We start from the raw sequence: 71,416 nt of genomic DNA on the forward strand, positions 1-71,416 counted from the left end.
GCTGCGCTGCCCACCAGACTTTTAGTGGCCTATTAAAATCTCCCAGATGGCTTTCAATAGCTGCCAGGAGATTGAGGCCAATTCTGGGAGACAACCCTATTTACAAAGCTGTGGTAATCCTAACGGTCCTCTACAGCTGCAAGTCTTGGGTGAGCAACAGAAAATTCCTGACAAACCTGGAACACCAGCACTTTCTCCAGAAGATCCTCAACATAAAGTAGGAGGATCACCGTACTGTTGTCAGAGGCCAACACCTTCACTGGTGAGGCCCTGATTATCCTGCACCAGCTGAGGTGGAGCAGGCACTGTGTACGCATGCCTGATGCATGCCTACCACAACACTCAAGTAGAAAGGAAATAGGAAGGCCTAAAAAAATGCTTCAAAGACACCCTCAAGACATATATCAAGAGAGGTGGCATCGATACCATGCACTGGGAGATAATAGCCCAGGACAGGGCTAATTGGCGAAGACTTGTCAGAGAAGGAACGATCACTTGTAAGGAAAATCGCCTTGCCCTGGTCACAGAAAAATGCCAGAAAAGAAAGAAAAAGGACAGATGACTGTCATGCAGCAATCGTGGCATAACCCTGCCTTCTAACATCACCTGCAACATCTGGCACCGAGTTTCCAGCTCAACAAGATTGGACTCCTCTGTAACCAAAGGACCCATAAAAAATAAAACTTGTGGAAGAGATCGTTCTCGACCCAGAGGTACTGCCACCATCACTGACGCTGACAAGATAAAAATGTAGGTTTGGAGAAGGTAATTTCAGATGGTGTAAGGTTTCTGTTTTTAAGGGAGGGGGAGGGAGAGAATATATAACTCCTACAAGTGAGCAGGACATCACATGCTACTTCTGAACTACACACTTGAGGTCAACACCATTTTGCTGCAGGCCTACTACTTGGTTTGGAGGGAGAGCCCCTGACATTTGGGGTTTTAAAGTCTCCCCTGTTGAGATGTGCTATTAACATTGGTTTAAAATGATCTATTTGAACTCATTCTTTAGAGTAATAGACTCCAAGCTGAGAACCTCAAAAATTCAAGCCAAAGGCACCGTCTCCTCGAAACATTAAGCTGCTAAACAAATGTGATGGGGGTGTTCAGCCCACACTAGCCTAGAAGGTGTTAATGAGGCTGAATTGGGGGCAGTTAATCAGGTAGACCACTTAATTCCCCTCAGCTGTGGCCTAAATAACCCCTGACTAATGATGGAGCCCACCTGAGAAGGCCAAGGGACATACTGGCCGCCTTTCCAGCAGCCCCCATTGGCCTGGAGCAGCGAACAGTGGCTAATGCTAATGGTCAGAAGAGGCACCCTGTTACAGACAGAAAAAGGCTTTTTGTGGTGGTTGCTAGAGATTAAGTGGCATAAAAGTGAATATCCTCCCAGTCTAAAAGGCCTTTCTCAAGACACAGGTGGAATATTTTTGTTTAAGACAGATGAGGAAAAATACAATACTGCTATTGACATTGGCTGTATCATGGTCCTGGAAACCAAGAAGCTTTTCTTACAATAACCTTACCAAATAGCTCTAAGGCAATATTTTTTTAGCTTTTACTCTAAAGGCAAAGTAATCAAAGGCTGCAAAAGCTTATGTAAGAGAAGCAAGTTAGCTGTACTAGCCCCTCAGATAGTAACTTCATAAAAGGATTATGCAACTTTAATACAAAATTACTTTTTTATGGAGTTGCCAGGAAGGGTGTAGGTGGATGATATTCCTTCAGGGAAAAGAGGATCCCTCATCTTTGCCTTTGCATGATAAATGGATTGGTGGTTGTCTCTACAAGACACGTAACAATTTGCATCTGCACACTAGCGAACATGAAGCAGCTGATTCCACTTTATCTATAGATACACCTGAAAAACTTTTGTCCCAATCCTGCAGTGAGATTTGCTCAAGTAAACCTACAGAGCTCCATAGCTTTAATGAAGGCTCTGAGGGCAAAGGAGTCTGCCCACACAGCTCTCAGGTAGGATTGAAATCAGACTTTCTGAAAAATATTTAAATGTGAAACATGCTGGTTAGTGCTTGGACATATTTCAGTTTAGTCAGTGACTAACTCTTCTCCCTTCAGTGTTTCTACACTATGCAGAAGCAGGATTCATTTGTCTTCTGCAGGGTAAGACTTTCTTTCAGTAACTCTAGCTAACCCCTGACCATTCTAAGTATGGATGATAACACAGAAAATAAGGTACGCCACATATGCAGTACTCTATATTTGTTTGTTTTCCTTACCCCCTTTGGCTGTCTAGAGCTGGGTTAACAGTTTGGGGTATCCTTTCTTTAGCCGCGTTACAGTACAACTTATTCAAAATTGGTTCATAACTGGATGTGTATATGCTGGTCACTCGTATGCAATTTATTCTAAAGTCTATTTAGAAGAAAGATTGACATGTCTAGTTTTAAAAGGAAGTGGTTTTACATACAGCTAGTTGTGTGAAACAAATTTGAGTGTCTGAGACGAGGCCTGTCAGGACCACAAGATGACATGCATTATCAAACAAGTGGACAGTATCTTAGCACAGTTTTAGTGAGCAGTAGAGACCTCCAAAGAGTGGAGAACAGCTAGACCATTTAAAAAAAAAAATGGTAACAAAATTGAATAGTTGTGCATTTGTTTTATGAAGATTACATTCTACAAAGGCCAGCATTTTATGACTCCCCACTACTAACAAAAACAGAAATCTTTAATACAATCACTTGTACAGAGAGATTAGTCAGCCAACCCCCTCCCCCCTCCCCCACTAGCTGTGTTCTCAGCTATAAGAAAGCATGCAGAAGCTTTATTGTTTTGCTAGTGCTTGTGCAGATTTCGAAGTCAGTCATAGTACCAATAAACACATGGGATCATGAAATGGGGCAATGATACGTTGTACTTTCACAGACTATTGATCAATACTTTGCAAAATGTCAAAACAGCCTTGCACAGTATTAACGGATAAAAATTCATTAAGTTAAAGCCAAAACGCAAGAAATAGCACTGTGCATATACAAATAATGTTAACATTGAATACTGTAGAGCTCATTTAAAAATGGCACCACTGCACAATATTTTACAATATGCACATTTATTTGAGGCAGGGAAACTAATGCTCCACAAGTGAAGTGATAATACAGATAAGTGCCTCTATTGGCCATTTATGGTACTTAGTACAATTTAAAACAAACACTTGAAAAGTAAAATGCTATGTAGGACAGGTCTATTGGAAACTAAACCTCTTTAGAGTGGAAAAAATATGGTGCTCCCTCCCCATTCTTAGCCAGACAGTATTGCCGGAGACTGTGCTCATCTTTAAAGCACACTTACTTTAAATTCAGTGCCATTTTCTTTCAGAAATCCGAAGTTGTACTTTTAGATAACAAAAGCATGTGTGTTACCTTACAAACATTCAAAACTGGAAGCTTATGATTCTGGCAGACAATGTTGCATATTAAATAGAAACCAACCAGCAATTATTACTGAACATAAAAAACCTTATTCAATCATAAAAAAATACTATAATTCATCACCACAGACTTTTTTACATAGTTTATAAATAATAAATAACAGTAGATTACAAATGGATTTATTTTAGCCTAGTTAGGTCTTCTTAAAAAGTATACTATTATATTACCTCAGACTGACCAAGGTACTGTATCAAGACTACTACTCAAATGTAACTCCTTAAATGGTATGCAGAGCTAGTATCCAATCCAACCTTAAAGCCTTTCCCTAGAAATTAAAGTTAATTTAGTGGCCTGCCCTCTGTAAGGCAGACAAAGGCATAAAGCTATACAGCAGCTGTGACGGGAACACATACACTGCTATCTTACAGAATACTTGGAACTCTCCATAGCACCTCCCAATGGAAGAAACACCTTGAAAAAGAGCAAGCACTAAGAGAAAGCAGCACTGAAGACAGCATCTGGTAAGCACTCTACAAGCAAAGTCCTTTGCCCACCCACCAGTTTTACATTCTTTAATTTTAACAATGTCCCCTAAGGCACGAAAATACCTATGGCCTCAATGCCACAGGAGACATTGATGGCGCCATGCACATTCTTCTTTCCTCAGTAGTTTAAGTAACTTAGTTACTTGCACCATGCATTTTAAATCAAGGCAGGGATTATTTCTCCTTGGCCAAATATTTATGAATATTTACCATATTCCATAGAATCTCCTGGATGAAGGGTGTGGGGAGAGAACTATGCAGTGATGTTAACCATGTTTCACACAGGGTATTTGTATTTCCCCTATTGATAAATATGCTAGTCACCCTAGAAGTGTCTGTGTTTTGTTTTAAACACAACAACTTCCAGAACCATAGTGTTCAACTGCAATGACGCAATTACCAGTAGCACTAGAGACAGCCAAGCATTTCTTCCCCTTCTGTGGGAGAAATGGCTGGGGACAGCTGCAACTACAGAGTGGGGGAAATAATTTTACTTTGAGTTAGTGGGAGAAATTAGATATTTACCCCAACCAGAAATTGTTTATGAAATCTAATTTACTACTAAAAAGAATCTGTCAAAGAATAAATGAGTATTTCCAGACATCTCTGCAACCACCACGTGTTTCTCCAGACAAAGTGACCATGACAGTAACAGTACACAGTATTTTCCTAAAAATAACAACACTCATTGTAAAAAGATGCCTATTCAGGAATCAAAAGGTTTTTTCTTTAAAACAAAGTTAGTATAAACTGAACAGACATCTTGTTTGTAAAATAATCAAAACCAGACATTAATATGGTCTAAAGTGTCCATTAAGGCTAAATCAAAACCATTGGGAAGAGTTGTCAAGAAATAAGATTACATTAATTTCCATTAGTATTTTAATCCTCATGTGAAAGATTCTCAAGGATCGGAATTCATTTCTCTGTAGAAATGTACAGCAAGGAAACAGCACAGCCAAACACTGAGTCAGAACAGATTAATTCACTTAGGTGAGAGATCATCCATCAAAATGAATGAAGAGCATGAGTTTGAGCATGTTACTGGAGATTCTGTGGTAATGCTGCCTTTAGCCAGTGAATCAGAGGAAGAACCAATACTGCTACTACTCCTATCGAGAATATCTGAAGACAAACTGAAGACAAAGGAAAATGGTTACTTAAGAATATGTGAACTATGAATTGGCATACCAAGTTAATGCACTTTTTAAAAAAAATATGTAGGAGAGACATACTACCACTCAGCCTTTACTGCAAGACTGGCAGCCCTGAAGACTCCTTATTTTCCTCTAGCATGTTATGGATACATTCATGCTCCTTAAGGGAAAGAGGAGCAGAATTTTTTTTTTTTTTTTTAACATGCATTATAAATAGACACCAAAACTTCAACCAGCTGTAGAATAGAAAAGTCAGTTAATATAATTGTTAAAGGCACTACTTCTAAGGGAAATAAGGAAATTTTTTTCTGATGAAGATTCCAATGATGCAGCTATTTTAAACTGATTAGCCAGTTTGCTCTCAAATACATCATTCAAAGCGGGATCTTGCAAAATAGTTTTTTCTCATGAAGAAAGTTCTCCCACACTTGAATTTTAAAGGCTATCATGATTCCAGATTTTTATTTGCAAATCGGCACTTCATAACTGTTGAAAAATGCCACAATTCTCGCTTATTCTAGGTGGCTTTCCAATTCTACAAAACTTGGGAAGAAGTTTGTTATTTTAGAACCACTTAATTTATCTGATGTCTCTCCTTGGAAAGAGACAAGACTCAAGCCAGACAAGTCACCTTCCTGTTTATATGAAACAGACATTAGACAGAGATACATCAATAAAATGTGAATGACACATCAATATAATCTTAACTGTGGAATATCATCATAAGAATTTGGATTCATGTCAACTACTGGCCTCTGGGAATGCCCAGGAGATATGTGGTACTGTACTATAATTACACAAATATCATTCTGCTCACTATACCATTCTGGAACAGCAGGGCACCTAGCAGGTGAGGCAGACAGCAAATTATAGTCAATATTGAGTGATTTCTGCTTTGAGGGAAAGTAAGGACACCACAGAACAATAATTTAATTTACTATGAGGCATCTGGCATGTGAGCAGCAAGGATTCCCTGCCTATTCCAGGTATCAAAAAAGGTTCATGTGAGATGTTTAGATGTGACCACAAAGAGTGAATCACTTATGGGCAGCTTGTCAAATCAGCCAAACAGCAAGCAAGAAAACTTTAATTCCAGAGAGTTGGGGAACCTTTACGTAGTTTCTACTAGTCTGTAAATGCAAATTATTTAGCACAAGTTAAAATTCCTCTGAAAAACCAAGGTGCTGAGGATTTCTAAATGACCTCCGCTTTGGCTTTTCAGCGTTTATAATACAATATTTTACCATGAACTGAAATCTGTCAGATGTGTAACATCAGGAGAAAGCATGTTGGTAGTTCCTTGGAAAAGTCTCTTTGGCTGACTTTCAGTTTCCATTTCACCTGAGAAAAGTAATTAACAGTCAAACTTGTTTGATTCTGTGAAATATCTTCAGCAGCATAACTTCAAAGTTCTTTCTATCCAAGACTATTTTGGGTGTCCCATATAGTAAGTAATTACATGCACAACATTTTGCACTGTGATCTCGTCAGATCTCTAATTCAGCCAGGTCAGAGCTTGGTAAGAGCCCTAACACTCCTAAAGCTACAGGAAGTGATTTGATTATTCAGTCCACCCGCTGAGTCTGTACTGAACTAATGCTTCAACATTGTTTAAGGGACAAAACAAAGGTTCTGGTCACTCAAGATCTCACAGCACTTTTCATAAGAGTTGGGATCTAGAACCAGTGTCTTGCCAAATTCAAACTCTGATTTTATTCTGCCTATATCAACTCCTTTTGCAGTTTCATTTGCATACTGTATTCTTCATTCCCTGCCCTGAAATAATGTGTAGTGTTGCACTGTGCTATTAAATAGGTGCTGGGTTCCAACCCCGAAGTGAGCACTCTGCAATGTTTGTTGAATAGCAGTTTGCCTCTTGTGCAGTGTCTCATACTCAATATTTTAAAAGGTTATTTGTCAGAGATGTTAAGCTTAAATTGTTATATATATTTAGAATTATATAGCTTGTATATGCTTTAAACATGTTTTTAAAAGCAATATAAATGTCAAATGTAAGTGATTTAAAAAGGACTCGTTTTTACAGCCAGCTGTATAACTTGTTTAAAACTGGGCTGCTATACGGACCAGTTTCCTGCTTTAGTAAATGGAAATATATGAACTTGGAGCTTCTGGCCATCCGCATATTGTTCTCTTAAATTAAATATTTAAGAGCAGGCAATCGCTCCCATTTTGTTCACTTAAAAAAAAAAATTATCTATTGTCACAATACCAGTAACTTTGAAAACTTTAAACAGAACGTGTCCATTTTGGACCCAAGAACGCCCTTCGGGATATTAAGGCCAATATTGACAAGCATGAAAGCACACACACAAAGCCTAACACAAAACATTTGGCACAACACCTGATCATTTCTCCTTCCTCACTGTGAGACAGATTACGTCCTCACCCCCATATAAACCCATTGACTTCTTTGGGATTGTGAGTATGAAAGGCAGAATTGGGTCCTATATGTTTAGTATATCATATCAGTGGTGGGCAACCTGCGGCCCATCAGGGTAACCCGCTGGCAGGCCGTCAGACCCTCCATTTACATTTGCACGGCCGCCTGCAGCTCCCAGTGTCCGCGGTTTGCTGTTCCTGGCCAACGGGAGCTGCAGGAAGCAGTGTGGGTGCAAATGTAAATGAATGGTCTGACAGGCCACAGCTTGCCCGCCACTGTCTTGAACTGGGTATCATCCCACAGTATATTTAACTGAACTTTGTATAAGAAACGGATATCTGATACTTTAGTATTTTTCAGTTTCTTTTTTATTGCCAGGTTCATGAGATTTTTCAGTAGTTTAATTCAGTCTGCCAGCAAAAGTGTATTTGAAATTTGGGACTACTTTTTCAGCTTCCAGTTAACTTATAGCAGTTCTAGTGCCAGCTTGGGGAACTAATTGAAAGGCTTCACATTAAAAACATACTATAAATGAACTTTGTGTACATAATGTAGGAGAAATACACTACCACTCAGCCTTTACTCCAAGACTGGCAGCCCTGAAAACTCATTTTCTGGAGCATGCAAGGAATGTTCATTCTCCTTTGATGAAATAATGATGGCTTCCATCATGCAGATTGAAGCTAAAGAACACAGATGTAAAATACTCTGGATCCTCACACAAACTGAGAAGAAAAAGGTCAGACAACTCTTTCAAGAAATGTGAAATTCTACAGGAAGGCTGCATAGTAACATGTATTGTTTTTACCACTAGAAGATATTTTAACAGCTAGCAGCATTTCACTGTTGTACAATATAACACTTTGATATGCCGAGTCTTTCCTATTAGGGATTGTTTCAGTTTATGGCTATGACTAAACATGTTACCATGTAATAACTGCAGACTAAGAACCACTAAGCAATTTAAAAGTTTAAAATTAAAGAAACAAGAATTATGTATTTCAGGAGGATATGAAGGAATTGGGTGTAGTTAGGGTGACATTTATGATTAGGGACTATTCATAATTAAGGCTAAGATTCTGTCGGATACTTTTAGTAAAAGTCAGGGACAGGTCACAGCTTCTGTGAGTTTTTCCTTTTTTGCCCATGACCTGTCCCTGACTTTTACTAAAAATATCCATGACAAAAGTGGGGATCTGCATCTGCAGGTCCCCACACTGCCTAAAGTGGGGCAGTTGGGCGGTGGCTATGGTCCCCCACGGCAGCTGCTAGAGGCTACCGGGGAACCCAACAGCTCCCTTCCGGAGACCCTGCAGCTCCCAACCACCACAGGCTGAAGACACAGAGGTCACTGGAAGTCATGGATTTTGTAACTTCCACGACCAAATCATAGTCTTTAATTCCTAATTAAAACTGGTTTGTGTTTCCAGTAGAAGAGCAAACTCATATTCCAAAAAGCACCAAAGTGGAGTGGGGAATGGGAAACCTGGCTCCTGCTTGGACTTTACTTGTACTGTGCTTTTGCTTTAAGTGGTCCACTCTAATGTATTTTGGCATCTTACATTCAGTGAGTTTCACTATGGGTGCTAAACTTCTTCACTGCTTCACATTCCCCCTCAAAACTAGGTAAGTGGCATCTGGAGCAAAGGTAGGGCTGTTTTTTTTTTTTTTTTTTTTTCTTTTAATCAAATTTGAAATAAATTTGACCTGATTTGACAGATTAGAAGTAGGTCAATTTTGCCACTTTTTTTTTTTTTAAAAGCAAACAATGAACTTCACAATTTCATAAATACACACTTAGGGAGAATAAAAGGAGATGTCACTGGTATGGTTGAGTAAGGAAAGATCAACCGAATTGGATGGGAGTAGATGGAGAAGTACTTGCTACATAAGTATTGATAAATTAGTTTTTTTAATCCCTCAGTTTAATGCAGTGTCCATTAATAATAGTATGGAAAATTTTTCTAAATTTTACTTCAACCAGAGTCATATTTCTGGTTCAGAAATGCAGATTCTTAAAGGGAAAAACACTATCATGTACTCTATGCTACTTCCATCCCTCTAATTCTCAAAAATATTCATCTTTTGAACTTTCATAGTATAGAACAAACATTTGGTATAATATTTCAAAGATTCAGTAAAGATATAAAAAGGAATACTTCTAGAATTAAAATAACTTTCAAAATGTATCACTACACAATGCATTTCCTTCAGAACATCATTTATGGAAGCCAGATCTAGTTCTAATATAACAAAGATGGTTAAATACAGAGAGCACCACAGTACTGTAGTAATCCCAGAATACAGGGCAGACACCAATTTTAATAACTATTTAAATCATCAAGCCAGAAACCTTGATTTAAATAACTGAGTTTTATGATGTTTTGCATTTGTACTTTTGTTATTTTCTTAAGGGCAGGCTGATTCTCATTAATTGGTATCCACTGAACCATGGGGATCTGCAACTAAATATAGCTTTTTATATTAAATTTGGTATTTCTTTTTGCTAACCAGAAGGATACTCTATATTTAAGCAATTATATAGTTGAATTTATTTTTTTCAGGTTACATTTTATGCTAAATGCATAATTCATAAATTTCTATTTACCAGATTAACTTTTTACTTGTGGTTTGTGTCAAGATCTATTTGGCTAGAAATTCAAATTCTATTAAATGCATAAAACCAGCATTTTTTAAAATAAGACTACCTTAAAATGTTGGCTATGTAAGAGAAAAATCAAAACATGTTTTGTATTTAACAAAAACTGATTTATTAAAACAAAGGAAGTATTATCTGTAGTTAGTGAATTGAATTGATTGGTTGGTTGGTTGCGGTCACGATGTCCTTCAAGAGTTTAGAACTGGTAGACCTCATGCTCTCTCACATACTTTTTGTTCATAGAGTGGAAGAGAGAAACAAGCTTTCCTGCTTTTTCAATTCCCAACTAGTTTCTTAACTTTGAATGAAGTAGTAACTGAACTGGATGAATAAGCTAAAAAGAAGAAAATATTCTCTTTATACCCTCAGAAGAGCCAGTCCAAACCTAGCTTAATACTTAGACTCTGGCTCCAGGTGCTTAACCTGACTTCCAGCAGTTCGTGGTATAACGGTCTTTAAAATGTGGCAGCAAACATGTACAGCTTAATAATTTTCATATTTAATTTAAATGTTAGAGTATAAAGTAGCCTTGTAAAGCATAGGGTTGTCAATTTCAAGTTTAATTTTAAATAGGTTTAAAGACATAAGCCTGTATTTAATTTAAATCAAAATCCAATTTTGATTTTTTTAAATGTTTTGATCCACCTTGCCAGAGAATCTAAAAAAGCCTCACAGAAGGTGAAGCATATTTATCTTAGAATTAGTCTTAATTTACAGCTTCCTGCAGCTAAAAATGATTGCCCATCTAGCATAGATTTTGATTTACATCTGATTTTTAGAAGCCAATCTTTCCAGTCTCCAGCCCATTTTTATTAATAGTCAAAGGTGAAAAACATTCCAAGTTTTAAATAGTAAATACAAGTGACTAGTCAGATTTATAAATTAATGTATAGTGTTTTAGGCAAGCCCTTTTGTTTTATTTTACAGCTGGAAGTCTGGATTGTTAAATTCCAATACATCATGGAGGAGCGTGCACTATATTTTGAGGAAAGGCTACTGCTTAGCTTAACATTAGGATTTAAGGGCAGAAAGTCTATCTAGTGACTACAATTCACAACAACATCTCTAAAATATCAGAAGTATTTAAACATACCTTTCCTTTTAATGGGACCAAGAACACTGGGCCTGATACAATTGATTGGACTCTGACTCCTCCTGCTAAAAGAGCCAAGACTGGAATCAATACATTCTAAAAAATTTAAAGCTTGAACAAAATGTTTTATATACTAAACCAATATAAAAATCACATTTTAAAAACTGAATTCCTGTTTTAAAACAGTTCTGTACAGTTCAAACACTTAGGCAATTGGGAGTCTGATACTGTAGTTAAACAGAAAAGTTAGCTTTTGAAAGGTGTTGTTTCCTTAGAGAAGGATATCTACCAAATGATCTTTGGTAGGCCATTTAATTTATCTTTAAATATGGAAAGTCAGCCTCATTTTATCCATTTGTAAGTTAGATATAATACTGCTTGTATACATCTGGGCGGTTTAAAGATTCTCTATGAAGGACCCAGTCTAATCTAAATTTAAAGAGAATTCAAAGAACGCTAGCATTCAACTTCCTCTTACAAAGTTTAACGTTCAAAGATTTTTGGGTGTGGGGCGCAATGGTGGAGTCTCTAATTTCAACATCAGGGCAGTTTAAAAAAAAGCTCTAAAGATGACCTGTTGACAAAATATTGAAAGGAAACTTCAGCCACCTTTTAAAGCAGGACAAAACTAGAACCATCCAGAAGTCACTTTATTAATGGATTCTAGTTGAGATCACAAATGAAAATTGCTTCAAACCAATTTCCAGGCCTGAATTTTAACACTGAACTGTCTTAAACTGCCAGACTACTATTGAAACTAGGTCAGTATGCATTTGTTACTTTGAGACAATTTGACTTACTTTGAGAATCGCCTTGTCGGACTAGGAATAGGACTTGGAGGTAATCCATTACTACTCACAAACATTTGTAAGGATGGTGAAAAACATTGCTGGGAAAAGAATTACACAGTAAAATACTTCTGCAACTTCCTTTTTAAGTAATCAATACTTTTTCCCACCCCAACCAAAACCCCCAGTGAAAGTAACAAGGCCAACAATACAATAGCCTACTGGAAGCTTGAACAGGAAATTAAAACCAAATCCAAGAGCTCTGTAAAACTGAATTTACAAAATATTCTAAAAGCATCACTTCATTCAAATTAACAGTCAAAATGCTTCAAAATAAAAACTCTGAAATCAAAAGTTAAGACAGAGAAAGAAGCATGTTATCCAAATAGGATTTGGTCCCTGTTCTGCCCTTATTTCTAAAAGCATCAGTTCAGAGGACTATATTAATCTTTAAACCATGCTCCAAAAACCAACCCATGCTTATTTAAAATACTCCATATATTTTTCTCGTATTGAAAAAAATTGTAACATGAATTTGGCAACACAGAGTCTGACTCTTTGCATCCATTCTGTGCTCCTGCAGCTGAACTCAGCCCAAGGAGCTGCATGCACACTGATGTTTGTCAAGTTTGCTTTGAGACAGGTGTAATCCTCCCCGTACAAACACTACTATCCAGACAAACAGCCATCACATACACCAGCACTGCTTAGAGCAGGTTTCCCTGACAGCGGTAAAAATACTGTGGCTGTTCTACGCTAGCAATAGTGTGAGTGCTAGCATTGGTTGAGCTTCCATGATACAGTAGCCATGGAAGAATGTGATTAACTTTAATAAAGACAAGGCCAAGAAGTAAACATGGTTGCTGATGTCCACCTCAATCTCTATCGGATTCTCACTGGGGGGAAAAAAAGTGGTGCTATGGGGAGGGTCTTTGTCTCCACTCCACCCTTCCCGGGTCTGAAATGAAGAGACCCAGGAACAACGCAAACTAAAGGGAAAGGGCCATCCATCCATTTAAACTTAACATGGCCACAGTTGAACTCCTAATCTTTCCTCCCAAAAAGGCTCCAACGACCCCAAGCTGTCACTGCTGACACCATCACCTTTCCCAGCACCCAGATCTGTAAATTGGGATCTTGGACTCCTCCCTCTCTCTCCTCCATACGTATACAGCTTGTATCCAAATCTTGCTGCTTCCTCCACAGTATTTCTAAGATCCATCCTTTTCTTTCTGTTTAGACAGCTTAAGATCTCATCCAGGCCTTCAACTTGATTACCACAGCCGCCTCCCTAGCGTCTTCCCTCCCCAAAGCACACAAAATGCAGCTGCTGAAGTCACTCAGCATGGTGAAGGAACCAGCAGGTCAGATTTTGCAGGCTTAGGTAGTAAGTTTTAGATATTGAGAAAAGTCAACAGTAGTTAGATTTAACAATGGTTATAGACTTTTTTTCTTTAAAAACAGTAAATTAGTTTGGGGAGTTTAAAAAAAAATCCTTTGCAGTTTATCTTAATCTGAAATTTGTGTTTTCTTTCTTGTTCTTCATTTATCCTACCTTCCCTATTCCTCGGGTGGGTGAAGGTGCTGGGGAAACTGGGATGAAGTCTATTCTCTTTGGAGAGGAAGATTTCTCGGACTTGTCCAAGTCATTGTCACTCTGTAAATACAAAATTTAAGCTGACATAGTTCATTGCCTTACAACCTGAGCCACAACATTTCAATGGCCAAATCAGTGGAGCAACTAGAACACTAAAACTTATGTTTTCTAAAATTATTTCCCAAGTTATTTCCACTTTTTCCTTAAATCCAATGGTTAAGTGTAGAAGTAGAATAAAAAATTTAAACATCTGTAAAGAGATTACCAGACTCAAGCTTTCCTCCCATGACTGGCTTATCTGCATTGCTGTTTGCACTTCCCTAAAACACAAAAAATCCCATCAGTGGCTACAAAGATGACAAGTCTGGCTACTTTTTTATTTAGTTTGTCACACTCACCTTTCATGTGCTGTTTCTCTGTTCATTAAATCCACTCCTTCCTCCTGCAGAAGATAAGCGCTATAAGCTTTCACAATATTTAGTTCATCATGGTACTCAAAGCTGAATGAAGTCTTCCTAGTTCAGTCATCTGCCTTTAGAATTTAAACAAGCAGGAGTAACACTCCAGAAGACAAGGCCTGTCATCCATCCCAACTCACCACTTCTCCCTGTTCATCCCAGAGCCCCATATCTAGATCATAACAATAGCTTTATAAGTGCTGAAGCACTTCAATATGAAGAAAGAACAAGCCCTGGGAGGACGCCACTCCAGACTGTAGGTGACACTGTAGGTTAGGGGATGAAACAGAGCTAAACTGATCTAATGGAGAAGGAATGCCAGCAGTGTCATTTCCATATCAAATACTGCATGAAGAGAAGGAAAAGTTAATGTTTTGATAAAATATCACATCCAAAGTAGAATAATGCAATTTACCCTTCTGATTTGATGAAGTCTGCTGCTAGGGATTCGAATTGGAGATGATGACAGCAACTAGAAAAGAATAAACATCCACTTCTCAATCATAAATCAGTAGTCTGCATACAGCCTATTCTCAGTCACCTATGTTCTCTTTAAATTAGAATTAAGATAGCCAAGTGTCAATAAGTGCTCAGAACTCAGACCACATTGTAGTAAGATGATAGTTGACCTTGGTAAGAAGAGAGCACTAGCTATTAAGAAAGGTGGGGCACTGCAATAAGAATGTGAGCACGAGTTAGAATTGTGGTTCTCAACCAGGGTTATGCATATCCCTGGGGGTACGCAGCTGTCTTTCAGGGGGTACACCAACCCATCTAGATATTTGCCTAGTTTTACAAGAGGCTACATAAAAAGCAGTAGCCAAGACAGTACAAACTAAAAAGTTTCATACAGACAATGACTTGTTTATACGGCACTATGGACTATACACTGAAATGTAAGTAAAATATTTATATTCTAATTGATTTATTCTATAATATGGCAAAAATGAGAAAGTATGCAATTTTTCAGTAACAGTGTGCTGTGACATTTATATTTTTACGTCTGATTTTGTAATCAAGTAGTTTAAGTGAGTAGTACGCAAGACAAATCAGACTTCTGAAAAGGGTCCAGTAGTCTGAAAAGGTTGAGAGCTACTGAGTTAGAACATTACAAAATTAGCTTTGTACTTAAAAGTGGTAAGATTTTGTTCACAAACCTTAAACCCAATAATTTATCTCAGATAATCTATAGAGATGAAGTCAAATCAAATGGTATCAAAAATTTTCAGACATGCCAGTGGGAAAAGTTGTAGGGAATTTAAATATTGGAAATAGCCCTTTGCAGTAAACTTAACCCCTTTGGGGCAAAGACTTGTAGCTAAGTCGGTACAGCACATAGATCTAATCGAGGGCTTTGGGCATTATCATAAAATAAGCATTTACTATGATTACTAACAATATTAAGCATAGGGCAGACAGTGAAGTGACAGCTCCATAACAAAGCTTAGAACCAGAATTCTGTCACTCTTTTCCTAGGTTGAATGTAAGACAGAGGCAATAGATATTTTATAGATTTTTAGGACCTTTTGAGTCCCATAACCTCTCTAAAGAACCAAGACCTAATCTTTACTTCCGGGCTCCGCTCCAAAGCCCTGGAGCAGCTCCAGAGCAGTGGAGCTGTAGGTTTTTGCTTGGAGCACAGCTCCAAAGCCCTGTTTACTTCCTATAAAAACAGGAAAAAGAAAATGATTTTAGCTGAAAAACAGTAATGATATTTTCCGTGATTTGTCCAAGTTAACAACTGATTGGGAAACACGTAAGAGTGACCTACAAACTTCTTTGAAAAGTGAAATAAGTTACAGGACTGCATGCTGAAAGCCCTAAACAGTAATGAGTAGAGTAACATTCAGCAAATGAATTACTTTAAAATTACCTTCTCTTAATCTGATCCTGTGAAGCCAGCTGTCCACCTCTAGCTCTAGTCACCCTACCAGAGGGTCAAGTAAATGGAAGGTTTTTGGGGTGTTGTTTTTTAGACACAGTTCAACTGTGCAAGGTTATTTTAAAATGAGACTGCAATTACTCTTTCCCACAGGCAAATTCCATGCATTGAGCTTTGAGACCAGAAGAGATGCTGGGTTCCACTCTGTTATGGTATCCCAACTACAGGCAATTTTAACCAAAACAAAAAGACAGGGTATTAATCAGTAATACGCTTTGTGAGGTATCCTGCTTACATCTAGAAAATGTCTTTTTTCAGAGGAAATGTGCAAGTAATTAAAAGAAATCCATTTTCCAGCCAGGAGGTCCATAAGAATATTTCAGTACAGCTTTAAATGAAGTTTAAACTTTTTATTTCCCCTCACTCAATTACACATTGTTGAGGTGTGAACACTGTGTTTAAGATTACTTACCATACTGTGACGGTTCATAACCGTTGTACTGTTCCTGCGGGTTCGCAACACATAAGGCTGAAAAACCTGTGAATTATCACTGAAAGAGATTACAATAGTTACTTTAACTTAAGGCACACATCAGTTATACAATCTTTTTGTATTACATTTTTCAAGATACTGACATTTTCCCGTTTTAATTGGAGTATTACTTCAAAAACTAAAGGTAAGGGCATGGGGGATACTAGCATGTCATCTTTGAAGAGCTAGACTCAAGTTTCTCTCTAGCTGAGTGAAATTAGTGGTCTCATTCTACTTTTCAGTATCTGAAACGCTAGTGTTTTTTGTTAAACTGCTCAGGGGCCTTTTGTAGACACCCATCTTCCTTAAGTCTTTAAAAAAAAAAAAACAGCTACAGATATGATCTTCAGAAAAGGTTTGGTTACACATTTCTAATTACGGTGTGATATTCAGCAGATCAGTCCCCAGGACTGAGATTAGCAAGCAGACGCTAGGCTGGGACTCACACTCTTGCTTCCCCCAACTAGGGTTTATACAAAAGGTTTGAAGAGGTTACAGTTAAACTGAGCCTAACCTACATGGAGAACCTGGGGAATTATACGGAATTAGTTGTCCATAAGCAGCAACAAAAAGTGAAGCAACTACTGACAGTATGGAAGGGGAGTGCCTGTCTTGCTTGCTCATCCAAAGGCTTAGTGCACCCCACAAAAACACCGTATAATTGGCCCATTTCAGGGCTAGCCCAAAGCATTATGGAACTCCTGATTGCACAGCGCACTGCATCATGGTTGGGAGGAGCCACTTGTGGACATTCTCCTAGCTGGAGACTGTACTCAAGTTGGAATAAGGATCAGTTGAATAAGCATCAAGACGGGGAAAGACAGGCTGATAGATCCATTAGATCCATCCCCTCACCTGACGGGAGGGAAGCAACCATCAAAACCCATAGCTTCCTCTCAAACATGGGGAAGACAAGCCACTGGATGGTAGGAAGATGCCACGGCAGGGCCCCCATCTCACCTGAGACCGGGACTGGGCACACGCCAGGCCAAAGTCTCTCAACCCGAGTTTATGGATTATAGATACGAGGGAGGGGGCGGCTACTGCACCCCCCCCGGCTTGAAGTGGTTTACACTATAGCGTTTGGTTCAATGGCTCTCAGCACCCCCACCATATAAATTGTTCCAGTGCCGTTGCTATGGACTGCGGGAGTGGGGGGGCCACTAGGCCCGGGTCTCTCACCTCAGCCCGGGGATGAGGGGATATGGGGGGGGGGGCGGCCCGGGTCTCACCTCAGCCCGGGGAAGAGGGGATACGGGGGGGGGGGGGCAGGCCCGGGTCTCACCTCAGCCCGGGGATGAGGGGATACGGGGGGGGGGGGGCAGGCCCGGGTCTCACCTCAGCCCGGGGATGAGGGGCTATGGGGGGGGGCAGGCCCGGGTCTCACCTCAGCCCGGGGATGAGGGGCTATGGGGGGGGAGGCCCGGGTCTCACCTCAGCCCGTGGATCAGGGGGGCGCTGTTCGATCTCCTCAGGCTCCCCCCGTCGCTCGGGGCCGGCGCGCTCCCCGCCGGCAGCTCCAGGTCCAGCTCCATTTTCTCTTGAGCCATCGCGGCGGCTCCGGCTGCTCCCGCTCCGCCGCGAGGCCCATTCACTGGGGGCGGCCGCAGCGGCTCCTCATGCCGCCCCCCGCCCCTGCCCCTGCCCCGATCCGGCCCGGCCGCCCCTACAGGCCCCGCAGAGGCCGCTGCAGGCAGAGGCCGGGGGCGCTGCGAGCCCGGCGAGCGGGGCGGCACCAGCAGCGCCCCATGCTGGGGAGACGAGAGGGGGCGGCTCCTCCCCCCAGCCGCCGCTTCCTCGGCTCCTCTCGGCGCCCTGCGCGCGGGGCCGGCCTTGCCGCCGCCTCGGGGAAACAAGCGACCCGGCCTAGAGACCCACCACACCGAACGCGCCGCCGCTGGAACACTGCGCATGCGCCACACGCAGCCGGCAACGGGGGGCAAAAGCTGGTGGGCTGTAACTGCGCATGGGCTGTGTAGCTGCATCATGCCACTACGCATGCGTAGAAGAGCCTCGTCCGCCCAGCTTTGATTTCAAGGAGAAGCCCAGGCGCCTGGGCAGGGCGGGTTCGCTGATTGGCTGAACAGGGAGGGCGTGTATTTGAAATGGCCCAATAGGCCGTAAGAAATGTGACGTTGTGGAATGGTTGGAGCCCGAGTTTTTGAATTGTGGATGTATGGACGTGGGTTCAAGTCCTACTATTACCACTAGTCCCTTGTGGAATTTTTTTGGAACGTGCTAATTGGGGGTTCTGCTTGTGCAATGTTTTTACTATATTATCCATGATGGCAACACCTCATAGCAGCTTTCCTGTGGTTTACTCTACTAGACTAGAATATGACCATAGCCACATCAGATAGTCTGGTGGAGCACCTTTGTGTATCCAACCAATCTGGTAGGTGTATAAATGATTGCCAAAGACAACAGAAATCATTAGGGATTTGGGGCACTAGTAGTGCACAATTTAACCCTCATCTTCAGGAATTTGCTACACAAATTTGCCAAAATGTGAACAATGTGATTCCTGCAAGGATTTCTCATGTCGTTTTTCACTATATGTGATCATATCCTTTGTTGGCCAAGCAAAGAAAGGTCAAATATTCAACTTGATTGCATTTCTATCTTTGTCTGCCTGCCCTGTAACATGTTAAGTGAGGAACATCACATCCACCAGTATGCAGTATGGTTTACCGGCACCTTTATGAAGATGCAGCAAAGAGTCCCGTGGCACCTTATATACTAACAGACATATAGGAGCATGAGCTTTTGTGGGTGAATACCCACTTCTTCGGATGCATGTGAAGATGCTGTCTTTTTCTCCAGAATCTCAGTGTGTTTGTTTGTTTGTTTGTTTTTTCTGAATCTGTGGGAAGCCTGGAACAATTGTTCCGATAGGGTTGCCAACTGTCTAATCACACAAACTCAAACACCTTTGCCCTACCCGTTCCCTTCTCCCAGGCCTTGGCCCGCTCACTCCATTCCCCCTCCCTGTGTTGCATGCTCTCCCACACCCTCACTTAGGCTTGTCAACCCTCCAGGATTGGCCTGGAGTCTCCAGGAATTCAAGATTAATCTTGAATGGAAGATTATGTCATGTCATGAAATCTCCAGGGATACATCCAACCAAAATTGGCAACCCTATTCACTAACTTTTACTGGTCTGGGGCAGGGGGTTGGGGTGCAGCCTCTGGGCTGGGTCCAAGGGGTTCAGAGTATGGGAGGGGGCTCCTGGCTGAGCGTGGGACAGGGGGTGTAGGGTGCAAATTTAGGGAGTGCTCCACCTGCCCCCACAGCTCCCATTGGCCACAGTTCCCAGATAAGTATCCATGACAATAGCTATATACAAAAAGGAGTATGTGTCATATGAGGATTCATAGATAGATATATAAACGGTTATGTATGACCATAGATACATGGATGAGTATATATTTATGGTAATAAGCAGATAAATAGCTATAAGGATATATAAGATGATAGGTAAATATAGATACAGGAGTAGGTATCACAATATATAGAGAAATAAGTTTGGCATAAATAAATATTTTAGGGTTTGTACTGTCAAACATCACTGTAGTATCTGAGTATCCTCCATATGAAATAGATTATCAATAATGAAGTCCCTAACGGACTTAATGGAGTCTCTACTTCTTTTTCCTTATCAGATTATAGGAAGATCTATTTAGGTAGCTGTATTAAGGGTAGATAGGTGGTTGATGTGTTATTTTGTTTATGCTGGAAGAGGTTTAGCAAACAGAAAAGTTTTGAGCATTTAATAAAAGAGTCAGGATTTGTCTAATCTTTGGAAGATAGCTTCACAGCTCAGAATGCTTTGTCTCCAGCTTTTACATGCTTCCACTATTGTCAACTCTCAGAATTTCATTGAGAGTCTCATGATATTTTTCTTAAAGCTGCAGCTCCTGAAGTGATGTGCTTATGGTTGAGTTTTTTAAAAAGGCATTTGTTATAAGAACATAAGAACGACCACACTGGGTCAGACCAAAGGTCCATCTAGCCAGGTGTTTCGGAGGGAATGAACAGAACAGGTAATCATCAAGTGATCAATCCCCTGTCGCCCATTCCCAGCTTTTTGCAAGGAGAGGCTAGGGACACCATCCCTGCCCATCTTGGCTAATAGCCATTGATGGCCCGTTCCTCCGTGAATTTATCTAGTTTTTTTTTTTTAACCCTGTTAGCATCTTGGGCCTTCACAATATCCTCTGGGAAAAAGTTCCACAGGTTGTCTTCATGGTTGTGGAAAAAGCTTGCAAACATGACCCCTAAACACTAAGAACCCAGAGGCTGATATATAGGTATGTAGTACGGCAGTAGATGGATAGATAGATAGATGAGCGGGAACATGGCCACAATACATGGGGTTATAGCACTTGATTCTTATGAAAAGTGCCCTGGGATGTTTTGTGCCCCTGTCAGGTAAATTCCACAGCTTAATTATATATTGCATTCGTGAGACAGCAGCTTCCGGACCACTGAGTTCCTGCCTCCAGCCCACGGGCTGCCAGCTAACAACCTATATAACAAAGTCCCACTGGATCTGCATGGGTCAAGCACAGCCCACCAGCACTGGGGAGGGGGACATGCACACACAGTAGACCACTTCATACTTGGGCTATTCCGTTCGTGCCCTCTGAAGCCTCTGGCCCTGGCTACCAGACTAGCTGGACCATTGGTCTGACCCACAACGGCCATGCCTATGGTCTTAACCACTTTCGCGAGGCGTTGGTGTATTGCGCAGGCGCAATGGCAACTCAGGCCATTACTACGGTCACACTGCGCATGTGCGGACACCTCTTGACTCTACTGCGTCCGTCAGTCAGTTTCGCTATGGCGCATGCGTACTGCTTCCCAGCGATTCTCCGGGCCCGGTCGCTTGTTTCCCCGAGGCGGCGGCAAGGCCGGCCCCGCGCGCAGGGCGCCGAGAGGAGCCGAGGAAGCGGCGGCTGGGGGGAGGAGCCGCCCCCTCTCGTCTCCCCAGCATGGGGCGCTGCTGGTGCCGCCCCGCTCGCCGGGCTCGCAGCGCCCCCGGCCTCTGCCTGCAGCGGCCTCTGCGGGGCCTGTAGGGGCGGCCGGGCCGGATCGGGGCAGGGGCAGGGGCGGGGGGCGGCATGAGGAGCCGCTGCGGCCGCCCCCAGTGAATGGGCCTCGCGGCGGAGCGGGAGCAGCCGGAGCCGCCGCGATGGCTCAAGAGAAAATGGAGCTGGACCTGGAGCTGCCGGCGGGGAGCGCGCCGGCCCCGAGCGACGGGGGGAGCCTGAGGAGATCGAACAGCGCCCCCCTGATCCACGGGCTGAGGTGAGACCCGGGCCTGCCCCCCCATATCCCCTCATCCCCGGGCTGAGGTGAGACCCGGGCCTGCCCCCCCCCCATCCCCTGATCCCCGGGCTGAGGTGAGACCCGGGCCTGCCCCCCCCATAGCCCCTCATCCCCGGGCTGAGGTGAGACCCGGGCCTGCCCCCCCCATAGCCCCTCATCCCCGGGCTGAGGTGAGACCCGGGCCTCCTCCCCCCCCCCATAGCCCCTCATCCCCGGGCTGAGGTGAGACCCGGGCCTGCCCCCCCCATAGCCCCTCATCCCCGGGCTGAGGTGAGACCCGGGCCTGCCCCCCCCATAGCCCCTCATCCCCGGGCTGAGGTGAGACCCGGGCCTGCCCCCCCCATAGCCCCTCATCCCCGGGCTGAGGTGAGACCCGGGCCTGCCCCCCCGTATCCCCTCATCCCCGGGCTGAGGTGAGACCCGGGCCTGCCCCCCCGTATCCCCTCATCCCCGGGCTGAGGTGAGACCCGGGCCTGCCCCCCCCCCATAGCCCCTCATCCCCGGGCTGAGGTGAGACCCGGGCCTGCCCCCCCCCCCATATCCCCTAATCCCCGGGCCTGCCCCCCCCCCATAGCCCCTCATCCCCGGGCTGAGGTGAGACCCGGGCCTGCCCCCCCGTATCCCCTCATCCCCGGGCTGAGGTGAGACCCGGGCCTGCCCCCCCGTATCCCCTCATCCCCGGGCTGAGGTGAGACCCGGGCCTGCCCCCCCGTATCCCCTCATCCCCGGGCTGAGGTGAGACCCGGGCCTGCCCCCCCCCCCCATACCCCCTGATCCACGGGCTGAGGTGAGACCCGGGCCTCCCCCCCGTATCCCCTGATCCACGGGTTGAGGTGAGACCCGGGCCTGCCCCCCCCCCCATACCCCCTCATCCCCGGGCTGAGGTGAGACCCGGGCCTGCCTCCCCCCTCCCCCGTATCCCCTCATCCCCGGGCTGAGGTGAGACCCGGGCCTGCCCCCCCCCATCCCCTCATCCCCGGGCTGAGGTGAGACCCGGGCCTGCCCCCCCCCCCCCATCCCCTCATCCCCGGGCTGAGGTGAGACCCGGGCCTGCCCCCCCCCCATATCCCCTAATCCCCGGGCCTGCCCCCCCCCCATACCCCCTCATCCTCGGGCTGAGGTGAGACCCGGGCTTGGCACCCCTCCTCCTTCACCCCCCCTGCACCCCCAAGCCCTCGACTGTGGTGAGAGTTCCTCACCTCATCCACAGACTCATCCTGTCATTCCAGGGTGAAGTGAAGAGGCCTATTCTCTGGACACCGATTTCTTGCCTCCTTTTTGCATGGTGGAGCAGGAGACCTAGGTTTTGGTCCAAATATGCTTTCCAGTCCAGGAGCTAATGCACCGAGGAAGTGCCCAGTCTAGTCTCCATCTCCACCTTGCCTCCCTAAAGTGGCTGTTGAGAGCCAGCTCACTTTTGATATTTGATCACAGTTTTTCAGGTTAAATGCAGGATTTGATTTTCCTGATGAAAGTTTAAAACGCTCCCTCCCCTCGGAATGTGTTTTAATGCACTTCTCACTGACACATAGGTTTTCAAATACATAACCATTCCCCAGGGATCAGGAGCATTTGCCCACTGCATCATCACCAAATTAGTTTTTCTGTGAGAGCCAGAGATGGAAAGAGCCAACTGGCTGACCTATCCTCAGGGTATTCCCAGACTGGATTTAATGTGCAATTTCCCAACTGAGCTGATGTAACTGGGCCCTTACGTCAAGGTATCTGCACACTGCCATGCTACGATTTTGTTGTTTCTGAGGAAACAGCAACTTAGAATCATAGAATATCAGGGTTGGAAGGGACCTCAGCAGATCATCTAGTCCAGGGGTAGGCAACCTATGGCACGTGTGCCGAAGGCGGCACACAAGCTGATTTTCAGTGGCACTCACACTGCCCAGGTCCTGGCCACTGGCCCGGGGGGCGTTTTAATTTAATTTTAAATGAAGCTTCTTAAACATTTTATAAACCTTATTTACTTTACATACAACCATAGTTTAGTTATATATTATAGACTGATAGAAAGAGACCTTCTAAAAACATTAAAATGTATGACTGGCACACGAAATGTTAAATTAGAGTGACTAAATGAAGACTTGGCACACCACTTCTGAAAGGTTGCCAACCCCTGATCTAGTCCAACCCCCTGCTCAAAGTAGGACAAATCCCCAGACAGTTTGTTTGGGTTTTTTTAAACCCCAGTTCCCTAAATAGCTCCCTCAAGGATTGAACTCACAACCCTGGGTTTAGCAAGCCAGTGCTCAAACCACTGAGCTATTAGTCTCTATAAAATGTAGTGGAATACAGTCTTTCTCATATTTAAAACAGAAGCATGTTTTGTATCCAGTTGCATCTCAGTAGCTAAGCAGAGTTAATTAATATTTGGATGAGATATGCTGATGCTTCAGAAAGTAGTAGTATGATTTGGTGTGTTTTTTCCATATCAAACTGTAGATTACTACTAATCCTTCAGAGTGGTATCTGGTGCTCTGTTCTCTTTTGGATAAGATGTAAAACTGAGACCTTGTTCACTATTTTTGCCCTTGTATCTTTGGAAATATGTAGGTAGCTAGTTAGAATTTGCCTGACCAAATTTTCCCAAACATTTCAATTAGACACTGTATTTTTCACTTCTTATTCTAAACTATTTTGTAGTGGTGCTATGTGGAGTTAAAACAGCTGTTGCATTCACCTGCAGAGGTGGGGGTGACATTTCAGCGGTGGATGAAATAGTAATCACTCTATTATTTGTGTTTCAGTTTAAGATTGTAAGCACTCTTAAGATTCTTCATGATGCAAGGCACTATACAAACGTTAGAATAATAAATTATCTGAGAAGAGTTTAGTCAAATCATGAGGGAACATTACTTACTGGGCCTTTTAGCCTTTAGGGGGTTCACTTCTGCATTAAAGATGAGGACAGTTGTGTGTGGTAACAATTTTATTTTGGACAATTGTAGCTTGTGTTGGCAAATGGAACACTATAGTGAGAGATTCAGGAACTATATTGTAGACGGTAGACTGCTTAAAATGTAGCCTTGTACATGTATCTTTAGTATTTTTTCTAAATTCATTTTGTAGATTATAAACATGAGATTTATAAGAAAGCTACTAGTAGATGGCTAGCCCAGTGAATGGTGTAAATCTTTCTACTCTTAAGGACTAAAGTTACTATTATTGGTTTAAAAAGAACAGTAGAGAATTTTGTGCTTTTTTTTTTTTTATCCCCAGTTGTCATTAATGTTAAGTGAATAGCATTTAATAAGAGTTTGACTCTTACTAGTTTTCAAAGTGTTTCCCATGAAAGGGAAATTCTGAGCTTTGACCAGTGCTGCTGCTGTGTGTAGAACAGTTTGCAGATCAGGGCCTTTGTGTCTAGTCTTCTGATTAGCATTTAAATGTTAAAGAAACAGTCAGTAAAAGAGAAGTAGTTAGAATTGTCCAACCGTGGCCACTCTTCAGGCCCTTCATGGCCCCTTAACTGTTTTTCTCTGGGTTTTGGTTTCATTCCTAAAAATCTAGGCTGTATTGTCTATGACAGCTGTCTGTCTACCTATAAATTAGATGCCATAGATATTTCTTCACTACTAATCTCAGCCGAGGAAAAAGCTCATCTCTAAATTTTGGGTCAGAGCCCCTTTCAACTTCTCCCTGACCCACTTCCTATATCAGATGATAGCTAATTGGCACCTGCAAGAGGAACAGGTGAGAGGGTTTTCTTTGATTTCCTCAAGAACTGCGATTGCCAAATATGGGCAAATAGAGATGGGGTATAATTTTGGTGAAAAGGGCTGCACTGAATTCCTAATGAAGAATGTAAAGTTTCTGAAATAGCTTCTGTGAACAAGTTGATATTAGCTTTTTTCTGCAGAATGTAAAGCCTTATTTAGTAGCTTTATCTTATATTAATTTCCAACATAATGTCATTAAGAGTTATTGAAAAACAAATGGGTGTATACATTGTAATGCCATAAAATTCTTGTTTTGTATGTTTACTACAGTTGGAATAGTTGTCGTCATTTAACATTTAGATTATTAAACTTATCAATATGGCACGATCCCTGTTTGAATCTTAAACCTTGACGATTTTTTAAAGGACACCTGATCGTATGACTGAACAAACTAAAAATATTCTAAAGTTCTTTTTGTCTAACAGATACAACAAGCATTTTGAACTGTGAGAGTTTCAGCTTCTGAAAATTTCTTTACTTAACTAGAGCTCAGTTCCCACCTTGGAGAACAAGCTAATGCCACTGTCCAGCTTGTATTTTTAAAAACAAAAAGCTTCCGTTTGAGATCAGAAATGAGTTAAGATAGCAAAATATAAAGTGGGTGACTTTTTGCACTTTGATACAAATGTCACAATCAGGTTGACACATTCAGAAGTCAGTGGGGCTGTGTGTGGGCATGTTGACCAGATTGCGGGACTGGGCTTTAACTATAGTATTAATTACTGTAAACATTTGTTCCGTTCCTACAGTCTGCTTATTCATAAAGTTTTGGCGATCAGGAATGTAGGGAATGGCAGAAAAAACTTGCTACTAGAGTATATCTAAAAATAGAACATTTTGCATGAAATAATCTAGTCCACTAATCTTAAATGAATCTGCCCTTTCTTCGAGTGATGGACCCTATTGTATTCCACTGTGGGTTATGCATGTGTTCCATGCACCCGGAGCTGGAGAATTTGAAAGTAATGTCTGTTGGTCTGTGCATGAGCCCTGGCTCACCTCATGACTCTGACCAAGGTGATAAAAGGTGAGGCAGACTGACTACCTCTCCAGTTCCTTCTCACTGCCGCATGGTCCAGATTGGAACTTCTCTGTGTCCTTAGCTTCGGCTTTATCCCTTAAGATAAGATTTAGATTTGTAAATAGTTTTTAGCATCCTGTACAGTTTATAGTTTTAGTGTTTTCATAGTTTTTGTGCTAGATTAATTGTTGGGGGAACACTCCCTCCGCTCACATCCCCCTGCCCCATGCTGGTACTAGACTATGCCCAGGACTCTGGCTTCAAACTCTGCACTTCCTGCCCACGATCCTTCTCAGTCAATGATGACCAGCGCGGTAAGTATAGACAAGCCCTAACAGTAGGAAGGAGTCCACTAGGTGGTTTTACCTGGCTAAGGGCTTGTCTTCACATACAGCACTACAACACTTTAGTGAAGATGCTCCTATGCCAACTGGAGAGCTTCTCCCCTCAACGTAGTTTGCTACTGCCTCTTGGGGAGGTAGATTATGTCGGTGGGAGAAGCTCTCTTGTCAATATAGTGCTGTCTACAGGGGGGGTTAGGTCAGTATAACTACATAATTGTGGTGTGAATTTTTCACACTCCTGAGCGATATGGTTATACCGATATAGGTCTGTAGTGTAGACCTGGCCTTATTGGAAATGTTTTCCTTCTTGGGCACATCAAAGGAACATTCTTCCAGAAAATGCAGATATTCCTCTCATCTTAGTCTGTATGCTTTCTCTAAAGGCATCAGACCTATCCATTAGCTCCTTCTGAGTCCTCCTGGCAGTGATTAATGTATATCATCTTCCTTTGCATGGTTACTCTGTCCTCACTCACCCTCTGACCACCAGATTTTGGAAAGGCCTAATCAGAACCTTTTCACCTGTTCATAAGCCTATTCCTCAGTGGGACTTGAATCTTGTTCGCTCAGGACTCACAAGGCCACACTTTTGAGCCCCTATCTTCCTGCTCCATGTCCCTTCTCTCCATGAAGGTTGCATTCCTTGTAGCCATCACCTCAGCCAAAAGGATTGATGAGCTTGGAATGATGATGGTGGCTCCTGTTGACACTGTGTTCCATAATGATAAGGTTTTGTTATGTTTATACCCCACATTCAGCCCAGAATTGTTTCTGAATTTCATTGAACCTATCAATCCACGTACCTGTATTCTTCCCTAAACTGCATGCTTCCTTAGAAGAACAGAGACTCCATGCCCTTGATGTCTAGTGGGCCTTGGCCGTTTACCTACACAAAACAAGCCCAATCAGGAAGTCCCAGAGACTATTCATCACTATAACAGAAAGAATTGGGACAAGCAATCTCCACTCAGAGGATCTCCAAATGGATCTCTGTCTACATTCTACTGTTATCAACTATCAAACCTTCCCTGCTCCCCATGGAATAAGAGCTCATTCCATGAGAGCACAAGCAGCAACTATGGCATTGCTTCAGGAGGTATCCCTTCTTGTAAAGCAGCCAGGTAGGGCTCCGTTCACACCTTTGAGACATACTGGGCCTTAGTCCAGGACTCTTCTGCTGATGGCTCCTTTGCTCAGCCCCAATGTCTACATCGGTGTTTCTCAAACTGGGGGTCCTGACCCAAAAAGGGGTCTCCAGGCTATTGTGGAGGGGTCACTAGATGGTATGGTGTTGTCACCTTTACTTCTGCACAGCTGCTGGCGGAGGCGCTGCCTTCAGAGCTGGGAGGCCAGAGAGTGGCGACTGCTGGCCGGGTGCCCAGGTCCAAAGGCAGTCCCACCCCAGCAGCAGCGTAGAAGGAAGGATGGCAGAGTATGGTATTGCTGTACCTCCCCCCCTCCAGTTCCGCCTCCCTCCAGCAGTGTCCTCTATTTGGGAACTTGAAATATGGTCACCCTACTTTACGCTTTTTGAAAAGCTTCAGTGCCTTTGTTTGAAATATTTTCAAAGTGGGGGCCCAGTGAAAAAAAGTTTGAGAACCCGTGGTCTACATCCTTGCACCCTTCTCCTTCTTATTACAGCTTGTTAATCACCCACAGTGGAAAACAATAGGGACCATCACTTGAAGAAGAAGAGGTTTCTTACATGTTCTTTGAGATATGTGGTCCCTATCTGTATTCCACTACTCGCCCTCCTCTGCTTTGGATTGCCTATGATTCATGATAGGGAAGGAACTGGAGAGTTCCCCCTCTCTTTATCCCCTTGGTCAGAGGCATGAGGTGATCCAGGGCGCGTTCGTGGACCAGTGGACACTACTTTCAGATTGTCCGGCTCTGGGCACATGGTGCGCACACACAACCCACACTGAAATACAGATGGGGACCACACATATCGAAGAATGTCCAGTTACAGATAAGTAACCTCCTCTTCATCTTTACCAAGGTACCATTTAAAAAATAATTAGGACTTTCTAAATGGATATACTGAGTGCTTAATTTAACATTTTGAGTGCTGTATCAGCACCTTGGTAAAGAGGGGTTGTAACTTATAAGGTGCTCCCAGAAACAAACTTCTGACCTGCAGTGTGATTTGTCTTTGATACCACTAGTATTGAGGCTTGCATCAGTCCATCTATTGATTATGCGTACTCTCAAATTCTAGTGAATGATTTGTGTTTGGTGCTAAGGACTGCGTATAGAGAGCTACACTCTAAAATAATACATTTCCATAGAATACACATCTCCATAAAAAGTTTGCAGCCACTCTAGTGAGGACTCAGCATGATTCATGTCATTAAATGGGGTACTTGGAACTTGTTTTGGGGAGAGAGACTTGAGTTTTTGACTTTGGGTTAAGAGAGGATGAAAGCACACACTTACATAGCTTATATTGAGGCGTTTTTTTTAGGAGGTGAAGGAGAGGGAAATGGCTTTTGAATTTGACAAGTGTTTCTTTTCACAGTGATAATTCACAGGTGTTCCAGGCCAACATTTTGCGAACCCGCAGAAACAGTACAACAGTGATGAATCGTCATAGTCTGGTAAGAAAATGCTTAGCGCAAACATGTTGCCCACTTGTTATTTGGGTCTAAACAGGATTAAACAGCAGGGTGTAAATTGAATATTAACACTACGTACACTTCTACCTCGATATAACACTGTCCTCAGGAGCCAAAAAATCTTACCGCATTATAGGTGAAACCGCGTTATATTGAACTTGCTTTGATCCACCGGAGCGCGCAGCCCCATCCCCCCAGAGCGCTGCTTTACCGTGTTATATCGAGTCGTGTTATATCGAGGTAGAGGTGTATTTTGCAGCTGTGGTGAAATTCTTTTTAAAGATTATCTGGCTTTAGAACACATATTTGTGTCATTCTGAAGACAACCTAGTTCATAACTTATTTAAGCAGATGATATAAAATTGGATAAGAAGACCAATTTGGAAAGAGAATTGGTATATTCAGAAGTACCAGTCAGTTATTTCTAGGTCTCAATAATCTCTGCTTTGAATGTTTGTTTTTAAATAAATCCACTGATTTTAAATTTATATTGCATTGTAAATTATAAGCGGAAAGGACTGTTATGATCATTTAGCTGACCTCCAGTAAAACATAAGCCATAGGACTTCACTGAATTAATGCCTGTTTGAACTAGAGTATATATCTTAGAAAACCATCCAATCTTAATTAAAAAATTTCCACTATAACAATTTCGTAAACTTAAATGACTTTGTTAGTAAATGTCTGCCTCAAAATTTAGCACAGTACTTATTTATGAACCCAAAGAAGATGCAACTTCTATTTTAAAATATTGTTTCTTTTAAGTAAATCATTATAGTCTGAGTTATGGTCAAAAGGTAGTCTGGACTGATCCAGTAGTAATTTGGAGTCAGTGCAGGCATATTTTAAAAGGATTTCTTGACCATATTGAAAGAACCACAGATACATAAATTGATACATTTCTGGGGGACATGGGGCGGAAAAACAGTTCTCATTTTTTTTTAACCAAATGGAATTTTTGCGTAGATTTAAAAAATATAAAATTTAACCGAAAACTGTTACATTTCTCTGAAAATGTTTTCTAACTTTAAGAAACTGGCATAAGTGCAGTAACATGTCGATTGCATACAATGCCCAACTAATGTACTGGATGGATGAAGTATCTTGTGTTAATGTCAGTTTATCTTTTTCTTACATACAGTATACAAGATGCTTAGACATATGCTAACTTGATGATTGATTGATTGATTGCTATTTGGGTTACTTTAAGTGGAGATAACTTTTAATTCCTGTCCACCCCTTCCATACAGCCTCTTCACCCTCCAAAAGGTAAAATTCCATTTCAAAACTAGGCCAAACAACTGGTTTGAAGGGCATTTGTTATTGTAGTAGTTTTGAGATCCTTTATTTAAAGGCCTCAACAGATGAGCACAACATAAAAGCCATGTGCTTGCTGCTTAAGAAACAAAACATGATATAGTGCCAGTAACACTGTAATTATGGTTGAGGAAACATTTAGTCAGAAATCCTTCTATTTGGGCATTTGTTTGAAGTTAAATTTTAGGCTTAAATTTCTATCCTTGCTTTCAGACCAAAATAAATTGCTTTCCTTTCCAGCAGTTCACTTGGGTTTCCTTTGGTATGGAAGAAATTCACTTAAACAGTGGTCAGCAAGAGTCAGCACTTACAAAGAGGGCAGTAGCCCTTTAAGAAAAACAGTTTTGAAACACTAAGGTTCTTTTTCAGTTGACCTGGATACAAAGCCAAAGAGGAGCAAGTGGGGTGATCTAGTTCCCTAATCTCTCCTGAAGATTAACTGAACTAAAGATATTTCATGTACTTCATAGAAGTTACCTTTTTGATTTTGTTACTTTTTTTTTTAATAAGATCTACAATGGTTTAGAAAAGGGTATTGGTGATCTCTCAAGTGACCCAAAACATGAAGATGAAGCAGGCAATATAAATAAGGTTGGGGCGCGAAGAAAAGTAACTGTTAGTAATGGACCGCCATACCAACAGCAGCAGTAAAAATATTCCAGAGAATGAGGTATCTGCTTACTTAGTAAGAGACGGATATTTCCCAGGAAAGGGAGAGATGATAATTGAGAGTATATGCAAGATGCCAGAAAGAACTGCTAAAGGCGAGGAAACGCGTAATTGTTTTTTGGATTGAGAGCCCATTTATCTGGCTGAGAGCAGAGTGGCCTTGCAGGAAAAGGGTAGTCCTTATTAAGGCCAATAGCCCAACTTCATGACTAGAGAAGAGGTCTAAATCAGGTCACCAATTCAGCTGAAGAGTCCTCTCTCCAGTCATGCACATCTGGTATTGCCGGGGATCTTTCATCCTTCCTTACACCTTCAGAGTGCCATACACTAGGAGTGCCTCACCCCCATTCATTCTGCTCTACTAGTCTGGTCAGGCACAGTAGGAATTGGGTGGAATCTAGCTCAGAAATTGTGGTAGTTGGCTAAGATGTATGCAGTCTCTGTAGTTGATGGTGGAGCACACTTGAATGTACAGTATGACATTCTATGCTGTCTTTCCAAGCCCCATTCAGATCCGCCAACTGGGCCTTTTTAATGTTAGGGCAAGTCACGAGCTGTCAGTAATGCACAGCTGATTCTGCTCATCAGAAGACAAAAAATCCATACTACCAGTGTTTAATTTGTGTCAGTGGAGATATATCTTTAATATTACCCCTTATTTTAAATATATTAGTTTAAAAGGCATCTAAAATCTATAAATCCCATTCGCTAAAGTTTCCTCTTTCCTTCACCCTTCCCCTCAACCTGCCTTTTGTCAGTAACTGATATCTTAAAGTGTTCATCTTACTTAAAAGATTGAGTTGGGAACCCTAAAGCAACTCCTTGTTCACTTTAGGACTTGTCTATTCAGGGAATTAGCTAAGGTGTGAATTTAGAGCACAACAGCTATTCTACACCATTTTCCCATGTCGACGCTCTTATTTTGTTCTAAGGGCAGGTCTACACTACCGTTCGAATCAATGTAATTTACATCGCTCGGGGTGTGAAAAAGACACCCCCCTGAATAATGCAAGTTACAGCGACCTAAGCATAGTCCACACTGGCGCTATGTCGGCAGGATATGCTCTCCTGCCGACATAGCTTCCGCCTCTCGCAGAGGTGGAGTAATTATGCTGACGGGAGAGTGCTCTCCTGTCGGCATAGAGCGTCTTCACCAGACGTGCTACTGCCCTAAGAAACCAGTGCAGAATAGCTATTCCCAGCTTTTTTCTTGTGTAGACATCGTCTTAGGCCTGGCCTACACTACAGAGTTAGTTCAACGTAAGGCAGCTTGACCTAAGTATGTCAGTGTCTACACTACAGCCTTGCACCCACTGATATAAGTGCCCTACTACACCAACATAATAACTCCATCTCCCCGAGAAGCATAGTGCATTATGTCAGTGTAATTAGGGTGACGCAGCTGCAACTCACTCTGACCTCTTTGCATGCACCCACCTCCAGCTCTCAGACCACAAGCCATCGTCTCTCTTGGGGTGAAACACACTCTTAGACCAGGCATTGGGCTGCAGTTCCCAGATACTAACCATGACTACATCGACAGTCCTGAGTTACGTTCAGTGGGCTCGTTCAGATTATTAGGACCAGAGTTTGTTCATAGTTTCTAACTGTAAATAATAAATTGCAAGTTCTTAATTCAGTCTGGAGTGGTCAATAGGGAGACAGTGAAATAGAGCACTGAACCGATATGCTTGTGGCATCCTGTGTTTCTCAGCAGGTGGACTTCTGTATTCTGTACCAGTTGGAACTTTTTAAGGGCAAGTAGTTACATTTGTGCGTAGGAGTTTCAAGTTGAGAGGTCACAAAAATATATTTCACTTATCCAGATCCAAGTCTGATAGATGAGCTGTTGTCTTGCGTCTCTCTGCAGATGGAACAAAATCTTTCACAGTTGTAGCTATTTGAAAATCCAGTAGTATTGAAGTCCAAGAGGAGCTCTTATTTATTATTAATCTCTTTCAATAATTTTTTCTTAAAACAAACCAAATAAATTCTAAGTGCCAGTGCATAAAACGAAGAACAGGAGTACTTGTGGCACCTTAGAGACTAACAAATTTATTAGAGCATAAGCTTTCGTGGACTACAGCCCACTTCTTCGGATGCATATAGAATGGAACATATAATGAGGAGATATATATACACACATACAGAGAGCATAAACAGGTGGGAGTTGTCTTACTAACTCTGAGAGGCCAATTAATTAAGAGAAAAAAAAAAAAAAAAAAAAACTTTTGAAGTGATAATCAAGCTAGCCGAGTACAGACAGTGTGATAAGAAGTGTGAGAGTACTTACAAGGGGAGATAGTCAACGTTTGTAATGGCTCAGCCATTCCCAGTCCTTATTCAAACCGGAGTTGATTGTGTCTAGTTTGCATATCAATTCTACCCCTACGCCCCTACTCTACTTGCGCTACATTGATGACATCTTCATCATCTGGACCCATGGAAAAGAAGCCCTTGAGGAATTTCACCATGATTTCAATAATTTCCATCCCACCATCAACCTCAGCCTAGATCAATCCACACAAGCGGTCCATTTCCTGGACACTACTGTGCTAATAAGCGATGGTCACATCAATACCACCCTATACCGGAAACCTACTGACCGCTACACTTACCTACATGCCTCCAGCTTCCATCCAGGACACACCACACGATCCATTGTCTACAGCCAAGCTCTAAGATATAACCGCATTTGCTCCAATCCCTCGGATAGAGACAAGCACCTACAAGATCTCTATCAAGCATTCTTAAAACTACAATACCCACCTGCTGAAGTGAAAAAACAGATTGACAGAGCCAGACGAGTACCCAGAAGTCACCTCCTACAAGACAGGCCCAACAAAGAAAATAACAGAACACCACTAGCTGTCACCTTCAGCCCCCAACTAAAACCTCTCCAGCGCATCATCAGAGATCTACAACCTATCCTGAAAGATGATCCTTTACTCTCACAGATCTTGGGAGACAGACCTGTCCTCGCTTACAGACAACCCCCCAACCTAAAGCAAATACTCACCAGCAACCACACATCACTGAACAAAACCACTAACACAGGAACCTATCCTTGTAACAAACCCCGATGCCAACTCTGTCCACATATCTATTCAAGTGACATCATCATAGGACCTAATCACATCAGCCATACCATCAGGGGCTCGTTCACCTGCACATCTACCAATGTGATCTATGCCATCATGTGCCAGCAATGCCCCTCTGCCATGTACATTGGCCAAACCGGACAGTCTCTACGCAAAAGAATTAATGGACACAAATCTGACATCAGGAATCAAAATACTCAAAAACCAGTGGGAGAACACTTTAACCTGTCTGGTCATTCAGTGACAGACCTGCGGGTGGCTATATTACAACAGAAAAACTTCAAAAACAGACTCCAAAGAGAGACTGCAGAGCTAGAATTGATATGCAAACTAGACACAATCAACTCCGGTTTGAATAAGGACTGGGAATGGCTGAGCCATTACAAACGTTGACTATCTCCCCTTGTAAGTACTCTCACACTTCTTATCACACTGTCTGTACTCGGCTAGCTTGATTATCACTTCAAAAGTTTTTTTTTTTTTTTTTTTTTTTTTTTTTCTCTTAATTAATTGGCCTCTCAGAGTTAGTAAGACAACTCCCACCTGTTTATGCTCTCTGTATGTGTGTATATATATCTCCTCATTATATGTTCCATTCTATATGCATCCGAAGAAGTGGGCTGTAGTCCACGAAAGCTTATGCTCTAATAAATTTGTTAGTCTCTAAGGTGCCACAAGTACTCCTGTTCTTCTTTTTGCGGATACAGACTAACACGGCTGTTACTCTGAAACTTGCATAAAACGAGTAAGCCAGCACTATACATTGGAAAAGAGAAGACCAAGATGTTTACCCAATGCTTGAATTCAGCTTTAACATTTGATACTATTGCTGTCTGAACATCAAAAGGTCACAGGGTGAATAGGACACCCTGACATGAATCCATTAATTCCTCTCAAACTCAGCCCAAAGGATTATAATGGAAAACTGGTTCCTCCACCTCTGGAGCCCTCACCTTGGAGTTTCCTCATGACTCACTGGTCTGTTCTATGGACTAAAATGTGATTGAGAGTCAGTGGTTCAGAGTGCTGAGTTGACAGTTGAAATTGGAGACTGTTTTCTGTGACCAGCTAACTTGAAAATGAAAATTAGATGCTGAGCAATAATTTGTGAAGTCAGTTGCACTGAGCAGTGGTTTTAAGTTCTAGGTGAGACGCAGGATTTCGCGTCTTTCACCAGCCAGGAGCTTTGAGTTGCAAGTGGTAACCCAGATTACCATTAATACTTTTGTGGAAATGTTTATTGGCATTTATTACGCTACCTTCCTTTAGTTCTTTGTTGATTGAGTCCTGCTTTCAGGACTAGTTGTAAGCAGGCTGTTTTGTTGGTCTTGTATTCAGCTTATTGTCCTGAGAGACCACCTCTTAAATATGCTCATTCCCCAAGCAAGTAGCGCATGCTGCTTGGATTGAGTGTAGGCAGTCCAAGTTTATAAAGCAAACCATAAAAGTTCTAGTCTCTGTGTGACTTTTCTACCTCTAAAAAAAATAGGAGGATCTCTGAAGAAGAGCTGTGTCTGGCTCAAAAGCTTGTCTCTCTGACCAACGGAAGTTGATCTAATAAAAGATATTACCTCACTTAACTTCAAGTATCAGGGGGTAGCCGTGTTAGTCTGTATCTACAAAAACATCAAGGAGTCTGGTGGCACCTTAAAGACTAACAGATTTATTTGGGCATAAGCTTTCGTGGGTAAAAACATCTGAAGAAGTGAGGTTTTTACCCACGAAAGCTTATGCCCAAATAAATCTGTTAGTCTTTAAGGTGCCACCAGACTCCTTGATGTTCTCACTTACCTTGTCTTTCTAGGGGGATCAATTTGCATTCTCCATGGCACTAATTTAAGTAAGATACAGCTGGCTGGTGATTGAATGCTGATCCGCATCCTGTAGCTTTGGACTTGTAGAAAACTTAAGGCATGTTTTGTGTGAAACTGAGGAAGCCCACCATCTGCAGGGTGACGTTTAATGACTAGAAAGTCCGTGTCATTTATGCTCTGTGATTCCCTTTACTTTTCACCTGGCAGATTCCATGCAGTCTGAAAGAATGACAGACACTTAAAGAATGAGGCCTTCACCCCTGTAACACTCATCCTCATTACAAAGCCACAACACAACTTGGCAAGATTGATCTTTGTTCAAGAGAAATAGGTCATTAGCAAAACTGTGTGATTCATGCCTAAGACTTCTGGTCCCTGATGGTCATGAGCACCATAAATTACTCAAATGTGTTAATGGTAAGGGAAAGAGAAGGACTCAGTCATTGATTCAAAGTAAATTTGCTTGTAACTAATTGTACTATGTAGTGGTGTATTAAGAAATTCCACTAAAAAGTTTTAATAAGACCTGTCGTACAACTTGAGAATGGTCTATGCTGAGAATCATTATGAAAGTTTTGCTTTCTTTGATGAACTACAGTAAGTTGTTGGTTCAATGCCTAGGAGTTCATAAATTATCATTTTTATCAAACTAGCAGTCAAGTTAAGTATAAAACTAAAGAATTTAGTTAGAGTCCGGGGGGGGGGGGGGGGGGTCTGCCAGATTGGCTTTGTATTTGAGACGTCAGATTTTTCCTTGTTAATAGATATCATTTTATGGGTTTTGTTTTTTTATTTGTTCTATGCAACAGCAAGGGAGAAGATGCTCAAACAGCATGCTCAAATTCACTCCTACTCAGTGAGGCCATTTCACTGTCCTATTTTAACTTTCTGTCATTTTAAGCTGTAGAGCTGTTGAGGGCAGAAGAGCTTGAGAAATGTTTTCACTCTCCTTACACTTTAATGGCTGAATCTCTCTGTCATGTCAAAAATATTAACCTGCAGGCAGAGACCAGCCCTGGAAAACTTCTGCTCAATAGATTTTTATTTTTAGCATCATGAGCAACTTACAACAGCTTTAAGATGGAAGTGCTTATGCTTCCTTACCTATTGTGCTGTTGCAACCGCGATGGGTGGCCAGTATTGCCAATACAGTTCATGGAAGGTGAGGGTATTTAGTAGTGTGAGACTGAAGTGGGATGGAAGTTGGCACACAATAATTAGGAGTTATTTCTAAGCATACAGAGCAATTTCATAATGAAATAGTCTAGTGCTCTCACTTATAAAACTAATATACATTTATAATTGTATGCAAAATGTATTGCATTTAACATATGCAAAGTGTGTTAGATGCTATTTTGGTGATATTGAAGTGGCTGTTTGTTATCTTTTTGAGAATGAAATAACATATTAGAGAAAAGGTAGTGTCTAACCTTCCTGATTTTTGCAGTTTTAAAAAATGTTTCAGCTATATGGTGTTTGTTTTCCAGTTGATTCCATCGTCTCCTGTACGTATTCCTAGCAGCCGCCTTCATCAAATCAAACAGGTAAGAGATTATTCTAGTTCTGTTTTGTAAATAACAAGACATAGAAAGCTTGCTTTATTGGCTTTACACGAGCTGGTGTATCCTACTCATGATCATTGATGACTTCACTCAGAAGTAATAGGTGATCTGTAAAGAGTGTTCAGCAAAAATCTGTCACTTCAAGATACATTTAATAGTCACAGGTTGAATCAGTTTCCAGAGATACAAACGTTTACAGAAAATATAGAATGTGTCCTAATATATTATACTGAAACCAGGATTTTGTCCCGTTTATAAAAGTGGTTAGCCATCAGACATCTTTCTCCCCACGTAGAAAGCTGGTGGTCCCTATTTCTTGCAGCCCCATTTGCAATCTAGAACTTTCCTGGGCTCAGATAGACTGCCTGCCTTCCTCCCAATTGAACTGTGCATAACCATAAAATGATATTCAGTGGAGTCTGTGGTGTTCAAATCTCAGTCTCCGTGATCGGGCAAACCTAAAAGTTTAGTGTAGTACAGCATGGCATGCTGCATTTAATTGGTCAGAGAAACTGACAGGAGATATACCTATCTTCAGCACTGAAGCAGTTGGGTGCAGCGTCCATCAAGGTAAGAAGGTTGCTGCTGATTGCTGCATGTTAAGCTTGGAGACTCTCAAAGCTGACAAGCTAATGTGAAGTTGAGGGATATCAGGATAATGGTATACAGTCCCACACCTTCACACTTTCCGTACCACCTAATCTTCCTTCTTGTGAAACATTGGTGGTGCTGAGTTGTCCACTTTTGTTTAAAAAAAAAACAAACAAAAAAACCCCAACCCTGGTTACTATACCTTGCCCAAATCTATTAATGCAGTAAGTTCATTAAAATGGTGAAGTAAGAATGCACTTCTGTTTTGAATACAAGCCTGTTTCAAAGTACAGTTAGATTTAATACAAAAAACAGTTATCTTGGTTTTCTTTTGGAAGAAGAGGAAGAATCATAAAATGTAAATTCCCAGAAGGAAGCCTCTAATAGTAGAAACTCTATTATAGGGATTGAAGCTGTTAAAATAAATGTTTAGTTAAAGCTGTTCCATATGATAGCCTGCCTTTTAAAGTCTCACTTTGGAAAACACGTGATTTCCAAATGCTTGTAAATCTTGTGAGTTTTATTTTTCTCATTTTGTAAAAGCAATTTAACTCTCCAGGTATTCTATTTCCAGGGTACATGTTGCAAGTGGTTGAAGGTACTTGGTCTCCAGCTTCCTGCCGTCTCAAACACTTGAGGCACATAGTAATCCTGAAGAAATGCACTGCCTGTTTTGTTTTTACTGTGTAATTTATTCATTTACTAGCTTTAACAAGGACAAGAAGTCAGACGGAAAGTTCCTTTTATTCTTAATATAGGAAAGGACTAATGTTAATATGTACACACAAATGGGTTGGAAAGGAGGTGCAGGGAAGGCAGAATATATGTTACTTCATATTTGACACTGTATTTTTATTAAAACGTCTAGCTAGAAGGTAGTATAGTAACTGTTTGCTAGCTTTCCGATTTTTGGGAATTTGAGGCCTATATTGTTGCATAGTCATAGTAATTATTCCACATAAATACTCCATTAAAATAGGTTAAAGTTAAAGCAGGATATGTCAGAGTTAAAGCTGCACTCCTTGAAAACATGTGTTACTATAGGAGGAGATTGACAAAGGCATTAATGGGTGTTAGGTACTTAGTGTCCGTTTGTGCCTTAAAAAAAAAAACTTCTTAATAGTCTTCAATTACATAGACTGCATCATTCAATGCCTAGGATGCCAGCGAGCAGTGGATGAATCATCTAACCTATATTTATTCCTCCTCTGTTCAATAAGTGGATCCCTACCATGTTTCACTGCACTAGGGTGACCAGACAGCAAATGTGAAAAATCGGGACGGGGTGGGGAGTAATAGGAGCCTATATAAGAGAGAGACCCAAAAATCAGGACTGTCCCTGTGAAATCGGGACATCTGGTCACCCTACACTGCACACCGTCCAGTCTATACATTGAATGAGTTCTGAGGAATGGTACATGCTTGTGTATTTAAAAACAGTATTGTAATATATACATACAGGGAGTGAATTAAGTTTGTGCGTGCAATTTCTTTTTCCTAAAAAAAAAAAAAGCTTTGTTTTGCTATCTTAATACATTTTAACAAGTTTTTTTTGTAGAATTTCTTAGTTTTTTAGAAGAAACAATAAAAAATTCCATAATGTGGAACAATTTACTAACCATCAGTAAAATGCTCTGTTCTGCACAAGTTGCACACTCACTGGGTATGCTAATGGTGTATGGAATGAGGTGAGACTTCCTCTTCAGATCACAATTTGGATGGGAGAGTTTGTCTGTCTCATTTTAGCAAAAGAAAGCTCTATAAACCAACTCTTAACTGTGTCTGTGTTCTATTATTTTTCAGGAAGAAGGAATGGATTTGATGAACAGAGAAACAGTACATGAACGGTGAGTGTTAGTATGCAAATGAGAATACCTAAACTCTGTGTCTCTGGGCCAGTGACGATGCATTTTTTTTCTTCTTTATAGGGAAGTGCAAACAGCAATGCAGATCAGCCAGTCCTGGGAGGAAAGCTTGAGTCTGGTAATGTGTTTATGCTTTAGATTTGAGTTTCTATCTGCAGTGTTCTAACATCTCAGATTGCTGCATTTTGTTGCCCATAGTATCTTACATTTCTTTTAGAGGAAAATCAAACCGATTAGGCTTGCTGTTTAACATCAAATTGTTTCTGTCTAGTAATACGCTTTTTATTGCTGCCTTACAAGAAGTTTTGTACTAATAAGGTATGAAATCACCAGTAGCTCAATGACACATGGCTGTCACTACAGCTATTGGGACATAGTTTTTCCTGATGTGACAAAAGGTAGTTCTAGTCATGTCTATATCTTTCTGTTTTATAGATACTTTAATATTAGGACATAATGTTTACCATTATTTTGTTTCCTCAAAAGTATTAAATTTGTCTCCTAGGTAGTCATAGTAACAAATTCTTACATGTAGCCATTTGTGAGGGTGACTTGCATCATGTGATTCCATTCCACAGCAAAGCAATGCTTTGTATAATATTGTATAGCCTGGCCCATGAAATATTGCATTAAAGCAATTGGCTGTAATTACATGATCTGTTATACTTATAGAGTGACAGTGATTTTGAGAAATCATCCTCTCCCAAGCAAATAGACTTTGTCCCAGTTTCTCCAGCTCCTTCACCCACCAGAGGAATAGGGAAGGTAAGAAAAATGAAGTGGTAGAGGTCTTCCTTCATGAGTACCGATAGTTAGATTTTTGTTTAGCACTAACATCAGCAAGGGATGAAACTTCCCATATCCCTGACTTCTGCATGGGCATTCACTGCAGATAGGGAACTAAAATATTAAAAAGGCAAGCTAACAGCTGTACAACCCATGAATTTATCTACAGAATATCTCATAAATGACAATATCCAGTAGGTATATTTATTGATAAATTGTTGGTACATTGGTGATAAATAAAAGCCATATTCTTTGTCTGCCTTTCTTTGGGGGAAAGTGGGATTTTTTTTTTAGGAGCTAACTCAGTTGGTTTGTTCCAAGGTAAAGAGATACATACATATTCTGATCAATATAATACACCTTACCCCGATATAACACGAATTCGGATATAACGCGGTAAAGCAGTGCTCCGGGGGGAGGGGGGCTGCGCACTTCGTGGATCAAAGCAAGTTCGATATAACGCGGTTTCATCTATTTCAGTTTCAGTAAGATTTTTTTTGGCTCCTGAGGACAGCGTTGTATCGAGGTAGAGGTGTACTATCAACTTGCATGCACTCTGTATGTACATGAGAAATCAGCCTAAATTGTTCTAGAACGTTCTTCAAGACTTAACCAAAAGTGATACTTTCCCAGTCAAATAGATCGGGTAGTCATTTTAGAAGAATGATGACGTGCTTGTTTTAATATGGTAAAATTCTCTTATTAAGGCCCTAGTTGTGTTCCTCAAGTCCCTCTAGTTCTCTGTATGTCGAGAATTTGGATTAGTTTGCTGCAGTAAGAAAGAAGCATGATGTTTATATTTAAATACTGCAATATATTTTGATTTCAGCAATGTTTCTCACCGTCTTTGCAAAGTTTGGTGAGTAGCAGTGGATTACCTCCAAGCCCTAGCCCCAGTCCAACAAGACGATTCTTAAAGTACGTACAAGCCTGTAAAATTGACTCTGCATACTGTTAATACGGATTGTTCACTTGAGGCGTCTGAAATATTAGGACTTAACTTAAACATAATAAATCTAAACTATGTTTTTGGTGACTCAGATCTCCAACTCACATAGTAAATCCATACAACTTAAATTTTAGAGTTTATAAAGTACCAAAATATATATTCCCGACATCAGGAAGCTGGGTTACAATGCAGCCTGTATCCGATTTTTCAATAGGTTTTGTTTAGCACATAATCACATACAGAGTAGAATGAACTTCTATCAAAAGATGATGAATTAATTCTCAGGTTTTGAAACTGAGACAATACCAGCCTGTGTAGATTAGCAAAAAGTATTAAGAGGAAACATTTAAGTTTTTAAATTATAATAGCATCTATAGGACCCAATTAGAGATCATGGCCTCATGGTGTTACGGGTTGCCTGTCAGAGAGGTTTCTTATTACTGTCTTTCTCACACTTTAATTTAATGTTGCCAGAAATAGGATAACTTTTGTGGGTGGCCAGGGTGCTGAAAGTCACTGGTGGGCTGTGGAGGGTGTGGTTCTGAGTACAGGTGAAAAGGGACTTAACTGCCAAATCTGTTGCTGTAAGTGACCTTGTATTGCTGACAGAAATGACTGTTACTGCAGGGACCTTGGGCATTTTTAATTTTACTTTACCAGTGGCCAGGGCTGTCTCTCTGTCCTGAAATTCCTGGGTCATTCACAGTCTTCACCAGTCTGTGCAAGACAAAATATTTTGGCCCTCAGTGTTTTGTCCAGCAACATAATGCAAACAGATGGTGAATCTAACTAGTCCTGCTACTAATCTTCAGACTCAAAGGACAGCACCCTGCTAGATTTGTACTTAGAGGGGTGGCTTACTTTGAGTTACTCATGGACCCACCTTCAGTAGGAGTAGGAGAACCTGACCAGGTTTGTGTGCTCATGGGTTTTAGTTGGATGCAAGCGCTAAAAGTACATTGTAGAGAAACTTGCTTGCTCATATAGATGACTGTATTAGAGGAAATGTTGGGAATGCTTTTTGAAGACTTCAGTATGTGAACCAGGCTTTCTGGTATAGTATTCTGCGGTCAAATTTTTAAGGGTCAGTCATGTCTTGTGTTTGTTTTTTAAAATATTTTTTTGTTGGGGCTATCCAGTCTTATTGCCTACTTCCCTTTATGTTGGTGTTTGCTCTTAAACAGAGCAACTTGCACTGAATATGCTTGTTCCTCACTTGTAGTTGTTTTCCATGCTATTTATGCCAGTTATCATTTACCAATATACTGTTTATACTCTTTCAGCAGGAGAAGTCAGAGTCCTATTCACTGCATTCGCCCAAGTGTTCTTGGGCCAATGAAAAGAAAAGGTACAGCATGTGTTTGTAATTGTTAACTTTTAAATAGTTCATATAGCTTTCTTGATAGTCCTGTTTTTGGACTGATACTTGCTAGGAAACAATTGAGTTTTAGCAAAAGGTAGGCCATAAAGAAATGGCTGGGCGTTTGGGCTGCTGAAGTACAATAGTTGAAAAATTAACTCTACAATAAATCTATAATTAAAGTGATCACTCTGTCCTACTACCCATCCACTGATGCAAGATTACACGTTTGGTAAAGCACCAATGGGTTCTCTAATATAAAGTAATTAAGGAATTAAGGAAGAAGATTCCACCACCTGCCTAGGTAACCCATTCCAGTGCTTCACAACCCCCCTAGTGAAAAAGTTTTTCCTAATATCCAACCTAAACCTCCCCCACTGCAACTTGAGACCATTACTCCTTGTTCTGTCATCTTGTACCACTGAGAACAGTCTAGATCCATTCTCTTTGGAACCCCCCTTCATATCTAGCTTCTCGTCCACTGTAACCCCTAGATCCTTCTCTGCAGGGGGGTTGAAAGCAGTTATCAAATCCCCCCTCATTCTTCTCTTCTGCAGACTAAACAATCCCAGTTCCCTCAGCCTCTCCTCATAAGTCATGTGCTCCAGCCCCCTAATCATTTTTGTTGCCCTCCGCTGGACTCTTTCCAATTTTTCCACATCCTTCTTGTAGTGTGGGGCTCAAAACTGGACACAGTACTCCAGATGAGGCCTCACCAATGTCGAGTAGAGGGGAACGATCACGTCCCTCGATCTGCTGGCAATGCCCCTACTTATACAGCCCAAAATGCCGTTAGCCTTTTTGGCAACAAGGGTACACTGTCGACTCCTATCTAGCTTCTCGTCCACTGTAACCCCTAGATCCTTCTCTGCAGAACTGCTGGTTAGCCGCTCAGTCCCTAGTCTGTAGCAGTGCATGGGATACTTCAGAGTCCTACACTTAGGACGGCACTTGTCCTTGTTGAACCTCACCAGATTTCTTTTGGCCCAATCCTCTAATTTGTCTAGGTCCCTCTGTATCCTATCCCTACCCTCCTCCCAGTTTAGTGTCATCTGCAAACTTGCTGAGGGTGCAGTCCACGCCATCCTCCAGATCATTAATGAAGATATTGAACTAAACCAGCCCCAGGACCGACCCTCGGGGCACTCCACTTGATACCGGCTGCCAACTACACATGGAGCCATTGATCACTACCCGTTGAGCCTGACGATCTAGCCAGCTTTCTATCCACCTTATAGTCCATTCATCCATCCCATACTTCTTTAACTTGCTGGCAAGAATACTGTGAGAGACCGTATCAAAAGCTTTGCTAAAGTCAAGGAATAACACGTCCACTGCTTTCCCCTCATCCCCAGAGCCAGTTATCTCATCATAGAAGGCAATTAGGTTAGTCAGGCATGACTTGCCCTTGGTGAATCTATGCTGACTGTTCCTGATCACTTTCCTCTCCTCTAAGTGCATCAGAATTGATTCCTTGAGGACCTGCTCCATGATTTTTCCAGGGACTGGGATGACTGGCCTGTAGTTCCCTGGATCCTCCTGTCTTTACTGTGGCATAGTAAAGCACTTGTATCCCACCCATTCTTGAGGTGTATTTGGAAAATTCAAATTAATATGCATTTTAGAGAAGGGGGAAAACATCTGAATGTTAAGAATGTGTATAAATGTGTCACAATCTATTATGTTCATCTGCGTCAGATCTAAGATAGAAGTTTATCTAAAGTGGCTATGCTAATGATCCCTCTAAATCAGGACAGAGTTGTATTTTAACGGTTAGTGCATAATATGAATCTGATTGTATGGTTTTGTTAAAGGTGAAATGGATACTGAAGATGAGCCAAAGAGATTTTTTCAAGGAACTACTAGCATGCTTTCTCCTGAAGTTTCACATCTGACAGACCTTGGTGCATGGTAAGCATCACTGTGCCTTGTAACTTTCATCAGAAACTGCTCCAATGTGTTCAGTCTCTTTTTCTAGACATCAGGCATGGGTGGGCATGCTTGAGGTCAAATAGTGTTATATATAATAAGCCTTGGATTGTTGCAGCATATCCAGATAAGTATTGCAAACAAATTGGATATTTGGGTACCAGTGCCTATAATTTAAGGACTTCAAAAACAGATAAGTGACTTCTGTTCTCGTATTGATATGCTTAGCATTTATGGGAGTTAAGCAGGTATGGAGATTAGACCCCCAATGATTGGCTATTTTGGAGCAAATAGCTTCAGATCTTAAGATAATTTGCCTTTTAATTTTGCATATTAATGCAAATTGTCACTTTTTTATACTCTCTTGCTCTTAGTTACATATGGTGAATGCTAATCTGATCTCTCTGCATATGAACTGTGACTGTGCTAAGATAGAGAAAATGAATTATGCAGCAAATTATACTGAACATCTGGTTTAAAGGAAAGAGTGAAGGTTTTTGCTTTGAATGTTCTTTTAGAAAAGAAAATAATAGTAATAACCCTACATAGTTATAATTTTGCTATGATATATACTGTAAAACATGTAATCAGTAGATATGTTTTAATGCCCTTTTTTCCTAATACCTAAGCACCTACTTGAATTTTGGGATGATTGTCAAAAAATTGTGGCTGTGTTGTGAACAAGCCATAGAAAATTGAGGAAAAATAATAATCAACCACATTATTTACAATAATAAAGAACATTAGGTCTTTTCCATGATTTTTTGCTGTCAGCCACCAGGGGGCTGCCTGGGACTGAGCTCCAGCTGTCAAAATTGCGGTAGAAGCCGAATAGTGCGGAAACTGCAATTTCCGCAGTATTGCAAGTTAAGTAGGGTCTTACTAATACCACATATTGTGAGGTATAAGTTGCCATTGCCACTGAGTCTGCTGGCAGTTGTAGTGTTGTCAGGGCACCCAGTTTAAGAATTCCTGTAATAGAAGATAAAAATGATGATAGAGTTGCCTGAATGATTCATTTCAAACTTTGTCATTTCTTTATTTCTACATGTTCCACTGGCTGACCATTTCTAATGTATAAGCAATTCTTTGAGTCAGCTGAATGAATTAACTACTTGATAAAATATTATGGTTTGGCTGGAGAGCAAAATTATTGTAGACTTTTTTGTATTTTTATATGAAATATAAAACTGTGTTTGAAGGTGACTAATATTTGCTTTTAAAGTGACTTTAATAGCTAATCAAAACCAGAATTTTAAACATCTGAAATTTAGTAAGAATTAGAATTCCTCATTTTGGTTAATTAAAATGCAGATGATTGCTTTGAGGAAATTAGACTGCTTTGCATTAGCAATATACCTGTTCCTAATATCTTAAAGCAATCAATATTTCAGTTATTTTTCCATACGACCTGTTTAATGTCATTTAAAATGTAAAATTCCTTCCTGGAATTCAAGCTGCAGTTAGTCCCATGAAACCCTATTTAGTGGAAATCAGGTAAAATTAGAGTCTATAGTTAGGTCACTTTAAAAGACAGTTAAGTGTGTGTTTAAAGCTTGTTTTTTCACATATATATGTTAAAGTTGTTGAATGATAAGCCTATTTAAATTAACGCATTGCCCCAAAAATGCTGCTCTTGTATTTTCCATATCCTCCTGTTACATTCCCCTTTTTTTCAGTCTGACTTCAGGTACTCTTGATGGCAATCAAAGCAGTGCTGGCTCTTCCTGTGATTCACCAGCTGAAGTTGTCACCACCAGAGATTCTCCAGCCTCACTTTCCAATTCCAGATCTCAATTTAAGCCCATAGATTTTTCAGCTAAATTACCCACAAATTGAGACTTTTACTCCTCTGCTGGAGGGTAAACAGCCAAGCTGGAGAGCAACAAGACAACGTTCTGCAACGTGTGACTGAATTTCTTATCTGATCCTGTTCCTCATAGGAACTTCCAGAAATGTCTTTATTTCTAGAAAACTTCCATAATAGTTCCTTGAGGAAGTTTATAGTGATTTGTATGACATTTACTAAATACAGTTAGTGTTTAAACTCCAAACGTTCTCTTTAATATGCGAATATCTGCATACATGTTTTGACTTACAATAGATCTTCTTGATTGGCATAATAAATTGCAAATACATATATTATTCTACAAGGAGAAACAAGGCATTTTAAACTACATCTTTTCAGTTGTCACCAGTTTGTAATGGTGCTGATCTAGGTAACAGATAGCTTTTATTGGATTCTGTCATTTTTTATCAAGCTAATCAACTGATCAGTTTATTAATATTAATTTTACTCCACAAGCTGTGGGTATTTCATTTGCTGTTTTTTAAAATGTAAATGTGGGTATCAAAATATAATTGGTGCCTAAGTCCTAATTTGTTCGGCTGCTAATCAATGTTATGTTCTGATTCGATGAAAAGAACCAGAATGGATGAATTGTCCATATGTTACATTTTATTTGTAATCATAATTGCTGGTGTGACTAAATCCACACTTAACATGGAAAAAATTGCCTGCCAAAATCACCAGCTTCCTTTTTATCCCCTGTGTGACTATCTAGAGTGATAGGCATTCTCCTAGCACTGTTTTCCCACAGAAGGAACTTTAATAGTGTGTTGGGACAGTGCATGAAATGCTAAAATCCCTAAATTAAATGCTTCAGATAAGAAAATTAGAGGCAGGAGAATCTTAACAATTGGTTTAATTGGAGAGAAAGGAAGCCTTAAGGAGGTATTCTGAGTGAGTATGTCCAGACTGAAGTGATAATCCATGAACATTTAACTCTGCTACGTGACCACATACCATGTTTTAATCTCTTCTGTATAGTAATAGCAACCCAGTAGAAGCGACCTCCACTTCCTCAGTATCATAGCATAAAGAGATTTCTGATGTTATAAAGTTAAAAAATTACTGATCACAAGTGTAGAATTGATCAATTTAGAGATGTTGGAGAATTCCTATAATGGATTTGAAAGAAGCTAGTATGTCCAGAAGCACCATGTTAGCAAACCTAGAAGACTCCCAAAACAGAAGCAAGAGTCTGCCAGCCTCCAAGAGCTTAATAATGAAGCAAAACTTTTCCTTCCCAAACAGTAAAACTGTAATGCAGGGCTAAAGGTGGGCACTGAATGTAGTGAGCCTTTCCTAAAACAAGATATGGTGGTAGTTCTCTACCTTGTCATATGGCTGTTTCACAGAGGCAGAACTTTGACGGGGCAGCAGCATACAAGGTTAGGAAACAGAAGATGTGAAGAACCTGGGATGAGTGAGGACTAAGGACTTATTTCTCCTGTATAATATGGAGATATGGGATCTATGTGGTGGTCTCACTCTTAGCTCAAACACTGTGAACATGGTTTATTGTTGACTCTCCATGTTTATCTAAATTATTGCAACTGTCAACTGAGCTTCCTTACTCCACAGATCAGTTTTCATAAAGTTCTGAGACTCATGCTTCCCTTTCCCAATGGCAGACAGACAAAATTGTGTATAACATCTGCTTGCTTGCTTTAATACAGCATGGCTTTATTTTATAATCTCAGCCATATGCCAAAGACTTACTGTGCATTCATTCTTCTGTGATAAGGGCAAAATTATAGATTTTTATCTTGCTTATCTCATTTTTCATGAATGGGCCTCAATATCTGATTGCCAACCCTTTTAAAAGATGCATGAACAGAAAGGTAATTACAGTAGTTGTATTGTGTGTGGGTCAACATGTCTCTTCTCTATTAAATATTTATGCTGGTTTTCCAAATAAGTGCCAATAAAGAGAACTGAAAAAATAAGTAAAGCTGTTATTTCTTCTGGAATGTGCAGTGTCCAGGATTTTAACCATGTTTTTGCTACTTTCACCAGGGGAGCATTGATGTTTTTGTTTCCTTCAATCAAAGTGCTTATTTCAATCAGTGCTTCATCCTCTTCTTAGCAAGCTGGACCTAAATTCTACAACACTTTATCCTAGTTTCTGCAACGTTCCCACACAGCAGACCGGAAGTTCTTGACAGAATTAAGTATATTTAAAAACAAACTAGGTTCTAGTGATTTGAAGAGATACAAAAGCAATCTCTTCCTTGTACTTATTTAGATATTAAGTAAAATGCATGTGATGCTGTCCCAGAATTATCCATGTTCAGTGTGCTGGAGATGTTTGTCCTGAAAATGCATAGCTTATTCTAGAAGTTTCAATAGCTAGGTAATAGACACTGGGGCTTTTGGCTCCCAAGAAGGAGTGGGGAAGTCTTTGTGATTTGGCATTCAGAATGCAGTTAATACTTTTGGTACTGAGGAAAAGAGAAATCTCCCCTTCTCTGTGTGCTCCCCCTCCATCCCACTTTGTACAAAAGCAGAAATCACTTCCAATTTGTGAGGAAAGAGGTGCTTGGATTCCTCATTGTCCATGGATTCCTCATTGTCCATGCTATCAGATAGCTGCAACACACCTTGGAAACATTGGGAGGAGAATTTTTTCCCCTTTAAATGAAGGATTAAAATCTGGAATGCAACTAGGCTGCAAAATCAGAGAATAAGCAGGTTATGTGCTGATTTGCATGGCCACAAAATTGTGTTTACATACACCGCTTTAGTCAGTGGTTAATAGTCATGTTAACCCATATAGTGTTAGTTGCCTTTTACTAATTCCCCATGTAAATACCAAAACCGATGAATGTTGTGAATTTTAAAGCTTGATTTGACTAAAGTCATCATTATATGGCTAGCCTCACCTCTCTCCCATTTCTGGTCTCTGAATGCACTCCGTCAGGTGTCAGGCCTCATGCCTTTACTTATCCTAGAGTGTAATTCTGTAATTTTCCCACTCATAGTCTGGGCCCAGGACTACAGTATTCTGCAAGTCCAACTGAATTTGGACACTGGAGTTCCAACTTTCGGGAGTCTGTGACCAGTGATAAACTATAATTAGACAGCCTTCTTAAAACTTCTTTGAGTAGTGTCCCTATGGGTGCTCCTACTTCAGGTGCACATGCACCTCTTAAGGCCTTGATCGTAGATTTTTCTTTAGTGTCCGTATGTCCTGCATATGTTCCCTGTGTCTCCTCATATTGGACACCAAGGCTATATAAGAGTGCGGGAGGCAAACTGCCCTCAATTCCTTGTCAACCTCTGCCTGAGATGGAGCCTTAACGTGTCCGCCTTGAGTGTGCCTCAGCTGTCTTTTATTCTGCATTTCTATAGTTCATTAGGATCAGGTAGTACAGTAAGTTGTTAGTGATAGTTATAGTTAGAGGTAAGTAGTAAGAGGATTGTTTTGTTTCTCTCTCACCTCAGGGAGCCTTATTTTCCTGGCCAGGCATTGCCTGGCTCGCCAGGTTTTAAACACTGCCCTTCTCCTGCCTAGAGGTTATACTTGTTAGCAACGGCCACTCCAAGTATGTCAGTTGCTTTGGGGGAGTCCCATGTCTCTCAAAAGTGTCACTTCTGCCTGGCCCTCAAATCCAGGGCAAGGAAAAACAGGAATGTGAAACTCAGGACTATTGATGATGGAATGCTTCCTTTGACCAGCTTCTGAGGCAGGTCAGGAGGACCCCTGTAGATCTGTCTCAACATATACAGCACCTCTTCAACCTTGGAGGAGGCTTCCCCTAAGAAAGGAAAGACCTTGGAGGCTTCAGAGAAGACCTCCAAAAAGAGGAGCATGTAGACCAGGGGTAGGCAGCCTATGGCACGTGTGCCGAAGGCGGCACGTGAGCTGATTTTCAGTGGCACTTACACTGCCCAGGTCCTGGCTACCGATCTGGGGGGCTCTGCATTTTAATTTAATTTTAAATGAAGCTTCTTAAACATTTTAAAAACCTTATTTACTTTACATACAACAATAGGTTAGTTCTATATTATAGACTTATGGAAAGAGACCTTTTAAAAACGTTAAAATGTATGACTGTCACGCGAAACCTTAAATTAGAGTGAATAAATGAAGACTTGGCACATCACTGCTGAAAGGTTGCTGACCCCTGATGTAGACTCATCGTAAGGAGCCAGCACCGAAAAAGCTCAGCTCCCTGTGATAATTATGGTCTCTGAAGCCTCAGCCTCTTGGCTCAGTACTGTTGAGTCAAATGACTCCTTCTCCAGTACTGGGAGGGCCAGAAAGTCCCAAAACTAACAGCTCCAACAGGGCCTCAGTACCTTCTACCAGGGACAACGATGGCAAGCATAACCACGAGAGCTCTACATAGATACAGAATTTGTATCCGCATCTGATCTGTGATCCACAAAAATGGTCTGTGGATATAAAGCGGATATCTGCAGATTTGAAGGGCTCTACTAAGCATGCAACGGTACCAGACACCATGGGTACCTGCATCTGCACACCCCCCATTACAACAATATTAGCTTTGTCTGCTGCATCCTTGGCTCCCACATCAGTACTGATCCCCTACATGGTACCACAAGAATTCTGCTACACTAAGGATCTGTCTGTAATGGATGAACCAGCCTCCCAACTTCTCCTGGGTATCCAAGCATCTCTCGTTACTGAGACTCTGCCAACTTCCTCCAGTACCACAGAACTCGCCACCCTTTTCTGCAGGTGCTTCTGCATTGGATGATATTGAGGAGGATGAATGAGACTTCCAGTTACAGAAGATACAATTTATAGACATGTCTTTGGACTCGTTGACAGCCAGGGCCCACTTTCCCTTAGACAGATTCCTAACTTTGTCAAGTGTGGTGTGGGTAATTCAGGGGAGCTCTCGGACCACAATAAGGAACTGTCTTCAGTTCCTGGAACACACATCAGCTTGCACCTTTGTAACTGATCATGCAAGGCTGTGCCTCCACAGCTTCCAGGGCTGGCTCAGAATGACCTATTCTCCAGTCAGATGCACCTTGGACAGAGAGATGATGGTTTTTGAACAAGTGAGGAATTCCCCAGACTTGTGAAAAGATCAACTCGACATCTGTGCAGGTGTTCCTTTGTTGCTCATCTCCATCCATATCTTTAACTATAGATGCATCACTATTGGAATGATGCAGTACTTTGATTTGTAAGTATTTGCAACATTTCTGAAAAATGAATTCTGTATTTGAGTCTAAACCTGCTGCCGTAAAGTCAGTTGCTCTTGACTTAAATGAGGGCAGGAGCAGCCCCCTATTCTGTTATGACTCTATCTTCACACTCAGTAACAGCTTATGCACCATTTGGCAGTGGTCACTCCTGAAATGTTGTGCTTTTCATGCTCCTTGTTTTTGTATCCCTGCATCCACTGGTGGAATCATAATTACCTTAAACGTGTCCTGTTTTCAGAAGATCCCTTTCTGGTCATCAGGTGGCAGCATGAATTCCAGTTAGTGCATTTTTTTCCTATTTACTCTAATTTTAGTAATTGGAAAAAATAATTTCATGGCTTTGGCTATACAATAACTGAGCTCGAAGCCTAACGAATGCTCAAGAGGCAGACCTGATTTAGAAGAACCCCTTACGCTGACTGTGGAGGTGAGAATGGCAGCATTGTCCTACTCCAAACCTGATTGAATTGGGGCCCACCCACAGGCTTGTGTGTGGGTGAACACAGATACCCTGGCAGCAAAATCTTCAAACAGGACAGGGTTATAATTACAGGCAGCCAAGATGACTTCTGGGCCAGGTCGGTAGCCCCCATCCCATGGGAGTTCCCCTGCCATCATTCACATCATGAGGCAAATAGCTCCAGTACCAGAAGACACAGACCCGTGATTGGAAAAGTTTGTGAGGACGGGAAGGGCTTATGCTCTCTGTGGCCACAGGTGTTTGTGGTAGATGAATCAGAGAATACAGGCGGGTTAAGGAGGGTGACCTTGTTTGTGCATGAATAGCTAGCTAGGTGATGTGGGGCTTATTGATTGATTGTGCTTAATGTTTTGTGTACATTTAAAAAAAAAACCCACCTCCACAGTAATCACCTATGCCTATCCAGGGGCCTATCAGACTCACCTGCTTCTGTGCAGCATGGAATTTGTGAGAATTGAGCTGGGAGCCTGGCATACCTGAGTTAGCATCCCCTTTCGGTGCCTCCATAAAATGTGGATAATATTTAACCGCCTCATAACCGTGTTATGAGGATTCATTAGCTAACATTTACTTCTAAGATTCATAGTACTATAAAAGTTGCTGAGTATTTTCCTAGTTGACGTTATATAAGCTTATCTCTCTCAAGGCTGTGTTAAATCAAAACTCCATTTTATGTAATGTAGGCCCTCATTAATTATTACTCTCTCTCCTTGTGGATTTGATGTCTCTTCACACATTATACATAGAATCAGCCTCTCATATTATGAAAACTATGTATTATTTTGATCTGTGATCTCTGAACCTGTCTGAATTTGCAGTTGCTTAAGTTTAGTGAAATGTGTTCATTATGGTACCTGAAAAATATTACACTAATCCTGACATTGTCACCTGGTGTAACTTTACGTAAGGACTCCTCACATAGCATCTATACTCGGGCAATACGTCTGCTTGTGTGGCTTTTTTGCATTATAAATAGTACCGTGAACCATGCACCAAGTTGGGAGAATCAGTAAGGGCAACTGAGTCCATCCAGACTCTAACACTGTCATCACTGCAGCTTCCATTGCAATTTATTTTAATGACCAGAATCCTTTCATTTGAACGGTTCCAAGTGCCAGCAGTGGAGGTTGTGCTGCGGACCACTGGCAGGTTCCTGAGGTGAAGGAGTTAATTTGTTTGGTGAGGATGGAATCTGAGATTCTAGTGCTCCACCGCAGGATTTGGCTTCCCAGAGGATGCCGTTTATTGTTTCTTGAATGACACCCAGTGCTGATGTCTGAATTTTGCCTGATAAGCCGCTGGCAGAATCTATAGTTCCCTGAGTGGAAAAAGTGCACCCAAGTGTGTTAATTCTCTGTTTGTTGCTTCTTTGTCTAATCTTGTGTGTAAAAACTGGAAACACTGACCATTGAAGATGCCTAGTTCTTTGATTACATTTCTTCTGCAACAGCATTTCTGAAATACTGGTCTTGTTTGCTTCTACCTCTATCTCCTCCCTCTTAATCATAAGAGCAGTGTGACTCAGAATGACTACAGTCACTTATTATTTCTGTATTTCTAGTCCATTACCGTAGCATAGCAAAGCAGTCCTGCTATTTGGTTAGCCTTTTCCCTTCCATATGAAAGAGGTCATCAGTACCCGATAGTGCTTCTAAAGTCATGGTTTTCATTAACTACAGTTTCTTATATTGAGTTTACAGCAGAGGGCTCTGTTCAGGATATGGGTATAATGGTTTAGAAAAGGCAAACTAGTAATTCCTCTGGAATTCCATTGATACTTTCCCTTCTCGGCCAAAGTTATTCCCATCACAAGTGCTACCTATTTGCAACTTCAGCATCCATGTTCATGTCCTATCTTGTATCCTTGTGACTCACTGATGGATTTTCCCTGTGCCCCCATTGCATGTGTTTGTATATAGAACTAGAAAAGCTTTCTTTACTAATCCCCAAAGAGTGTGTAGCATCACTGCCAGTGTTGTCTATAGTCACATTTGGCACAGACTTCTCTACCACATGCCTCAACTCCACGTCTGTTCAGCAATTCATTGTTTATGATGCATCAGAAAAGCCCTAAGAAACTTAACCTGTCTCCCTTGTGGTACAGCTGATTTGTCTTGGACTGGGACAAGAGGTCTTTATACACTGGGTCGGTGGTTCCTGGGGTCTGAACAGCTCACTCTGGAGAACCAGACAAACATGCTTCCTGGAGACACTGAGTGTACAGCCTGAGATGATACAGGCATTTCCTAGTCCAGGGAGCCATGTCAATACACTAACATGTTACAACATGAATTACTACCAAAAATGGATATTTGTGAACAAATGTCATTAAAATACATACACGGAAAGCCTAGTGTCACATGCCTTACACCACCATATAATCAACCCATTTTATAACCCCAGATAGATCATTTGTCCCATTTCTAGTCATACAAATACTCGATTCCACACTTCACACTAGAACTTACAGAACGCTGACATACCTTAATGCCCCCTGGAAACTGCTCCTTTTAAAATGTCTATTGTACACTTAATAAGTAATATATTCGGGTCAGCAGTATACCTCCAGCAGCACACTTCCATTACAGAACAAAACAAGGGCCCAGTTGCATCAGTGGTGCAAACTGGATGAGGTGCTAGTGAATGGTAAAGGATCATTAGATGACAGTGGAGAACTGGCTGCATTCTTTAATCATTCATCTCCAGACTTGTTACATTTTTGTCTTTAGATTTGTGCCAGTGTGGGGTGTGGTTTTTTGGGCTGGTGGGGTTGGGGGGGGGGAGGGGTGTTAGCGGGACACTAGACATGCTTTCAACTAAGCAAGTTTTGTTTGTGGATAAGTTTCTTATTACTAAGGCCATATATAGATGTTCTTCTTTAAAGCCTGCATTCCTGGAGAGGGTTCAAAGGGGGTGGGGGGAAATTGGCATGAAAGGAATAAAACTACGGCGTAAGGCATCAAACCCTCAAAGGTGTGAAATGGCCTTACTACAGAGAGCAAGTTAAAGGACTTTGCCTCGTTCGACACTGCAGCCTTCACAATGATGCCACTCTGCATTTCTCGTTAGGTTACATGTGACAAGCCAGAAAGCTGTGTGCTGAAGCATAGCTAAACAAACCAAGCTGAAGAAAGTAGACTGCACCTAGACTAACTCTTGATTTAGTTGGGGAAACAAATATGACCTTTTAAGTACCTTTCTGAGCAAGAGATGGCCTTGTTCTTCCCTTTCAGAAGGATGCTCACACATGTTATGCGACGGTCATTTTCCCTGGGACCTGTTCTGTGATAACTTTTCAATGAATGATGTGCTGGTGTTTGCATAGTTAGTGTATGGCTTTAACCTGTTGCTGAATACCAGAGATAGAGAGGACTTCTTGAAGTAAGTCAATTATTTCAAAGCTTTTTTAGGTATGCAAAACTTCTGCTACCAAATTCTAAACCAGGGATCGGCAACGTTCGGCACGCGGCCCTGGCAGGCCGGGCCGGTTTGTTTACCTGCCGTGTCCGCAGGTTCGACCGATCGCGGCTTCCACTGGCCGTGGTTCGCCGGTCCTTGCCAATGGAGGTGGTGGGAAGCAGCGGCCAGCACATCCCTCAGCCCGCGCCACTTCCCACCACCCCCATTGGCCTGGAGCGGCGAACCACGACCAGTAGGAGCCACCATCGGCCAAACCTGCGGACACAGCAGGTAAACAAAGTGGCCCGGCCTGCCAGGGTGCTTACCCTGGCAAGCTGCGTGCCAAAGATTGCTGATCCCTGTTCTAAACTAAACAGTTACCATCCTGAATGGCAGGGTGTCTGGCAGGTAGAAAGCCATTAACATGGGCAATGCAGAGTGGTTAGTAGTTGATGTTTGGGTACATTTCTTCCATTTTATATTTTCTCCTAATTCATTTCTAAATGCACAGTCAAGGATAAGAACTGTTGAACTACATTAGAGCTGTTGAGTTTTTTTATTAACCTGTAGGGTGTGTGTGTGTGTGTGTGTTGTGAACAGCTGTTATAAAATTTGTGCTTTCTCACCCACCAACTCAGATTAATTGCATTTGTTTCTGGAGAGCTGTTACTAAATATCTACAATCCTATACTAACTCGTGCCAGCAGCCAGTGTCAAGCTAGCATCATTTTGATGCTCTTGGGATTTCTGGTCGCTTTTTGTTTTATTTATTATTATTTAGTTCATTGTACATAATAAATGTTCTTACTGAATAAACTGATTCCTGGGGTTGGTACATGGAGCAAGGGGGGAGTTTTTTTTCTGAAACACAAGGGCTGAGCTCTTTCCAGAGGCAGGATATAGGACTGAGATGGCCCAGCAATTGTTCCAGTATCACAAGTTGTGTTCAATAGGCAAACTGTGGAACTTTGATTGATTTACTGAGGGTGGAACCTTGGTTATCTGAAGGTCAGCTCGTCCCTCAGTCTGACTGTATCCACGCTTTCTCTATTGTAGGCATAGGCATTTTATTATTCACTTTTAGAGAAAATGGGGGCTTGCAGTCATTTCCTGATCTAGAGCACTGATCCAGATTAGACCCAAGCACCTAACACAGATCTTATAGCCAATGGTAAATTAACAATCCTGTCAGGTATTAAGTGATGATGACATTGATAAAGGTATTTCATCACTTAGTACCCAATACGACTGTTCACTTACAATTGCGTGTGCGTTATATTTGTATAGCAGGTGCTGAAAGAACAAGGTGATTTAGTCTCTACTAGTAGACATTTAAAGCAGTTCTAGCTAGTGATCAAAGCATTGATCTGTTTCCAGGAGAGAAGGCTGTCTGGTTTGCGTCAGGAATTAGGAATGGGAAATGGCACACACACTTTTTCAGGGGGTGTATTATTCACTTTCTCAAGTTGCATTTCTGGGTGTTAAATGCCCTACATCTTCCCTTCTTAGCTCCATTTTGAATTAGCTCATTTCCACCTACTCTGGATCGCATCAGGAAACGCACGCCCCCATTTTCTTAAATAAAGTGATTTCACACAGGGTTGGTGGCTAACTGAAATGTGGTTAAAGTGAACTATTGGGCTGATTCCCACTGTGATTCTACATTGATTGCTACCAATACCTCATCTCCGACAGTTCCCTCCAGAACAACTGTGACCCCGCTACTCAAACATGCTCTGATGCAGTGACCCCCAGTCAACTGCTAGAGTCTGAATCTAAATGGCAGGGATGAGTCCACATGCTCTGATTCACTCCTAATGAAACTAAGTTTACGTGCCCAATTGTCCTGTTTGAAGTTAAATTACATCAAGCAAGGTTTGAGTCTCTGTTTTTCTTGGCTCTTCACTGAGCCTGGATTACTAGAACATAGCACACTAAAATGTAGGGATGGTCCAGATCTCCCCGCCAGCCAGGAAGGCTCCCCTGTGCCCTGCATTCAAGGCACTAATATCCTCCCTTGTGTTAGGATGGTCCCTACTGCACATACTATTCCAGATGGGCCTCTTGGTTACTTCTAATACTATATTGCCTTTTTGTATCTATCCATCTGCTCACATAAAATCCTGCTTATCTCTTGCTGCTGCTACATTCCCTTCAAATGGTTTCGGTAAATCTCCCCTCAACTAATGCCAAATTACCTGCTAATTTCCTGATATCTTGTTTTCAATTTTGGAGTTATATATAGACTCTATGACCTTCAGGAATCTCCCTTGAATATAATGAAGTTAAAGGTTCACTTATTTTCTGCTCATTTCTTTTAAAAGTCCTGGTGTGTCACCTGCACTTCATGATGGACTTGCATACATTGTGTGTTTAACCTTGCCATTTATCGGTGTACTTGCTGGCTTCTTCTCTTGTGACCCCTGGAAAGAGAAATGCTTTCTTTATTATTTCTGAGTCTATTACTTCGTCAGTGCTTCATTTTGAGTCAACCTATTTTTGTAAAACAATTGCACCTCTATAATTTCCTTGATGAAGAAACCTGTACTGCCAACATTCCTTTTCATAGCCTTGGAATTTCCTGTTGTCCTGCATTTTCAGTTCATTTCCAAACCTGGAGATGTTAATACATTAATATGCACAACTGAGAAGATTAGATAGGGCTGAGACTTGGTTTCTATGATTGTAAGCTCCTTGGGGTACGGACAGTCTTTTTGTTTGGTGTTTGTACGATGCCTAGGACAGATCACAAAATAAATACGGGTCAACAATGTAATACCGTTACAAAAAAGAGTGATCATTCTGAGATATATTAGCAGGAGTGTTGTGAGACGTGAGAATTAATTCTTCCACTTGACTCAGCAGTAACAAGGCCTCAATGTGTCCAGTTCTGGGTACCACACTTAGGGAAAGACGTGAACAAAAACTGGAGGGAGTCCAGAAGAGAGCAACAAAAAATTAACGGTCTAGAAAGCATAGAATCATAGAACTGGAGGGGGCCTCGAGAGGTCATCTAGTCCAGTCCCCTGCTCTCATGGCAGGACTATATCTAGACCATTCCTGACAGGTGTTTGTCTAATCTCTAAAAAAATCTCCAATGATGGAGATTCCACAACCACCATAGGCAATTTATTTCAGTGCTTATTGACCTATGAGGAAAGATTTAAAAAAATGGGTTTGTTTAGTTTGGAGAAGACGGGGGGAGGGGGGGGACACACATACGTTTTCAAGTATGTAAAAGATTGCTGTAAAGTGGAAGGTGATAAATTGTTCTCCTTATCCACTGAGGAAAGGACAAGAAGCAATGGGCTTAACTTGCAGCAAGGGAGGTTTAGGTTGGACATTAGGAAAAGCTTCCTAACTGTAAAGGCAGTTAAGCACAGGAATAAATTGCCCAGGGAGGTTGTGGAATCTCCGTCAGTGGAGGTTATTAAGAGCAGGTCGAACAAACATCTGTCTGAGACTATCTGGACCAGTGATACTCACACTGAAGCTCTCTAGTTGCAAGTGGCTCTTTAATGTGTCTCCTGCTGCTCTTTGCAGCACATGATATTAAGACACTGTGTGATTTAGTTATTAACCAGTCTAAGTGATTAATCTATTGTAGTTGATAAAATACTTGCTCAGTCATTTTGCTGTGAGAATTCTATAGACACACTAAATATTTCCCTGTCAGACTGTTTCAATAGGACTATATAGTACTAGAGTAAGTGAAACAATGAAATTCATGCCACTGTAGCTCTTTTGGGTGATGCTGATTACTAATTTGGCTCCTGAACCACTGAGTATCACTGACCTAGATAATATTTAGTCCTGCATCAGTGGAGGGGACTGGACTAGATGACCTACTGCAGTCCCACGTATCTGTTATTTCAGGATGGTACATGCCCTCAGCTCCCCTTGAAGTTAAGCTAAAGTAATAACATTATTATTGACTATTCCTATGAAGACTCATTATGTAAATTAATATCCAGGGCAGCTCTCACCTAAGTACGTCAACTTCACCATCTTTTGTGCAATCACTTTTAAATAACTTTTCATCTCTACATGGTCTTTTCCTGCCCCCTCTATACATAACCCGAGAGGTAACCCATTATATGCGGGGGAAAAGAAGGTTTAATTTCCAAAATGTTAGTTTACACAGCTCAAGGTATGGTATATAGACCTTTCATAAATAACCAATGTAAGATTTTTGTGAAAGAACCAAGCAGAGTCATACTGGGCCCTAGGTAGGGAACATTCAGCTTTTTTTCCAAAGTAGACAGATGATATTTGGAGGTCAAAGAGAGAACTTGTTTCTTTTCCAGCATGAGACAAAACAGACATGTATAAATTCTTACAAACTATAAAAATCAAAGCTGAACTTCAGTTTCTTGCAAAACAAAAATCAAGTATATTTGTCTAACACGTATCTATAGAGGACCTTGGCTATGTTGCTATACATATTCAGGTCACTACCAACGTAGTGACAAGGTTTATTTCCGTACTATTTTAAAGTGGGAATCCTGAATATGTGAATTTTCTCTTGCTGGATGTTATGTATCTACACTTAAATATCTTGCTACATTTGTATGTTACATGTATTTATAAAAAATTAATTACAAAAGTTTTGATTTACAGTTATGATGCAAAAATGTCTATAACTGATTCCACAGTTAAGAAGAACTTATACCCCATATACTTGTTGTGGATGTCAGGAATTGAGAATGAATTACTTCTCCATCTAAACTTAATGTATTTATTTCATAGTTTTTAGTGATGGAATTTCAAATTTCATCTTAAATGACAAGCCTTACGTAAATTCTGATCATGCTGGTATTTATACATAAAATGTTATGTAGTAACCTCTGTACTTACAGCAATGGAATAAACAAATGAACCTTTCTGAATGAATAATTTGCTTTTATAGTGATCAAACACTGATGTGAACATGGATTTAAAATAACAAATGTTGCTTTAATATGTTTTGTACAGTAGATGTAGATATAAAAGTTTCTTCAAAATAATTTCACAGATATCACTAAACATTCCATAGCTGTAACAGAAGCACCTAAGAGTCTTGTCGTTTATTTATAGTTATACATAGTTAAAATATATTACACTTTTGAAAGTATTTTAAATCACTGAATAGCTTTGCTAGCATCTTAATACGTCACATGAGAGTAAAAGGCAGTCCACATTCATGATGTAAATATATAGTAAGATAAGATTGGGGTTCTTTTTTTTACATCTAACTAAGTCATTACTCATGTCCTCAAGATAACCATGGTGATGAGACCTGAAAGATGAGAAATGAAAAACAGTTTAGTTTAACTGAATAAAACATTCAAAGTAGAGGTCTAACAGTTGCCTGTCACAGGCCAGAAAACAAGATAAGAGTGCATAAATCTACAGTGTGAAATTTTACATATTTCACTTAAAATATTTTATAGGAATAACTTTCAAATATTACTCAACAAAAGTTTGGCTTAATCAGAATCAATGTTTGTTTAAAATGTTAGTTCTAAAGAACTAATCATGTCTAGATCATCCAGTCTGAACAGATCCAGAGACTTCAGTGCCAGAAGCGATGCACGTTCAGTGAACAATTATGGATCAGATTGTCTGGAAACTAACCTATTGTTGCTAGTTAGAGTCTGTGCAGGGACTGTCTTACTCTGCATGTGCAGTACTTAGGACAATGAGGCACTGATCTTGGTTGAGGCCTTTAGGTGCTTTTCTAATATAAATATTGCTGGCACCACCTAAACTAAGTAACTGAAACCTTGTTTTCATTTCAGCTCAGTGCATTTAACAGCACCTTTGTTTGTAGACAGTTATGTGGGCAGCTTGACTTCCTGTCATCACTCACACAGTGCAGGAAGTTCCCTCAGACTCGTCCCCAGCACCCATCAGAGTGTGCAACCAGCAGCAGAGCGACAGTCAACGGGGAGGTGCCTAAATGTGTTTGGCACTGTTGCGCTTGTATCTATCGCTACCTCCACTGCCAAAGGCCTTCCCCTATCAGCGGGGAGCAGATTTAAGAGAAGTGTCAAACTTGCTTTTTTACAAATAGGTTCTCTAGCACTAATCATGCAACCTTCAACTGCTCCCGGTATTAACGCTGAACTGCTGACACTACACTTAAACCTGAAATGAACCTACCCCGTTTGGCAGATTTTGTTTGACTTGGTTTGCTTGACCCTACTTGTCTGACTAGCCCAGGTTCTGAAACAGATAATATATTCGAGTCCAGACCTGCAAGCGCAGAGCACCTAATGCTGCACTTGGTGAGCCCTGTAATTGTTCAGTAGTAACTGACAGATGGTGGAGCGAGCGGAGTCCAAAGGCAGCTAAACACAGAGCTGCAAGTAAAGTCGTGCTCCATGAACCAAAAACTATACTTCCGCTGGAATGCTCATATCCTCTGCCTCAGCACATCTTTAAAGTGGAAGTCCAGGTAACTCTGAGATTACTCTATGGTCATAGGAAAATTTGCTGAACATTGAGAGTTTCACATCATCCAGGGGTTAAAATTAGTTAACCAATAGCTTAAAAAACCCCTTGCTCCGGTGAAAGTATCAAAGGAGGTTAAAACTCTGCACCTGCACAGTAGTCCGCCTGAATGCAGATCGGTCACAATGTGCTGGTGTTGGCCTGCTGCTGCCATCCAATGTCCTAAGTTGCGGGTTCTATTTAAGAAGTCCAGGATTGATAATTCATGGAGCACAGTTGCAGGAGTACTTTCCCTTTGATAAGCACTTCAACCATTCACAAACCTCAACTTGTTCTTCAGACTATGGTCTGGTCTACGCTACACAGTTACGCTGACGTAAGGCAGCTTATGTTGACCTAATGATGTCAGTGTCTACACTACAGTCTTGCTCCTGCCGATGTAAGTGCCCTACTACACGACAAAAGAACTCCACCTCCTCGAGAGGCGTAGGGCTTATGTCGGTGTCGTTAGGGCAACGCAGTGTCTGTGTAGACACTGCATTCCTTACACTGGCTGTTGGCAGGAGCCATGAAATTGTCAAGAAAACCAGGCAGCTAGAATCCAGCTGCTCTCACACTTCCCTGGAGAGCTGGGTGGCTGGACCCCACTCCCTGCTGGAAGCCCAGCAGCCTTATCAATTTCATGGCTTCCTGAGGGGCCCAAGGCAGCTTCCTCCCCGCTCCTGGCATGGAACGGGGAGTGGAGGGGTGGGGCAACCTGCCGGGAGCCCAGCAGGAGCTGCCAGCGGAGCTGAGAGACCGGGCTCTCAGCTCCACACACTGCCCCTCTTATGTCCATGGAAGTGCTCTGGTGAGGACGTGCACCACCGACCCAAGGAGGGTAGTGTGGACACAGTAATTACTGTGGTGGCTGTAAGTCAACCTAATATAGGTCGACTTATGTTTCTAGTGTAAACATACCCTCTAGCAGGCACTAGCATAGAAAGTTATGACTTCCAGAATTGGCGAGAACCTGAGCTTATCTACTAACTCATTTCACAACACCAAATACTGGGTTTATTAAATAGTGCATAATGGCCACTTATGCCATGTGTCAGGGGACCATGTAAAGCATTTAACTAAAAAAAGTGACTATGACCTAAAAGCAAAGACGCTTTTCTCTTTCCCACCAACCCACCTAGTTACTACAGGTATAAGCCTGAGAAGAGAAGATGCACCATCCTCTCTCTGTGGCAACAGATGTACACTTTGGACAAGCAACCATCCCACTAGCATCACCTCAATCAGATCTAGCCTAAGTTTCAGGCTTCTCATTCTCGTTTTAGTCCTGATCTCGGCCAGGCAATAGGAAAGCAGAGAGCAAGTCCAATGCTACCTTCCTTTAAGTCAGCATTGGTTGCTGATGAGTAACACAAGGTGCTTTCTCCATGAGATAAGGGGCTGCCTTCTCACTCCTGCCATTTTAAGGAGCAAGTCACAGGTTTGGGAATCAGACACAGGCGTTGTCCCTGTCCATTCACCCTTTAAGTGCAGTTCTGTTTCTCATTACTAAAAGCTAGGGTAAAAGGGAGACAGCTCTTCACATTAGATCTCTTCTAGGTTAGAGGGGATGAAGAGAAGGAATTTCCAATATCAATAGATAAGATGACTGAACTACAATTTTACAGTGTACAAGTCCTGGCAAATAATCCATAGGAAACAGCAATGTATTCCAATAGCTTTCTTTGACAAATGAGGTGGAGTCGACGCCTATACACTAGGTTCCTGTTCTGAGGGTCAAATAAGACACTTGTCCAGAACACTTACATTGCTAATGGTGAGGGCTTCCGTCTCAACACCAGCGAGTACTACTGTGACCTTCTATGTTAAGTACAAGTGGAGATGGAACCGAATGAAATTAGTCTTGACCCTGGCCCCGAGACATGAAAGTACATCTTCTCATCAAGCCAGTAGTGAATTTCACAGAAGTTCCTTTGATCGACACTGACTCCAGTAGAGACTGGAAAAAAGCTGTTTAAAAAATCCTTTTCAAAACACTTACCTAAAACATAAGCAGCTACTAACTTTTGATTCACACTTAAATGGAGGTAGAGAGGCACCAAGGATTCCACTTCCCCCAGTGTCGGTAGCATTAGTGCTCCAATGCATACTATCCCCAGGAAGACTGTTAGTAAACTAGGTCCCGACGAGGCAGATCTGTTTTCTGAAAAATAAAATGGCATTCATTGCAATGAAAGTCTGCAGCACTTCAACGTTAAATGTTCTGGAAAAACATTCATAGTGCACGTGTGTGAGACGTTGCCTTTGTCATGCCCCTATGGTGACCTCATCTACACGCTGCCCATTTCTCCAACTCTGCTGGGATTCATTTTAACATTTCAAATCACCAGCCCACTTTCAAACATCCTTTTTCGTAAAGGAAGACAATTACGAACACGTTTCCTTCTTTTCCCTATCTCCAGTGCTGAACTCACGCTACTGGGAGGTGCAGGGTCTTTGATCCCATGGCACGATTATGGTCTAACAGCCCATGATATCGCTGGAGACTGGGAATCCACACAGGCCACTGATGTAAGGCATTTGTTTCCAGCGCTGGTATATTCGGATCTCAACGTAATCACAACATGATGATTACAGAAGAGCTGTTTTGGACATGCTTTAGAAAATGTTGTTGCTTATGATCCTCTCTCCTCTTGATGCCTGTAGAGTTAGGCTCATGGGGAGAAGGCAGCCTGGCTTACAGACTTGGAGTGAGGAAAAATAATACCAAAATATTCTTAAAAATTCCTCCTAAAACATTTTACAGTTGTTCCTGAAAAATGTGTAGTATAAACAAAACACATGTTGTAATATAAGGGGATGACCTGCACCACATGTTCACGGCTATCTCTGTAGCACATTTAACTCGAACATACTAATAAAACCTTTCAACAGTGGGACACTATGTAGTTTCTTTTTAGTGAATGATGCTGGATTAATATCACAGGTAAGATTGCAGTTCTGTGGCCCAATTTACAGACTTGGAGACAAAGGTACAATGAATTTATTATTTATATAGGGTGATACAAAGATGCTATCTCCCTGAAAAAAAAATCCGGAAAATAACTCAATAATAAGGCTTTCTTATGGATTAAGACAAAGGAATAAACACTATCCCTCGCGTTCTATGGAAGCAATCTAGGTTAGGTAGGTTTTCTACAACACCTCTCTTCCCTCAGAGGAACTGTAAATATTATGTTTTGTTAAGCTCCTTTTATGACAACCTTGATAACTCTTCACATTACCAGTGAAAGTGATGCTTGATTATGGTAAGAACCTCAGATGTCTGCCTCACTTTAATCATTTTGTACTGCCCAGAAGCTAAGTACCAGAAAACTAAGTCAAATGTCAAGTATTGCTTGAGCAATCAATTAATATGCAGATTCTAAGCTAACAAAATCAGGTACACCTCCAGATATGGCTTACAAGCATGCTCTCCCCTCACGGAAAAAAAAATCTTACATTTTCATTGTAACAGTGAATTAAAGAAATTGTCATTGAATATAAAATTATTCAAAACCCATATCAGTTTAAAGGGAAAGGCATAAATAAATAACTGGGATCCAAATGTACAGAACTGGTTGGACTCCCGGCTGCAAGCAGAAGTTGGTCTTGGCTAGGACGAAAGGGGCTAGCTAACACGCACCACCTAAAACTCTAGTGCACCAAATTGCAATTAGCATCTGCTAGTTGGCAAATTGAACCTGCCTGGATTAGCTTCCCCTAGGCTTCAACTTGACCAGCTCACAGGTCTGCACTAGAGCTGTAGAATAGGCTAGCTAACACATTCTTAGAGAAAACACCACTGTTTCCACTCATCTAGACATACCAGAGAAGACGAGGAAGCAGAAATGGCCAGGTCATTTTTTTTTAATCGTTTACATATAGCCAGGAGGTTGTGACTATTTCTTTCAGGTGAGGACCTTGCAATTCTCACCGATGTTTGCAATATGCGCTACATGGAGCTACACTTTAAAGCCGTCCAGAAACGCAGGCTGGCGCAGAATGCAGCACACACGTGGTAAGTGAAGTACCTTACTTCAAACACATTAAACCAGCACACCGTGATCTGTACTGGCTGCCTATTGGTTTCTGGATGAAGTTTAAGGTGCTGATATTGACTTACAATGCCCTAAATGTTTTCGGCACTGAGAGACTGCCTCTCTCTGTGTGCTACTATGTCGGAGACCAGCAGAAGCCCTTGAGCTGCAGCCATGTTGGTATAAGCAAGAAGGGTCTGTTGGCTGGACGTTCTCAGCGAGGGCTCTGCAGCGTTCGAATTCACCCCCCCACTTGGTCCTGGATCAATTGCCTTCAGGGTACATTGCAAACTCATCTTTTCCCCAGGCATTTCTGGGTGGGAAAGTGCTGAAAGGGGGGGGAGGGTTGGAGCTTGGAAGCTGCCCAGCTTGCTGTTGGTGGATTATACTGAATTTTACTGCTGCACCTTCAGGGTATTCTTCGTGCCGTATTGCTCAGTTGTGTTCAGGGGCCCTAAGGGCTAAGACTCCCCGAGCACCCCCTGTTCTACAGCTGTGGGGCTGCTCCCTGGTCTGAGGCAGACACTTGGAATGTGGCTTCACAGCGCTGCCCAAGCCCATCCCTTCCCCGGCGCTGGAGTCTGACAGCTCATTACTATAGACATGGCAATGGGATGTTTCAGCAATGCTTGGGGATGTGCCAAGCACACCAACTCCATTCCCTGGCTTATTAGGGCACAGGCTCTTCCACAGGCAGCAAGGGAAGAATTTTTAAAGGGGCGGCACAGCCTGAAGAAGTCTCCCTTTATTTACAGCTCCAGAACAGAGCTCAGCCAGGAATAGGCAGCAGGCTCCCTTCGGCCAAAAAAGTTCCCCCCTTCTCAACTGCGATCAAGGGAGAAGAGTAGAATTGGCACGTGCCAGCTTAAAGAAGCCCCCCAACCCTAAATGGGCAGGATCCCTGACAACTGTCCCTTTTCAGTGCTCAGGGTAGAAGAGCCCCTCTCCTGCATAAAAGGTTTGGATTTTAAACTAAAATCCCAGCACCGTCTTCCTCCTCCTGATGGACCTGCACCTGCACTATGGCTGTCTAACACCACTGATCCAGTAGGGGGCAGTGATTCGGCCACTAGAGCCCATTTTCTAACAACACACAAGGTCCAATGGTGCCAAAAGAAGAGAATGCAGACAAGGATAGAACCCTATTCTTAGCACATCTTACTGGTTGTAGTACAGTAGGTAACTGTTCAAAGGCTCTAGAAACACCTTGGATTACCCCTCCCCCCCTTTTTTTTTAACGAGTTACTGGTATGTTGGAGTCTGAAAGATCTTCATGCAGAATCTTTAGAGCCATTAGCATTTAGCCAAGGTTTATACCTAGGTTTTTGAAGTATGGATTCAAAACATACATGAAAATGGCTCCTGTTTTCTAAACTGATTTTGCAGTTCTCAGAGGCATGCCAGCAATGCTGGTCCCCTTTTAACCCTACCAATCAGATGTTCTTAGTTTGCATACTCATTATACTGTTCCTTTGCTCTGTCTGCTCCATTCTTGTTAGCAAATATGGTATGGTAACAAACTAGATTCTTATGCACCGGCATGCCATATTGCATCAGCTCACTGGTCCATATAATCTAATATTCGGTTTCAAACAGTGGCCTGTACCAGATGCTTCAGAGGAAGGCACAAGGAATCCTGTAATGAAATAGCCTGACCACAGCAAAGTTTCTTCCCAATCTCCGTCAATTAGTGGTTGATTTATAACCTGAGGCATAAGAGATCATGTATGTGTCTGATTCAAATCCCATTGAAGTCAATGGAAACTCAACATTGGGTTTTTGGGATCAGACCTAAACCTGTTTTTTTTTGTTTTTTTGTTTTTGTTTTTTTTAAACTATCAAGTGGGAACACTCATGGTTACAATATCTTTTTTAAAAATTGTACGAAGATACATTCCACTAAAGAGCAGAGCTGTCCCCTGCCAATTTGGGACTTACATCATGTAGAGACAGTTGGTCACTCTTTTGTTTTAACAAGAGGAATTCTCTCATGCATCACATTTCAGAAAAGATGTGGACAAACTGGAGAATGTCCAGAGGAGAGCAATGAAAAGGTCTAGAAAACATGAACTATGAAGAAAGATTGAAAAAATTGGGTTTGTTTAGTCTGGAGAAGAGGAGAGACATGACAATAGTTTTCAATTACATAAAAGGTTGTTGCAAGAAGGAGGGTGAAAAATTGTTCTCATTAACCTCTGAAGATAGGACGAGAAGCAATGGGCTTAAATTGCAGCAAGGGTCGCTTAAGCTGGACATTAGGAAAAACTTCCTAACTGTCAGGGTGGTTAAGCACTGGAATAAAATTACTTAGGGAGGTTGTGGAATCTCCATCACTGGAGATTTTTAAGAGCAGGTTAGACAAATACCTGTTAGGAATGGTCTAGATAATATTTAGTCCTGTCATGAGTGCAGGGGACTGGACTAGATGACCTGTTGAGGTCCCTTCCAGTCCTACACTGCTATAATTCTATGCAAAGTTATGTAGGGTGGGATTCACAAGCGGGACTTAGTCATTCTCTCTCTGGGCCACTGTATAGTTAATTATACAAAGTGGGCAGCTTCTATAGGAGAGATCTGCCCCATAGCAGAGTGATTATGGAATTCTCTTGGAAAGTGGGAGACCCAAGTTCAAATCCCTGCTCCATATCATGTGGGGAGAACTTGAATCCAGGTCTCCCACATCCTGAGCACTCTAACCACTGGGATAAAGGTTATAAGGGGGACCCTACCCTCACCATTTTGTGTGGGTTTAGACATGCCCCAAGCCAGTGGTTCTCAACCTTTCCAGACTACTGTACCCCTTTTAGGAGTCTGATTTGTATTGTGTACCCCAAATTTTATCTGACTTAAACTACTTGCTTACAAAATTAGACATAAAAATACAAAAGTGTCACAGCACATTGTTACTGAAAAATTGCTGACTGTCTCATTTTGTCTGTATGAAATTTTAGTTTGTACTGTCTTCGCTAGTGCTTTTTATGTAGCCTGTTTGAAAACTAGGCAAATATCTAGATGAGTTGATGTACCCCCTCAAAGACCTCTGCATACCCCCAGGGGTACGTGTACCCCTGGTTGAGAACCACTGCCTGAAGCACACCTATCAGATTAGGCCCTGAAGGCAAGAGAGGCAGGGGAATCCCTATTTTGTGAATCCTGCTGGGGCACAGGTGAGTTAGGCACGCAGCTGCTGGGCAGTGTCAGTACTTTAATGGTGGAAACATAGGAGCCATGGGATTCTAGACACCTCTACAGGGTTAGGTGGCAGCTGTGCAGGGCTTTTGTGCAAGCCAGTGGTGCCTAAATGTTGGACTTAGAAGACAACAAAACAATCAATGAGTTAACAAGCCTTCTCGCCCTGCCACCCCTACTTTGCAAGAGCTCATGCTTCAGCCATGGCTGCTGTTACATCACCTACTCTCTATACTAGTGCACGTGCATAGCAGATATTTGTAACTCCCCTTTTCTGTACATTTCAGAGGTAAAAACATGGCACACAAGAAGTGCCACGTGTGGAAAGTGTCTGACTGTATCTGCTGCTGGTCAGGAGGTGGAGGATTAAAGTTCTGAGACAGACAAAAATACATGTGGAGACACACTTTGAGAGAACAAATTAGTCTCCAAGGGCATGGTCCTGCAATCCTTTTGTAGCCACATCTCCTGCTGAAGTCAGTTGGAATTTGCTTGTGTAGTAGGATTGGACCCTTAAAAGACACATTACGCAAATGAACAAAACTCGGATAGCCCATGTAACTTTAGGGGCAAATGGTAGTTTATAGCTCTCTCATTTGACTAAAGAGGACATAAGCAAGAGAGCAATAGCGTGGGCTCTCGAGCACCATAACCACTCTTAACAATAACCAGTGTACTCTTACAAGAAAGTAAAAATGGAGTTAATTTAGACTATCTTCCTTATAGTGTAACCTCTTTCCAGTCATTTCAGCTGTACCAAACGGTTTGTTCTAGAAGAGGGCTAGGTAAGACTTTAACTACCTGGTTGACACAAAGTCTGCTCAAAAAAGACACTTTCAGCCAGGTGTTCTTTTATTCTTTTTTCCTCTTCTTCCTTTTGCTGTTGCTCTTTTGCAGATGGAAGTAGTGTAGCAATGACTTCTTTCCGCCCTAATGCTTTCCTCTGGCTTTGTTCAGACACTTGGAGACGGAATTTGTCTATCACGCCATAGTGACAAGCCCGAACGTCTCTGTGACGAATCACACTGTAGATTTAAAAAAAAAAAAAAAATTATGCAATTCTTTTAGAAGCTAAAATAATTATATTCACAATCACAAAAGTATTAGGGGCATCTTCAAAAGCAAAACCCAATCACTCTAAGAGTTTCAGCTAGATACGTAGTTAAATTTCGCAGATCTTTTCACTGCTCTGTGGATATATCTCTTACATTCTGTTGAGAAACCTGCAACTGACTTGTATGGGTAGACCCCTGCATCTATGCAGAGCCCCTTTCAAGAGATTCATCTGCATGGTTTCAACTGCAAGGC

At 41.6% G+C, this 71,416-nt stretch overlaps 3 protein-coding genes and 2 non-coding genes across 8 annotated transcripts in view; 1 reads left to right on the plus strand and 4 right to left on the minus strand.

Annotated features, from left to right (window-relative positions):
• Window positions 1–3,057: 3,057 nt before the first annotated feature.
• On the minus strand, window positions 3,058–18,424 carry LOC128842958 (PABIR family member 2-like). Its single transcript, XM_054039342.1, has 10 exons — window positions 17,942–18,424; window positions 16,448–16,526; window positions 14,509–14,565; window positions 14,034–14,077; window positions 13,901–13,955; window positions 13,594–13,695; window positions 12,051–12,139; window positions 11,251–11,315; window positions 6,342–6,438; window positions 3,058–5,076 (listed from the first exon to the last, which is right to left on the minus strand). The coding sequence occupies exons 1-10, from the start codon at window positions 18,418–18,420 to the stop codon at window positions 4,926–4,928; spliced, it is 1,218 nt and encodes a 405-aa protein (XP_053895317.1). The 5' UTR covers window positions 18,421–18,424; the 3' UTR covers window positions 3,058–4,925.
• Window positions 5,157–5,305, minus strand: LOC128843846 (small nucleolar RNA U109). Its single transcript, XR_008446370.1, has one exon. It is a non-coding gene; the product is annotated as a small nucleolar RNA U109 (small nucleolar RNA).
• LOC128843847 (small nucleolar RNA U109) lies at window positions 8,046–8,174 on the minus strand. Its single transcript, XR_008446371.1, has one exon. It is a non-coding gene; the product is annotated as a small nucleolar RNA U109 (small nucleolar RNA).
• A 2,941-nt stretch (window positions 18,425–21,365) lies between the features above and the next one.
• LOC128842896 (P2R1A-PPP2R2A-interacting phosphatase regulator 1-like) lies at window positions 21,366–49,292 on the plus strand. 4 transcript variants are annotated; one of them, XM_054039180.1, is made up of 10 exons: window positions 21,366–21,817; window positions 29,456–29,534; window positions 37,941–37,997; window positions 40,410–40,453; window positions 40,535–40,589; window positions 41,144–41,236; window positions 42,087–42,175; window positions 43,490–43,554; window positions 45,381–45,477; window positions 47,175–49,292. In XM_054039180.1, the coding sequence occupies exons 1-10, from the start codon at window positions 21,702–21,704 to the stop codon at window positions 47,332–47,334; spliced, it is 855 nt and encodes a 284-aa protein (XP_053895155.1). In that variant the 5' UTR covers window positions 21,366–21,701; the 3' UTR covers window positions 47,335–49,292. The 4 variants fall into 4 exon arrangements, with proteins under 4 accessions (XP_053895155.1, XP_053895156.1, XP_053895157.1 ...); XM_054039181.1 differs by having other exon boundaries at window positions 43,493–43,554; XM_054039183.1 differs by lacking the exon at window positions 21,366–21,817 and adding an exon at window positions 22,611–22,625.
• An 11,337-nt stretch (window positions 49,293–60,629) lies between these two features.
• Window positions 60,630–71,416, minus strand: part of MOSPD1 (motile sperm domain containing 1) — a 20,300-nt gene continuing 9,513 nt past the window's right edge. Inside the window, exons 4-6 of the mRNA XM_054040182.1 lie at window positions 70,910–71,133; window positions 64,882–65,043; window positions 60,630–61,683 (exon numbers count right to left, since the gene is read on the minus strand). Coding sequence (XP_053896157.1) covers window positions 61,652–61,683; window positions 64,882–65,043; window positions 70,910–71,133 — 418 coding nt within the window. The 3' untranslated portion in view covers window positions 60,630–61,651. The remainder of the gene's footprint in view (window positions 61,684–64,881; window positions 65,044–70,909; window positions 71,134–71,416) is intronic.

This window comes from Malaclemys terrapin, chromosome 9 (genome assembly GCF_027887155.1).
Source record: "Malaclemys terrapin pileata isolate rMalTer1 chromosome 9, rMalTer1.hap1, whole genome shotgun sequence".
NCBI lineage: Eukaryota > Metazoa > Chordata > Testudines > Emydidae > Malaclemys > Malaclemys terrapin.

What these genes read in the sequence shown, in the direction of transcription:
- LOC128842958 (XM_054039342.1), bottom strand. Translation starts at nt 18,420, where the DNA reads ATGCGCAGTGTTCCAGCGGCGGCGCGTTCGGTGTGGTGGGTCTCTAGG. An exon ending in GACTTCATCAAATCAGAAGG is followed by an intron (nt 14,078 to 14,508) that starts GTAAATTGCATT and finishes TATCTTCTGCAG; the next exon opens with GAGGAAGGAGTGGATTTAAT. An exon ending in TGGTCCCATTAAAAGGAAAG is followed by an intron (nt 6,439 to 11,250) that starts GTATGTTTAAAT and finishes TACTTTTCTCAG; the next exon opens with GTGAAATGGAAACTGAAAGT.
- LOC128842896 (XM_054039180.1), top strand. Translation starts at nt 21,702, where the DNA reads ATGGCTCAAGAGAAAATGGAGCTGGACCTGGAGCTGCCGGCGGGGAGC. An exon ending in TGGGCCAATGAAAAGAAAAG is followed by an intron (nt 43,555 to 45,380) that starts GTACAGCATGTG and finishes GTTTTGTTAAAG; the next exon opens with GTGAAATGGATACTGAAGAT. An exon ending in CTGACAGACCTTGGTGCATG is followed by an intron (nt 45,478 to 47,174) that starts GTAAGCATCACT and finishes CCTTTTTTTCAG; the next exon opens with TCTGACTTCAGGTACTCTTG.